At 36.9% G+C, this 72089-nt stretch overlaps 1 pseudogene; it reads right to left on the bottom strand.

The window, feature by feature from the left end:
• Window positions 1-24346: 24346 nt before the first annotated feature.
• LOC149244750 (putative boron transporter 2) lies at window positions 24347-56642 on the bottom strand (annotated as a pseudogene).
• Window positions 56643-72089: the final 15447 nt, after the last annotated feature.

The raw sequence follows: 72089 nt of genomic DNA, 5'->3' as shown, positions 1-72089 counted from the left end.
TGGTTTTCTAGCCTTCTTTCTTGCTTTGGGTTGTGTGATCCTTTCCTTGATCTATAAATGATGGACTTGTGACCTTCCATCTAGCTAACATAAATCTCCATGGAATCACAATAGTTCTCTACAAATTTAAATAATCAATCTAAGATCATGCTTCTCAAAATGAATTCTTAGAGGCAACAAAAAGGGCTATATTCTAGATTGGTTCATTTCTTCTTCAACATGAGTTAGATGCCACATATTGAAATCTTAATTTTCTTGTTTGGTCAACTATTTGGCTAACTTGCTTAAGTGGAAATTAAATAAGGAAAACTTTGTTTATCCCAATTTAACCCAAAAATCCAAATATTTTAACAATTTGCATATATATATATATGTGTGTGTGTGTGTGTGCATGTGTGTGGTTGCTTGGAGTGTTAGTGTTTAGGCTCAATTTTAGTTGTTGTAATTAATATATGTAATGCTTGGTTCGAAGGAAGAATGACTTGGGTGTATGCATTTTGGTGTAATTGGAATGAGAAAATTAAAAGAATGACTTGAACCAACCCAACAATGACTTGCAAGTGTAAATACCTTAGAGGTATTAAGTGGTCATAGGTAAATACTAAGGTTTACACAACAAGATATTAGAAACTCATAAGAAACAATTAAATCAGTGATGGAAACTAATTATTTACACATATACAAACTAATAACATAGTTAAAATAAATTTTAGTGATTTAAATGTTGTGGGTTGCACTAAATGACTCAATTAAAGAGGAAATTGGGTTGTGGTTACAACTTCATCACTCCAAGAAATGGATTTTAGTGAATCAACATGTATAAGAGCACTATCTAGGTATATGATTCTCATCGAACTATTTGCTAAGGAAAACGATTTGATTAGAAGCATTGGATAGTGATAGTAATATCGTCTCTCTAATTTTACATAAGCACAACCTAACTTTAGTGCAAGTAAACATTTGTTGTTTCCATGGATTTGTAGCTTATATTTGCAACATGAAGTATCCAACAATTAACGATTTCTATGTAGTGATTTTTTTTCGAAGAGACTCCATTATATGGTGTGACTTCACTCTACAGATACTTAACAAATTCCAAAAATATATGAAAAAAAAAAAGCCCAAAAATTTCTTGCAAAACTTTCCTCTGTTTCCAAAGTACTAATTCCCATGGGCTTGTCCAATACCTATGACATTTAGTTCTTATAACCTACTTAACCCTCTTAACATGCATGCAAAACAAAGTTGAAATAGACAAGTTGATGGATCGACGGAATTCCTTATCTTAGAAGGTGGATGAATTAATGCTCCTAGTGACCAGAGCCCTTAAGATCTATCTCTTTGCTCCTTGCACTTGTAACCCACAAAACAAACAACCAAATTCTACCAAACTATATAACTTGTAGCAAAGTTAGTGTTAGCAAAATCAAAACCAAACATGTACATACTCAAGACGAAGTCGTCGAGATCCATCTCTTTCCTCCTTACACCTATAACTTCCGAAATAAACAACCAAATTATACCAAACTATATAACTTGTAGCAATGTTAGTGTTAGCACAATCAAAACCAAACATGTGCATACTCAAATCATTATGAATAGCACATAAATTGGGGGGCGGGGGAAGTGGAATAACGTTTTTTATTATACCAAGATGAGTATAGAAGTGCAATTCTTTGAGGTTGTTGCAGTCACCTTCTCTTCTCATCAAAACTCACAATTAGGTTGACTACTAGACTTAGCTTATGTCAATGAGGAATTAGGTTCTCAATTCGACAATATTTACGTATGTCAACTTTTGACCTTTTGCTTCATCGAGAAATTTTATTTTATGTATGAGTTAAATAAGTCATCAAATGAATCTAGAAATCTTTTTTTACTGAGTTTGAATTGAGTTTGATCCAGGTGGATCTGAAGAGGCTAAAAAATTGAAGTCTTTGGATTTCATCGAAAAACATGACTAGATCGAAAAGCTCACCATCCTAATCCCAATGGTACATGTGACACTAAAATCTGACTTCATATGCGAAAGTTATTAGTAGTCAAAGTTCAAGTAAAAAGGAGCAGCACTTTTGTTGTGAGAAAAATTTGGAAGCTCACTAAATTTGGCAGTCTAGCTAAATTTGGTGGCAGCTAGCTAAGCAACAATTTGGCACTGCAGGGCCATCAGAACTGGTCAAATTATCGTCTATTTAATTTTTTTGATGACCCTAAAAACACAACGGACGATTTTTTGGCCTTGTTTTTAAAAATAAAAATAAATATTGAAAAAGGGGTGGCGGGCCACCACCCATGCCACCTCCACCAACCAAATATAATGAATATATTTCAAATATGGTGTGGGTCGCCATTGGTGGACTCTCAAACCCAATGAACCACCAATTAATATTGAAGGTCGACAGGGATCAAACCTGCCTAGCCCACCCAATGGGTAGCCCCAATTCTCAAACCATCATAACAAACAAAAACAAACGATGCCCAATTAAAAAAAAACTCGTTATTCAATTTAGGTGCGGGCGGGATTTCACCCCGGTTCTCCACCGAGCAAACAACGAGCCTCCGCCCTTAGGCCGATGGTCTATGTTGATATTCATTCCCACAAAAATATTCAAACTGGACTTTTCATTTGACTAGTGAACATAGAGAAATGGAACATTAAAGTCGATAGATCATTGAGGGACAAACATAACCGTGACACAGTAGAAACATGTGGGGACACAAAATCAAGATAGAATATTTTCAAAGAATATTTCCTAGAATATTCTACAAAATATTCCCTATGCATAATCTTTGAGGAATCTTTAAGATTTCTTGGGGCCAAATTTTGACAGTGTCAGAAATATGTCAAGTTTATACTCATTTGATCGAAAATTTCACTAGGAATATGATGTTGCATATGGTTTTATGATATGAGCAGTGGATTGTCTAGAGGTAGAACATTGAGCAACATAACCATGAAGGTGTAACCTTGAGGCAGGAATCTGCAAAGAATCTTTTAGATTCCTTGGAGGCCCAGTTTTGACAGTTTTAGAACACGGTCAAATCTATACTCAAATTTCATGATTTTTTGCAAGACTCGTGATGGAACAACCTATTTTTGCGTTTGAATAGCCGGATTTAGAGGTATATTAATGCATTGAACACTCTTCTTGTTTTTCCAGAAAGGAGTCATGTTTACAGTCATTAGCCTCAAATTTTCTAAATGAATGTAATGATGATGAGTATGCCTTGAATCTAATAAACGTATCAAGAGGTCCATTTTATGCCACTTGTGTGTGAGTCCATTTATACCACTTTGTGAGAGATCATGCCTTTTCCATGTTGAAGGAGAATGTCTTGTGAGTGAGAGTTCTTTGCAGAAGCATGTCTCTTGGGAGAGACATGCCACTCTAGATAAGGGATTCATCCATGTATTAACAAAGGCTACATTATGTACTCATCTTCTTGTAGATACTAATGAAGCGACCTCCCCACTATTGACCTAGGGCTTGGAATCTTACAGTGGTATTAGGTTTATTTAATTATTAATTATTATTATAGTTTTTTTTTTATATATAATTTGACTTAGTCAAAATAAATTACATTAAAACATCTCTTTCATATTGTGCTCGAGCGTTCAAGATTATCGAGCAAGGTCTGTCGTGGCAGATTGGAAACGGGGCAAATCTTCGAATAGGAAAGGACCCCTGGGTGGGCTGCAATGAAAATTTTGCTCTATCCCCAGGTTTTATCAGGCACCTAGAATCTAAAGGAATTATTTTCCTTAGCGAGGTAGAGAAACATGGTCATTCAACAATCTGGGGACAAGATTGGAAATCGGGAGAGGAGTTGGATCTCCAGCCCCATTGGTGGAATGATTGGAAGGTCTACACCCAAGAACTCTCTAGATCAAATGTGAGGCTGAAAGACAGATCATATCTACTGGTGTGGGCCCATGGAGATTCTGGATCCTATTCTCCAAAATTCGGGTATAAGTTCCTTATGTCAAAGAAAGGTTGGGGGGATCCGGAATGGTGGGCCAAGCTCTTATGGAAGTTAAAATGCTCTGCAAAAGCCAGACTTTTCTTCTAGTGCATTCTCATGAGAAAAGTCCCCACATGGGACATCCTTCAATCCAGATATAAGTCAAGGCCGAGGAGATGTTCTCTATGCAAAAATGAATCTGAAACAATAAGGAATCTATTTATAGATTGTCTTGTTGTTAAAAAGTTGTGGGTGGAGGTTGGGAAGCTCATCTAAAAGCAGGTAGTTTGGGAAGGGGAAAACTTCTCTGATGTTTGGTATAAATGGTGGCGCCTATATCCAGAAGGAAATCTGCGGAATTTACCTCCCATTATTTCATGGGGCATCTAGATTCCCAGGAATAGGAGCATCTTCTTGGATAAGGAAACCCCTGTCGAGACCATTGCCATACAATGTACCCATATTTACACAAAAATTCCCGAATCAGAAGAGGAGAGGACTCCTAGACAAGTTAGAGAGGAATAAATCAAGGAAGGTGTTCCTTGGGCTTATTTTGACGGGGCTTCCCAGAACAATAAAGCAGGAGCAGGGTTGGTCATACACTTAAATGAAAACTAGTTTCTAAAAGCATCCGTGGGTTTAGGCACTGGCTCAAATAACTTCGCGGAATTGTTTGCTCTAAAGTTGCTCTTATGCTGTCTTATCCACAGGAACATCTTCATAGTTCAGATTTTTGGGGATTCTTTGAATGTTATAAAATGGTATAATGGACAAAGTAGATGTCAAAATTATATTTTGAGACCTTTATTAGAAGAGATTCAAAATTTAAAGCTTTCATTTAATGTTTTCTCTCTATGCCACATCTACAGGGAACACAATGATTCAGCAGACAGGCTTTCTAAAGAGGGTCTGCAACAAGATTTGGGCACTTGGAGAATAGTGGAGGAGAACCATGGAGAGATCCGTGTCTTGGATCAGCCTCCTTACTCTTAGTTTGTTATCTTTTTGGAGATTTCACAGGCTTTGCAAAGTCATTTTTCTTACAGCTGTTATGGTGCTTTTATAAAACTGTTGACTTTGGTATCTATTTTTGTTTGGGTTGTTTTCCTCAGTGGGGAGACCCCGAAAATAGATGCATTGTTTTGATATTTTTATGGAGATGTTCAATATATGGAAACTGTATATTTTTTACTGTTCTGGAGACGGGAGCTGTTTTTCGGGGGGAGGCTGCCCGATGCCATTCATTGGGCGCCACGTAGCATTGGGGCCCAAAAGAAAACTGCCCATATCGGGCAGGTAAAGGTCAGGCTTCGGAGGCCGCTTGATATGATTGTCCACCATTGGATTAACAGGGGGCGATCATACAGTGATCGAGTGGGATTATGGCATGAATTTAATGGAGGGGCCCAGCGAAGGTTTAAGGGCGGCGGGTGAAATTAAAAGATGGACTATGGCGGGTTAAGGGTGTTGGGGGTAATTTCATTGGTAGAGGTCGATTATTAATTAACCGCAGATTGGTTAATTAATTCATTTATTGGGTTAGGGTCTATTATAAAGTTTATATTTCAAACTTCTTTGGGGCGGGGTATTAATATAAGGGTTTTGTTTTGTAACTATACGGGAAGGGTTTATTGCTTTTTTCGGGATCTAATACATATAAGTTAGAAATTAATTATGTAAAGGAAAGTGCTAAGTGTAATGTTGTTCATTTATTTATTGTTGTCATAACACATTATACTTAGGCTTGAAGTGTTTTTGGGTTGTTTTGAAGAAAGGGGTCTTTTTCATGGGGGGATGATCACTTTTTCTAGGATAACATGGTTTTATCCTTAAAGAAAGGGGTTTATTAGGGGAAAATGATTTTTCCTTAGGAAAAGGGATTTGTTTGGAACTATGAGTGAATTGAAGGGGGTGAATTTTCATGAGGGGAATTTTAGTACTTAGGACCTATAAGTCATTGGCCGAGGGTCCGGTCCCTCCAGAAGCCATAGAAATGCTTTGAACCTCTTTGACTTAAGATTTTGGGTACTTAAGACTTTTTATTGGAAATTAGTTAAGTGAAAGGTGTAATGAGAGAGGGAAGTTAATCAATTTGACTTTGTGAACTTGATACATGCTCAATTTTCATCCATACTTAGAACTTTGATGATGAAGGTGATTAATATGCTTTTATCTAACAATCATCACAATTCTGCAACCTTTCTTCTACTTACCCATGTACTCATCCTACCATTTTTACTTCTCTCTATTAGGGTGCACTTAAGCTGGAAAAACCTTATCAAAACATTTTCCTTTCTTTTACAATAGTAATCTAACTAAGTCTAACCTTACATCCAAGGGCTCAGATTAAACAGTTGAGCACCTTCTATTCACTCCACCTAATCTAATTATCTGCCAAGATTACATTGTTTGGTCAGATTTTATTCTCTATCTATAAGCATAAAATTGAAAGCATGAAATAGTCAAGTTTAAACATTTTGACTATCGGGGATTGTGGCAAAGGTAACAAGCTGCACACAATCATTTATTCTGCATCAAAAGTAACTGGGAGTGGCATTTTGATTTACAAACTTTCATGGTCTTTTCTTTTCTTGGGGTTCATTTTTTCATCTTTTTGACCTTTTTTATTCTTTTTGTCCTTTGATTTTTCGTTTAGGACATACCCTCTTTACATTTTTTAATTTTTTGAATATGGAAAACATTTGCAAAAAACAAAGGTATGTACATATTATAGGTTTAATCTTAGTCATTCAAAAATTATGACTCCTATTGGTATAGGAACCTAACAGGATCTAGAAAAAGTTATCGATCATCTCATTCATTTGTAATGTGAGGTCTTCCTCGAGTAACAGGTTAATAAGATCTCATAATACTTGGTCTTTATTTTCTTCCATATTGGGAGGCCATTTGGTTCAGCAAGGATGCTCTTGCAGAGGCTCAAGCAATTAAAGTCCCAACTCATTATATCCTAACCTTGTGGGTGACATGCACAAAAAATAAAATAAAGAGAAAACGGCTCTGATACCACTAATTTGAATTTAGGAAGGGAATAAAATGAAATACAACTTTGTAATAAAAACACAAGGATACAATAAAAATTGACTTCTATTAATAAATAGAATGTGCTAAAATTGTAAAAATGCAGAATGAAACAAACTCACTTGAATAGTGGTAACTTGTCTCTGAGAAGAGATGTGAAAGCTATGCACATTCTCTTGAGCACATTACAATGAGGTCGAAAGGTCATTTTTAACACAAATATACAATTATAAAACCATAAACATATGAAAAGATAACCCTAGCACATAAAATGCCAAAAGGTGTGTGTCCCTGATGGGGTTAGTTAGTACGTTAACTTCTTCGGGTCATAAATTTTGCATACGATCTCTAATTGGTGTGCTCAGTATCCCATTGGAAAGGTCGAATTGAGAAGTACACATTTCAACGAAGCCTAGGAAGAAGCCTATAGCCATAGCCTACCCCCCTGCCACATAAAAAAAAACCATTGTTTAGGACCTCAAAACAACCCGAAAAGTTCATGACTTGAAAAATTGTAAAAATACCTACCAATAAGGAGAATTATGCTTTGAGCTAGTGGAATAGGTCGGTGGCCACAAATATCCACATAGATCAAACAAACAATTAAAATGACAATAAATAAGATCCTAAGTTATACATCCATGCACAATGACAATTAATTATCCATCCACATGGTCATTATTATGAACTATGATTCCACCCTCTAACCCCTAAGAGATTTCAACACTAGGGACAATAAATGAGATGTAAAAGTATAAGTACAACAACCTACAATTTCTTGAAAATTTAAAAATCACCCTTAAAATTTATGAGTATCCTATCTAAACCCAAAACACTAAATTCGGGTACATTTTTGCAAGTTAATATATGTACAATACACTATTATTGCAAATTTTGGAGGATTAATCACAAATTTTCTTGTGGGTTTTGAAAATTTCCCACATAGGGAAATCTTGAAAGTTCTTAAAGATTTTCCACATGTGACTCCACATGACTCTTACAATTTTTGTAAAACTTCTTACAAGTATTTTTCTGCTTTTGTACTATTTACCACCAAACGACAAACAAAAAACATAATGAAAAAACACATGAACCTAATACAAAAAACACATAAATTTGTAACCTCTTACAAATAACTCATATTCTTAACCATTAAAATTATATATTAAAAATTATTATTTTCCATATTAATCAAAATTAATTACACCAATAATCTTAATAATAACAAAAACATTATAAGACATTTATTCTTATATTAATAATTAAAATTAATTAAACCAACATCATATTAATTACATAAAATATTTATGACCCTTCAATTTTACGTTAATGGATGATGATAACATTATTATATTTTCATGTTTAGACTTTTATAAATTTCTTATAATTTCCAACTATTTTTCATCACAATTTATGATAATTAAATAAAAGATAATATATCACATGTATATAAATTACTTATTTTTTAATATTTATAATTTTATGGTTTTTATTAAATATTATACATTTAAATATAACTAAGGTTTATAACTTCTCTTTTACTAAATAGAGAAACCATCATTTTTATAACTTTTTTTATTTTATTTTTTATATTTAAAGCTAAATAGTATATACCTAATTACGACATGTGTAATATATAATACGTGGATTCCAGGATTCGATATGAAATATGCCTAATTACAACATATGTAATAGATAATAGGACCACGATTCTTTTGGTTATCTTTATTGATTATTTTATGTTAAATGTTTTGGGTTATCTTTATTGTTACTTTATGTTAAATGCTAAGTTATCTGATACGGTGACACCCGGATTTAAGTCCTAGATACACACGTTGACTTTTTAGAACCAGACATGTATATATATATATATATATATATATATATATATATATTAAAAATTAGATATTTCTTACACAAGTTCTCATTCATGATATAAATTTATTGATTTAAACATAGATCTTCAGCTAGATGTAAGTTTTACAAAATAACATTATGCATACAAATATAATAGTGACATAAATGATAAATCATAATACATATTTAATTTATCAATAATCTAATGGGAGAAAGACAAGACACTGTAGTTTTCTCATTAAGTCATCAAAATCAAAATGTGTTACATAAGTAGTATAATGCTAATGACAAATAGAAATAGGAAATACAAAACAACTACAAGTCTACAAGCCTCAAGCAGTGGGTAGCTCATGAGTTAACAATCCTCATCATCAAAATCAACATCACTGCACTCATAATCATGGTCACCACTGCTCTCCTTTGTTGCATCCTCCTCCTCTATATCCAAAGTCATCTCTGCGTCTGTTGTTATGGAGGATGACCCCTTTAAAGTATCACCATCATCAAATGTGACAGGCTCTAGCACTAGCTCATTTAGATCCAAGTTGTCCAATGCCAACTCAACATTGTTTTCCAGACCCATATCATCATGAAATACATCCCACATCTTTGTCTTTCTCTTCAACCACTCATCCCTTTGCATGTAAATAAGACGAAGGTTGGTGTGCACATACACTATTGTATCCGTCCTGAACTGCTTAAGCTTGCTCTTCTTGACACTATACAAATTCCCATATATGTTCAAATTCCTCTCGAAACAAGACGATGAAGTCATCTGAGAGAGGAGCCTCATGGCTAATTGTTGTAGAGGAGGGCTTGTTGCTCCATGAGTTGCCCACCAAGAATAGGGCTTCTTAGCCCCCCTATCTCTAATCACATCATATCCTGTAAATCGACCAGTGCCAATGGAAAACTCTTAAAAGGTATCCTCCACCTCATCAAGGGATGTTATATATTGAAAAAGCACCTGAATGCATATTTCCTTCCCTGTGAGATTTCACCATCCATGTGAGGAGGGAATATGCAGGAAGGTCCAACATTCAACCACACATGGTTGTCGTATTTTGGGTTCAATGAGTGAGCCAAACAATGTAAAGGTGTGCAATTCTTGTCCCTTCTGTTGACAGTAATATGTTGTATGGTGGTGAAGAAGGCCTTTGATGATGTCTCATACTCGGGGCACTCACTCTGTAAAATAATGCTCCTCGCAGACTCAATATGGAATCCCATCCCTCATAAACCTCTCTTAGGTTGGGTTTGTCTATATCTGCAAATCGAAGCAAAAAAATGATATGGTCCATGATATGAATAAGTAGATATACTTTCTCCCACCAAGCATCATTTAACATTGTGTCCTTCACTCTTTTAGAGATTGTTTGATCTACCTTTTTCCAAAAAGACCAAAACTCTGAAATAACCATGGCCTCAAGAGCGCTCTTGACCCCCCTCAACCTCTTCAACATGATGAATGAAAAGACAAACCATGCATCCAAAATCTTCAACAATGATAGATTGGTGTACTCCTTGTATATAGTGAGGGCATTTGTATGATTTTTGTACAAAGTTGCAGATATGGCGTGCATCCTCAATAATGCTTTCAATCCAAAGCACATCAAAAACAATATATTTAAGTGCTAAGTTTAGTGAATGGATATTTATCTTCCACAATCATGCCAGCAGCCTTGTAAACATGTGCATTATCTGCAATGGTTTGCACACAAGAATCAACACCTACATCTTCAATAATTTTAATAAACAACTCACCCATATATTGTGCATCCTTGTATTGTCCAAGTGCATCCACTGATTTCAAGAAAACTGGACCATTCAAGGAAGACACCATGAAGTTGATGAGTGGGTGTCATGTCAGATCTGTCCATCCATCAGAAACAATGATAACCCCAATTGTTGGCTGTGTTGATTTAATAGGCTTAAACATTTTGTCCACCTCTTTTTTTGCCTTTGTCAATAATATGGTTCTAAGCTTATCTTACCTAAAAGACACATACCCTGATGGAGCCCCTTGAGTTAGAGCTCGTCACATCTCAATAAATAGAGGTGAGCATGCAACATTAAAGGATATGAAGTTTCGATAAATAAAAAAAGGCAATGGTGAGATCAAGCTTTTCCCGTTTCTCTTTCTAAAAAACCTTATCCATTGGACCAAGTGCAATTGCCTTTCTTTTTGTTGCTTGTCCCCCACCATAACTCTCAAATGGGAATTTGTTGTTGCTTTTCCTCAAGAATGGAAGGGGGTCATCATTCTTTTTTTTTTTTTAGATTTTGCAGCCACATTTTCCATACCAACATTGGCCTCTCTTTCCATTTCTTTCGCCTTCGGTAAAGGCACCTTTGTACAAGTTGCAATTCCACGGCTTGATAAAGCCAACAAATGAGCTTTCATATGGTAATATGTGCTCGTGAAATTAGTGTTTCACTAACTGCATTTCCAACTCACATTTCCTCCTCCCTTCATCTTGCCGCCTGACCCTTGCTCTCTTGTGACATATTTCCATAAGGAATATTTGTAATCTTGAGGATGTTGTCTTCCCTCAACATTTGAAGTTGTTATTGCAACCCCACTTCAATAGAGGGAACACTTGCAATAGACCCTGATGAAATCGGAACTGGAGGGCCATCTCCAATGGAGACATTCTTCCCCTTCCTTTGCCCCTTCCCTACTGCCCTTGATTAAGCCATGAATGCTGTAAAAAAAAAACAAAAAATGCACAAATTTGTAAAAGAAATGCACATGCCAATTGCTGTAATAAAAAAGCAAAAAAATTAGAGAGAAAATGCAATTACCTATTGCTTGAACCTCCTTGAAAATGCTCCCACACCCTTTTCTCTTTGCTCTCACACACCCACAACAAACCCACAACCAAGAAGAAAGGCGAATGTGAAATTAGAATGGCCAAATTGACCTTTTAACGCCGCAGGGAAGTCTAATTTTCGGGACGATTGAATTGTGTCCAACTCACTCGATTCAGGACATGAGAGGCGAAGATGAAAAAAATATGCTTTTTAATTATAATTTATGGTGTAATTTAATAATACTTTTTAATTGTTTATTTAAAATTTAATAAAATAAAATTTTATGATATTATTTATTTTTATTTTATTATTATAAATATATTTTTAAAATAAAATAAATTAAAAAAATTTAAAAAACAATTTTAAAGGGTCAAACTTAACAACCAATTTTCTAATTAAAAAAAAAACCTTCATTAAATCATTGCCTTTTTTATCTCTCTGGCCTCTTGGTTTTCTATGTAGCCATCGAGGGTTAAATTTGGTGGGTCCCCTACTCATCATGGAATTTTTTTATGACGATTTTTTTAATTGCCCTTTATATGATTTGTAATATATACTTTCACCAGTTTTATCTAACTTCTACAAATTATTCATAATTATTCTCACATGAAAATAGTGAACATAGATATTGTTGTATCTAAATTAGACAATAAAATTTAACTTAACAAAAATTGAAACACATATCATGTTTTTATTTAAATTATTTCAATGTTAATCTCATTAAAGAACAATAATTGTTTCAAACAAAAAACATAATATGTATGAACTATGTAATAGTTCAAAAAGTAAATTCAATATCATCATATAAACGAATTAAATTTTGGATAGTTTCACAAAAAGAGGTAATTGTCAAAACACAACACCATAACAAGCATAAAAAAACAGGCAAAAGCTTCAAATATTTTCAACCTTTTTAAGTTGGAGTCTCTTACTAAAAACAAACATAAACATAAAAACAAAATCTTTAAATATTTTGAGCTTTTAGTTTCACCTCCAGTCTCTTACTAAAGATAGTTTCAAAGTTCTCCAATCAATTAAATTTGATATATGATCATTTTCTATTCGATAAACTAGTTTAGAATATGATAAAATATCCAAACACAATTATCTATTACAAAGATATATATATATATATATATATATATATTAGTTTTTGAAATTATTACAAAAATAATATATATATAAATATATATAATAAAATAAAATAAATAAATTGTAATTTTTAAATTTATGTGAACAAATGGTCATTGAAAACTAAAATCATCAAAAATAATTAATTAGAATTCATAAATCATTTTTTATTTTTATTTTTATTATTAAAATTTAAGAAAATTTAAGTTTATATTCTTTATTCTTTTAAATTTTAACTTACTACCTAAGTACTTATATTCTATTTTTTTATTATTCAAATATATATATTCTATTCTGTTAAATTTGAAGATATCTTTAATCAAAAAATATTTTAACTTGTTATTATCCAAGCATATTTTTAACTATTCATCTTACTCAATTTTATTTTTATATATCATTATAATATATAATATATAATATATTTATTTAAATTAATAAAAAAGTAATAGCATTATTTATATTTTTACATACATTGTGTATATTTTTATTTGTATTTTTCTCTATCTAACCTATTATATCTAACATACAGTGAATGCTGATATAAATAAATTTTAATTGGTATCTAAAAAGAATTAATATTTTATCAATTTCTCTCACACTGCTATAAAAATAAAATAAAATTTGTCAATATTTTATATACCCATCAATGTGACTTTTTTTAAAAATTATTGATAGACTTTTTAAAAATTATTGGTAAATTAAGAATAACGTGTATATTTTAAAATAAACAGTATTTGCCATCTAAAAAAGCTGAAAAGGTGTATACAACTGACATCATTTCTATGTACGGCCACTCTCAGAGGATTTGAAGTTTATTAGTGGTCAACGGTACTGAGTCATACACTTGAAGCTCATGTTCCAATGAACGTTTTGGTTTTTAATAACGTTGAATTTCTGAAATGTAAAAAGTAATATGAAAGGAAGAAGAATTATTTTAATATTTAAGAGATTAAAGATAGTTTATGAAACAGATTGTTTTTTCATTTGCTTGATGTATTTGGTTTTTTTCTGTGAAGCTTCAAAATAAATGTTCCTGGTTTTTCGACAAATTTTTAGTTAAATAGATTATCCCAAGAGCTGGCTGCCAGCATATCTGCGTAATTTTCCATATTGTCTTTGAAAACCTCACATTCTAAAATGAAATGTTTTTCTGTTTTCATTTTCCTAGAGACACAAAAAAAATACACTCTTTCTTCCCACACTTCTTTTGGTCTTTTAATTTTAAATAATTTAAATTATCTGTGATATTTTTAAATAACTAATTTACAGATTAAAAATAACTATGGTTCAGATTTGTTTACATAAAAATAGTGTTTAATTGTAATTTTATGTACTATTAAATAAATATTTTTACAGTGGATTAATGGTCATTATCCCAATCTAAGGATGAGTATTCTCATGTTTTGTTCTATAATTGTGAATGATTCTCTTAGCTCTTTTCACTTATTATTTATTCCAATTTTATTAATAAATTCATTTTTCTACCATTTTTATTATTTTATTTTGAATATATAAAAATTTGCATAGTTTTAAACCAAACAAATCATAATGTTAATTTTTATTTAATAATGACTATATTTACCGTGGATTAATGGTCATTATCCCAAATCTACGGATCAGGATCTAATTAGTAGTTTTCACTACAATGATAAAAACAAGTTATTCTGTCCCAATTTTATTAATAAATTCATTTTTCTGAGTTTTTTTCATAATTTTATTTTAAATATATAAAAATTTTGAGAAATTTAAACCAAACAAATCATAATGTTAATTTTCATTTAATAATTACTATATATTTTTTCGATCCAGTGCAATTTAAAGATGTAATCCTTTTTCCCTCAGAATGCAACAAAATAAGAAGAAGCATTCATCACAGTTTACTCAACTTTGACAACCTGAAAAGTGCCCTTTTCAGTACCCTATATACTATTAATATCGCACATAATTGCGCTTCCCTTGTGAATCGAGGGGTGGGAATCTACGGAGATAGCACATAATTGCACTTTCCTTGTGAATCTAGGGATGGGAAACTGAATTTGTAAATACTTTTTATTTTCACAGACATTAATTTGATGTAGATGAAGATTTTTTTGGTAATTTGTGTGTTGTTATTTATCTATGGATTTTTCAAGTGAACATTGTACTCATTTACAGGGAGGGAGAGAAAGAATTAAGCAGACAAAGAAATAATTAAGTAGATAGTATAAGAAAAACATTTTAAAATCTAATAATGTAAAAAGTAAATCAATCAGAATCATACAGGAATTTATGTTGTTTTTGAGCACATGTGTGGCATATTTGGCTCCGCCTTTTTGGGACTGGATTTTGGAAACGACGAAACACTGGACGGGTTTGCTGACCAACGTTACTGATTAATTAGTACAGCACAATAATCGGAATATTCACCAACTCTATTAACGAGATCGGCTGCCTCATTGACAAGCAACTGTGCCATGTATGTGCGGTTCAAAGATTGACAAGCAATTGATATCAATCATCGTGGTCCTGTATCAAACAGGATTCCGGCATTTTTTTTTTTATACCTACTCTGTGGTAGTGCTGGACGTTACCTGTATCTGCTCAACACGGGAATGAGCTTTTATCTTCACTGGAACAGCTACATTGGTTATGTTCTTTCTTCTTTGTAATGAGAATTTTCTATTGTTGTGTTTTCTTTTGTGCCCTATCACTTCCACTTTTTTACTAAACTCAGTTGCTTCAAAGAGGTTGTCTTCCACATAGTTCTTAGAGCAAAGTGGGCTTCTCTCATCAAATAGCATCATGCCAATAAGATGTTTTTGTTGCATACAACCATTCATCATTAGCCAACTTATCTTTATCAAACTTAACATCAATAAATTGAGTTGTTGGATTCACCATAGCAATGGTTGCTTCAATGACAACTTCATTGTCATCAGCAAGCTCTGTTGCCGGATTCGCCAAATCTTCATCCACTTGTGGTTGTGCACAATGGCATTCATGAGCATTTGTGTGCTCTTTTGCAAATTCTTCACAATCATGATCCACTTGTGGCGCTGAACACAGTGGGATTCACGAGCATTTATGTTCTCTTTTTCTTTTTCATAACAGAACATCATCATTGTCATCCACTTTTCAGTGGAATTCACCAAACTCTTCATTTTCAACTTGATTACTGATGCAAGCTACTCAGAATATTATTGTACATTTGGTTGAATTAAGGGAGTGATGTTTTTAGTTATTTTTAGGAATTTGTATAGATTGAGTGAAAAATCTATGTATAAGGCTTTTAGTTGTGAAATATTCTCAACTATGTGAGAATATGAAGGATAATTAATGTGTGTAGATCTCATAGAAATCTTAGGGATTATGAAATCCTTAAATAAGAATTAGTTGAGTGATTTATGGAGAAGATTATGGATTTAGAATAATCCATAACTATGTACTTATTTTTATAAATGTAAGCCTATGAGGAGAGTGAGAGATAGTTTTTTTTCAGAGTGTTAAAGTGTTCGAAAAAGCTAAGTAGAGGAGAGAACAGAACAAAGCACGAGATGTTTTGTACATATATGTAAATACCATTTGAATAAAAGGAGTTTTGTGTGTAAAAACATGTTTCTGCGTGATTTTATTATGTGATTTGATTCTTTAATAGTAGGCTGAATCCTCTGTTAAATATTAGTTTTTGTTGATCGTCGATTGAACGCAGACAAAGATTGAATGAAGAAATGAATCATCATTGATCACAAGATGGATCAATGATGATCTAATACAAGAATATCGACGGTATTCACTGTGAATGCGCACGCAGCTTAACACAGGAAACAGACCCAAAACATTATAAGATCGAGTTAGTTGATAAATTCGCGAGAAAACTTGAAGAAGCTCAACACTGTTCGATCGATAGATCCGTTAGCTCTACGGTCATTGCGTGCAAATAAATGCCAAGGTTTAATCCAGAACAGACGCGATATTTTATTAAACTGAGTTAACAATCCAATCAATCGTGACCGTCTGATTAAAGGAGATAGATCCGATGGTAATCGTGTTGAAAAATGAACGAATTTTAATATAAATTTCGGACGCGATATTGTATGAATTGTGGTTTAATCCGTTGAAGTCTGGATCAATCGAATTCGTTCATTGTGAAGGGCGCGATCCGACGGTGATCGCGTGGTAAAGGTACGCATGGGTTAATTCAAAGTTCGAACCCAAGAAGTTTATAGAACGACAGTGTTATTTCCTTTCGGTTCCGCGTGATAATTGAAGTTTTTGCATATTTAGGGTAAATAAAAGAATTCTGCTATTATAGCAAAATAATGATATTAAAGGTTTAAACGGGAATTTAAATTATTTTGAGTTCCGATAACAAGGAGGGGGTGATAATTTAATTAAACAGAATGTTTAATTAATTTAATTTTCCGAAAGAGTGTAATGTTGTAGTTTCACCCCACCAATTACTCCCTCTTACAACAAAATTCCTTACAAGGGATTCCCAGGACTCTTTGGTTGTCTTTGTATCTGCGTTTCAATGTGAAGGCATTCTTTTTCCTTTTCACTAATAAATTTTTCAAAAAAACTTGCTTCAATTTTCCTAGCCTCTTGGCTTTTCCGTTTCTACGCTTTCTTCACATATAAACAATCACTTTTCACTTTTCATTCAAATATTCTATACAAATTTATTTTCTTTTAAACAAAAATAACTCATGCATGCTCCTTTTTAAAACTTATGCTATTTCATGAGGAAATACCTCTTAAACATTTTCATAAATCCACGAGTGATGGTTTAAATAGAAACAAGTTTCCTTTGTTTTTTTATAAGCAGATACCATAATAACTTTGAGTTTTCATTATTTTGGAACACACCGACGTGGTTGTTCTCGGTCCCACATACACAAATTTGAACTAGCTTGTATGTCCCTCCATTTTGACCATGCATTGAATGTTGATGAAACAACGTTCCAAACGTTCTTGGTCCTCTATCCTGGAATCCACTTTATTCTCTGTGTCTAGAAGCCTTTTCTTAATACCGTGTTGCCATCCCATTTTCTACATAGAACGTTTGTGCTGTATCACTTTTTTTGATGGAGGGCTTGTGTGATGAGTTTCTGAACCACAATTTTGACACAAGGCATGTGTGACGAATCACCAAGTGTCATGGCCCCACGTTGTGTTAGATGATCCAAAAATACAATCTTATCATAGGTTATAAAATTAGAATAATATAATTACTAATTTAAGATATTAAATTAATAATTATTATTCTAGAATGTTTAATTCTTTAGAATTAGTATTTTGTTGTAACTAGATATGACTCTCCAAATGTGTCATATCTTAGGCTCTATTTTAGGAGATTTGTTAGCTAGTTGGTTTGAATAGCATTTATTGTAAATGGACACTTGTTATTTAATAAGTGATCCATAATTAGAGGTAGTTAGGACATGGAGCTTATAAATAGCTCATTGCAAGAGTGTTTGGATGTTCGGGTGTAAACTCTTACAAAATCAATTATGTAATTATTTTTTCTGATTAATAAAATTACGTGTCTAAGGACACTTCTGCCATTATTGTGGTATCAGAGCTCCAGTAATGCTGCAGTGAATGTGAAGAGGAGATTCCAGCGCTACAAGTTTTTGGAAAACTCCATTGAATTGATCAGCGAATGATTGGTATGAAAATTGTTCAGTTTTTTTGTTCAAAACAACGAAATTTTATTGGTTTTAGATTTTTAAATCTGAAAATCATTTTTTGTATTATTATCAAAAATTGCCATGTCTTGAATCTCGTTACACCGATATTGAGGGGCTGCTGTTGCGCCTGACTATTCTAGACACCAAAGCCTTCATATTCTTCACCTGCCCCATGATATTCTTCTAGACTTCCGCTTCCTCTCCGTAGGTAAAACCAGCCCCTGCAGACAAAATATTCAGACCAGGGATTGATTTGCTTTATATGACCACGAGACATCCATTTTCCCAGGCATCTCCTTTGGTTCGATTTCAGACATCACAACCCATTTTCAACATTATGTGAAACCCAAGTGATTTCTTGTCATTGTTTACATCGATCTACTAGATTTACATGCACTTTCTAATAAAACCGAAATGCCAATAACTGTTCAGTTAGATTGATGTCTACAGCACCACAACATTATGCAGTATTGTATCAGATCAACGAAATCTGATTTCGACTAACAGGATAAGGATATTAAGGCAACTCATTGATTTTTTTTATTGTTTTAACCTCCATGAGTTGGGTATCAAAGAGCACACTAGTTGGTCTGACTGCCATTAGAGTGTGGGTACCGAGAAAGACAAGCACGCATTTGTGACATTCAAACCAGGAGATTCGTTATACCACCTGGAAAGGGCTTCAGATCCATTTTGGGGATCTTTGAAAACGCCCCGAGTTGTGCTGGAGCATATGCAGTCCCATCGAATTATTGGCCCCGTTTACGTGTTCTCACACCTCTCATCAATCGTGCCAATGCATCAAACAATGAAACGTGAACTTTGCAAGGATACGAAAACCATGATGAGCTAGTATCCCTCCCTTGCAGATGAATGATGTGGATAAAATGATGACGTATCACCCATGTTGCAGTGACACATGGAAGTTGTAATAATTATTATTGAATGTTGATTTGATCGAAACTGTTTGATATTGGTTGTGATCTGTGGTGCTATGTGGAAGAGGGAGTTCCACGTGGAGTTGACATAATTTATGTGTATTTGCTTGATGTTTACGCATTTGAAGAAGACTTGCAAACACTGATGCATCAATGATTTTTTATTTTCTCTAATTCTTTTTATTCTTTTATAATAGTTTCTTTCTCTGATAAATTTAAATCCCGCGCTCCTCTCATCAGTCATTGACGACTCCGCACATACGTCAAGGGGAATTTAGTGTGCCAGTTGCTTATTGCTGTGCAATATTTGGTGCCTAGCAAATTGCTTATTTTGTGCAAAAGAGCCCTTCATTCTCATCGGCAATGCCATGATGCCCACGCTGTAATTTGCTCTGTTTCTCTTCCTCTGAACTTGATGATCAACCAGCCAGCGTGAGAGCCAGCCAGCCAGCGCCAGCCTCCCAGCAAGAAGCCAGTAGAAGCCAACCTAAGCCAGCGAAAAGCTAGCCTGAGCTAACTAGCATCCAACGTGGCAGACAGCCTGAAACAAAAATTCATCCTCTTAAAGCGTTTTTTATTTGAAAGTTTATCGCTGAATTGAAGTCTGAAGAAATGAGAAATATTTTTAATTTTGTAATGTTAATGGAATGATAAGGATTTTTTCCGTTGTTTGTAATTTTGTGGAGAAATAAGGAATATTGTATTTTGGAGTAATAAGGGGATTTCAATTGTAATTTTTGAAGGGATAAGTGTAACTCAAAGTAATTTTACTTTGCGGGGGGTAACCTTTTTTTACCAAGTTTTGCAAGAGCATCATTGTAAAAGTCAAATTTTGAAAGTTACTTTGTAATTTTTTGAGAAATTGACTAGAGGCAAGTGCAAAGCTCAGTCATTTTTCTCCTACTTCAACGACTATACGAGGGTCAAGGCCAAGCCCTGATAGATCGTTTTTTTTTGCGTGGTGTGTTGTGTTGTCCATCTTGACATTTTTGTTCTGATTCTTGGTGCGAAGCTTCAACGCTACAATGTCTAAGTTGATTAATTTGTTTTCTGATTCCGAAAAACTTGAAAGCACAAAATCTTATAAAACATGGCACCATCTCATCGAAAGCACTATCATTTACAACAAATTATGGCAGGGTATATGTGATGGAGATATTAAGCCAGATAAACCCACAGATGCAGCTGCATTAGCAAAATGGGAAGTTAAGAATGCCAAAGCCTTAGCTCTTATTAAATCCTCTGTGAATGATGAAATGTATGTCCATATAGAAAATGCTACAGATGCATGGTCTGCTTTGAAAACTTTTAAAGACCTCTTTGATACTCAGCCTGAATCAAAGAAAGTTGATCTACAATTAAAATTATTATAACAAAAATTGACTGAAGGAGGTGATGTTCTTGAATATATCTCAAGACTTAAGAATATTAGGCAGGAAATCATTAATGCTGGCTTTCCAGCAATAGATGATAGTTTTATGGTAATAATTGTAATCGCTGGACTTCCTTCTTCCTACACGCATTTTTTGGAGACTCTACAATTAACTGGGAAATTAGAGAAACTAAAGTTTGATGAGATTTGTGAAATGTTGACACAACATGATAAAACCTTTGGGAAGAAGAAGAAAGTTGGTGAAGATGTTTTTCTCACAGAGGCCAGCACTTGTAAATCTTCAGCAAACAGTTCTCGAGGCAGAGGTAGAGGCAATCAGAATCAAACAGCACAAAGTCAAGGTCGAAGCCAAAGCAGAGGAAACAACCAAGGAAGAGGCAATTTTCAAGGACAAGGAAACAATAATCAAGTTAGAGGACAATCTCAACATAGAAGTCAAAGCAGAGGCAGAGGATAATCTTCAGAAAGAGGAAGAGACTTAAAGTCAAATTGTGTGTTAAAGATGTAACAAAGTTGGCCATTATGCTGAAGATTGTTGAACTTCACTTAATAAAATTCCCAAGTTTCAGCAACATTCAACGCAATTTTCAAATGATCAAGATGATGATAACTCAGAATATGTTTTTACTTCCTCGCCAGCATCACAACTTTCATCCCATCTTAGAAGTGACTATGAAGATGCCTAGATCTTGGATTCAGGGGCAACTAAACACATGACTTGTCGACGTGATTTTTTTTGGAATTTTCAAGATTGCCAACTTAATTCCATTTTTCTTGCTGATGATACAAAACATACTCCTTATGGAAAAGGAGCAGTTAAAGTTTTTCTCCCCGGCATTGGAGAAAAAATGATTTCCAATGTATGGTATGTACCAAGTTTTAAGAAAAATTTGCTCTCTTTAGTCACGATTCGACAAGCAAGACATCAGGTGATTATGGAAGATGGATTAGTCAAGATTAATTCAGTCAAACAAAACTTGAAAACAGTCATGACAGGTTATGAAGATGGAAAACTATTACGGATGAAAGGGACAATTATTCCAAGGCATTCTGATTTTGCAGGGGCAGTGAGTACAAGTATTTCACCTGTAAGACTATGGCATGTAAGATATGGACATTTGAATTTTGAGAGTCTTCTCAATTGCAAAAACAAGGAATGGTTAAAGGACTTCCCACTTTCAAAAGGGAAAATTCAAAATGTGAAGCTTGCATTTATGGCAAAGAAAGTCGAGAAAGTTTTCCAACAAGTTCTGTTGGAAATAATACTGAGAGGGGGGGTGAATCAGTATTATCAAGCCAAATATTCTCTTTTTCAAATTCAGATGATATACGCTACTTCAGTTAATTAAACCTGCGTATATACGCAACTATGTCGAAATAAAACCGCGTATACAATGCAAACTTATAATTTACTTTATCTGTCAAGTGTTGATTGTTAATCTGTGTATCAGAATCAATTAACCAGTAACCAGGAACAGTAAAAACAGAGCAGAAGACAATCACACACAAGATATAAGGTGGAAACCCAATGTGGGTGAAAACCACCTGTTGCAATTCGTCTCTTTCTTCTTTTAATTAGAAACTTCCTTTTACAATGTACTGGTGCAGTCCTTTACCAGTACGCAGGCTGCAACCTGTAGAGAGCTACAACCCTCTCTCGTTCTCCAGCTTCTCCTGGAAGGGAGCTACAACCCCCTTAGCCAGGGAAAATTTTAAGAACCCCCCGAAATTTATAAATATAATAATTGGGCGAATCTCCATGGTATATAGGAAAAATGGAAGGCGATTTTATCAATAATATAATATGTATATATAATTTTCTGGAGAATCTCTCACCAGGCATGGAAAATATTTTACTCAATTATAAAATCTTGTAAGAACTTGGCAAGTCTTTCACTAAATAATAAAACTTTGTAAAGTCCTAGTGAATTTTAGCATTGTGAACTCTTAAAGAATTTTTTGAAGAAGTATAAAACCATATATGATAAGAGCCACATGGTGGCAATATCACTATTTTTTTTCACATTTCCACGACATGGAACTTGTCTATAAAATTATAAAAAAACCAACCAAGTCCCTTATAGTATGTAGGTAAGCTTATAACAGAGTCTGATACCTCTATTATGCTTGTCTTCATTCAAGTGTCATAACTGCTATACTTAACACTGTGAATCACAACTCTCTCAGAACTCAACTCTATAGCGTACTTAAAACCTTTGGAAATTGAATCTGACAACTCTATAAAAAGGATTAGTGAAATAGAAGCTTTTGTGAATGAGCCCACTAACTATCACTGCTAAACAATCAATCTAGACTATGAAGTCTTCCATCTTGATCACAATCGTGCTCACGATCAAGGGAGTGCGATCACCTGGCCTGACATAATGGACATCATAGCTTCCCTGCCAATACACAAGTATGTTCCTGTTTGCAGTTAGAAAAATTACCCAAATTACAATCTATTTACTCCAGCCTATGTTGGAAAGTTATAGAAGGATGACTAGTGCAATCAATCCATTCCTTTTAGCCCTGGATTTGTTTCAGTTTAAAACATAAGTATACAAATATACTTGTCCAATGTCTACTGCTACTGAGCATTAGTTAATTCATAAGAAAGTATGTAAACACACAAACATAAATTCACACTCATGAATATCCCAAATTTCTATCAAGTGCTATGACTAGTGATGGAAATCACAATTATTTTCAAAAGCCTGGAATCATGCCTAAGCATCCTCTATGAATGACCCAATGCCTTCCTGGTTAGCTGTCTACATTAAAGTTGCAACAAACAATATGACATTAGGCATGGCTTGAAAGTAACAAACCGCTGCAGAACTCAGGCATAGATGGAAAGTGCGCGTTTTCAAGATATCGGTTAGAAAATCCATAGCATATAATAGCACAAATTGAGAAACTCATAATGTCCTGTCTGTTGAATATTGTAGCCAATTTTCTCACAGATTATACTGCAGAGCATAAAACTGCCGATAAATTAACATAACACGCAGGCTTCATATTCCTTGTATATGGCTTCATATTCTTTGTTTTTCTTCAAGTTTGTTGCTTTACAAGACTTAAATTATTCCTTCTGAATTTGTTTTACAAGACTTAAATTATTAAAGATAATAACAAATCTTCCCAACCATTCAAGATAAATCTGATTTAACTTGAATGCACATATTCATTATTTCCATTATCTAAATGTTTTACTGTTATGAAAAATAGATATTTCCATCTCAACATATCCTTGATCATTTGACATTTCCCTTGGTTAGTTTTTAAAGGTAATGGCTAAACATTTACAGAAGTTATAATATTGTAAGCCTTACCATTTCCTTTTCATTTGTCAAGTTTAATTTCCACATTTTTTTATTTCAATGAAACATTAAAGGCTGCAAACTTTGTGGTTATGATCCAACTGGTAGAATAAGGATGACTTTCTATGAAGCTCAAACCACTCACAGGACCCTTTAATACCAGCATGCTTATTTGGCATGCCCGGGGTCTACAAAACCATAAGACTGACATAATAGATTTCATGCTTCAAGAAAACAGAAATACTTCAAGCTTGACTTCCATTACATTTTTTTACACGCACTATATGGTCTACCCTGTCCTCTGAGATGGACAGAGGTTCTTTGTGAAGACACACCAAATACAACCGAGTGATTTATGGCACAATGATTAAATAATGATAAGCCAACAAAATATGTACTATTAAACATAAGATATGCTCACTCAAGGGAAAGATTACTAGCCGAGGATTTAGACTCCAAACACCTAATTGGAAGTTGGTTTATGTGGCCTCAAACCAAATGCACTTGGACTCATATTTTTTCCTTGACTAACCAGGGGAATGCCTGAATGCTTTTCCCCTCTGTGAGGGCTATGTGTCTGTCTGATCTCACTTATACGGGGGCTATATATTTGTTTAGCTTCTGCAACTTGGGGACTTAATTCAGACTCGGATCCATGAATTGTTGGAAATCACTCGAGCTAGCTATCCGTGGACTATATGTGTGTTTGACCTCACCGCGACTTCATGTAATCATCTCATCCAAAACTTCGCCATCATTTGCACCTGTTCCCATGCTTCCTAGTCCGAACCCCTGAATTCCAGCTTCCTGCAATCAATATATGTTACAGTTCAATTTATTATTGTTCATGTTGCAGGGCTTATGAAATAGAATTGAGTAATATTTTTAAAATTTGTTTGATATGTGTCTTGCACTCACTGTTATATTGCATGGCATTCCAGGGGCTTCTTCATACTCTGCTGCATCCAATTCTTGAAGATGTGCTCCTTTGAAAAACTTGGGAAGGATATACTGCCTCGCTGGGACTAACAAGTTACAACATGATTAGTAGTGGGAAGAGAACACCATCTATAGGCACCCATGTGATACCAAAACATGCCAGAAAATAACATGTCTGGAAAATGGTGAAAGTGGAAAGTGTCTTGAAAGGCACCGTTTCAAGAAATGTAGCATGATACTCCTAAAGTTCTCTGTAACCATCAGTTCAACATTGATCAGCTTTGAAAACTATATTACAAGCATTAAATTCAATCACATTATAGTTTGAATAAAGTTCATACTTGTATCTACGGCTTGGAGCAGTGAAAAGAAACAATAGCCTTTCCCAAAATTGATTTCCTGGCAAACTCTCTATGGCCATGAAGGCAAAGTAACCCCAAAGCACAGAAGTTGGGATCTTTCTAATGATGGGCATTACTGCAAGGCAGCCAACCACCATCAGAGATTGCAAAAAATTACTCAATTGCTGTTCTTTCACCTCAACAGGAAGCAGGTCATCCACGTCCTTGTCAACATTAAAAATTGATTCATCAGCTGGGGCATCCATATTCCCAGTACTTGCGACCAACTGAATTGTGGTCTCTTTCAATTCCTTAAGTGCCTGCATAAATGGTTGGTGTTGGCTAGTTGAATTGTTTATTGATTAACAATCAAGTACCACATTAAATTGTCAACCTGGGAAAGTCTTTTATTTCAAAGGCTACCGCGTACTGTATGTACTTAACTCTAAAAGCATTAAAAAGCTGTAGTATATATCATTCTCACGTTATGTTATAACAGTGTACTGCAAAGATAAAATGAAAGCAGTTAATTTAAGATTACAAATCTGGGAAGAAAAGTGATGGATGCTCTGTTAGCAGAGGATCAGGACCCTATCCTCCAAGCAATGATGTTCAGCACCTGCCCCTGTAACCAGATTGCTAATACACACTGCAATTCTAATTCACCGGTGAAGTACAGTTTCAAACGATTAACAAAACAGAATGCCAGCAAAAAGGAAATTATCAGAGGTAATGCTACAGAATCCAAAACAGAGTATCAGCAGAAAGAAATTACCAAACACACTTACACACTTGACAGAAAAGTAAATGGGTGAATCTTGTGAGGAAGGTGGGCCCGGTCCCTCTCACAAGATTCCCCAGAACACAAATGCTAAATTAGGTGCTCAGAACAATCTTCTATTCATCTGCCAAAAGATCCAGTTACAATAAAAGTTCAGACTTTGTTGTTGTCTTTCAAAATTTCCCTTACAAAACTATTTTTCTCCCCCCCTTTCTAATGTAGATGTCTCCTCTTTATAGAGGAGACATCTATTACAATAGACTGTCATAGTTCATTCAGTTAAACCTTTCTGTCAAAATTAAGAAATCCACCCTTGTTACAAGGTGCTGTTACAACAGTGTGACAATGTATTCTTTCTTGGGTCTCTTACTGTTACACAGCTGGTAACCGAACTTCGACCGTCTTCTTGGAATCCTCGCGCTATCCTTTGCCGCTTCCCCATGGTTGCTGATTTAGTAAACCCGTGTTGTTCCTGATATTTTAGCAACTGTAACTGTGTTTTACCCTTTTTGAACAGTTGTTGATCATGCTGCGTTAGCGTGGACTTCTGGCAATCTTCAGATAGTTGCTGTTTGTTATTTCCAGTTGTTGCAAAATAGCATTCCCCTGCTTTAGATAATTGTAGTTGCTGGCTGTAGCAACTGCGTAGTTGCTGCTTCTGGTGTTACAACAACTATGAATTATAATTCCTGCAGACTTTAGACAGTTCAACAATTACTTGGCAGCTTAGTTAGCTTTTCCAAAGATAAATATAAAGATAATCATGAATATGTAATGAACAATTAAACATATAGATATGCGGAGAGTTACTTCATACCTTGGGGTGATTAAGTCATTATGTAATCAAAGCTTTCAACTTATGAACTGAAAAAAGATAATATTATGGCAAAAATATAAGGTCAAAATTGGTCAATTCTGAGTCCTAACATCCCCCCCAACTGAAGAGATTGCATGTCCTCATGCAATGCTTACTCTGAGTCTGAGTCGGAGTACTGGGATGAACAGTGTAAATTACTGAGACAATAGTTATAGGAAGTGGCATCAAACTTATCTCTGAACCCACAGACAGTCTGTATTTGCCTCCATGCTGCTGCTTCTTCCTTTTTGTATAATCCAAACTGGCCCTTGTATTGTTCACCAGATAACCATAGAAGTGGAAATTTAAATCTGTAGCCAATCCAATTTTCAGCATAGTGTTGCATGCATCTAACATAGTAAGGTACCCTTGAGAGTGCTGCCTGTAAATTTGGTGGGTTATAAGGGTGATATTCCTGCCTCTCCTTGGGGCAGTTTTCCCAGAATAAGTTATTAGCCTTAATAGATAAGGGTGCTTTGGTTTTCACATAATGTTGGCAATCTCGCAGGACCACTACTTGTAGTTGCCTGACGTGATCCTTCATTTCAGGGTCACTTATCATTCTTTGATGCTGTGCAATGAAGGTGGTTGCGTTCTGAGGTTCAGCCCTAATCCACAGAAGGCAATTCTGTTCATTATGTTGAGCTGAGGTAAAAGCATTTTGCCATGTAAGTTGGTTGGCTAAAAAGGAGATGAAAGCTCTCAACTGTATGTCGCCAACAACAGGTAGCATATTCATGTTTCTTTCTTTGGACATGGCTTCATTATGGAGATAAAGCTCGCATAACAAATTTTGATCATTTTTAGGTGCCTCTGCAAAGGTTTGCATAAATTGTTCTGATGTAACCACCTGATGAGGTCTACCTTCTCTAACTGCCTTTATCTGTAAGAATGTCAGTCTTTCCCTCAAAAGTGTTGCATAATTGAAAGAGGGTTTCCTTGTGGCAAGTGTTCTTTGGAATAACTCAAACATCTGGGACAATCTGGATTTTAGTTCCTTAATTTCTTTGTACTGAGCTCTACACTGCTCAAGTGCTTCCCAGTTCTTATATGCATAATTGAACCAGGTCCCCTTTTGCTGTTGGAATGCTTTGCCTTGTGACAACTCATATTCTCTCCACCATTTTCCTTTTAATTCTTGAAAACTATCTGTTTCTGTGCATGCATCACTAACAGAGGGAAGTTCTGTTTGTGTAAAGGCATCAACAAGGATAATCTGCTCTGTGATAATTGGAGTAGGCCGGAATGATCCAATGTCTTCCTTTCCATTTCCAGCTACTGTTTCTTCTTCTTGTTCTATATTCTGTATTGATTCCTGTGTATCTGCTTCCTCTTCTTGTTCCATGGCGATTTGGGTAGGCCTGGGTGAGTCTATGTTTTCTTCATTTCCTCCTGTAACTATTTCTTCCTCTCGTTCCATGGCAATTTGAGTAGGCCTGGGTGAGTTTATGTTTTCTTCTTCATTTCCTGATTCTTGTGTAACTGCTTCCTCCTCTTGCTCCATAGCAATTTGGGTAGGCCGGGGTGACTTTATATCTTCCTCTTCTTTATTCCCTGTTACTTCCTGCATAGTTTCTGGAGAACTTGCTGGTTCTTGTGTTTCAACAAGTTCTTCTGTTTGCTCCCGTGTAGTTTCTGGAGAACTTACTAGTTCTTGTGTATCAGCAAGTTCTTCTGTTTGCTCTTGTGTAGTTTCTGGAGAACTTACTGGTTCTTGTGTGTCAGCAAGTTCTTCTATTTTCTCCTGTGCAGTTTCTGGAGAACTTACTGGTTCTTGTGTGTCAGCAAGTTCTTCTGTTTGCTCCTGTGCAGTTTCTGGAGAACTTACTGGTTCTTGTGTGTCAGCAAGTTCTTCTGTCTGCTCCTGCACCGTTTCTGGAGAGCCTGTTGGTTCTTGTGTGACAACAGGTTCTTCTGTCTGCTCCTGCACCTTTTCTGGAGAGCCTGTTGGTTCTTGTGTGACAACAGGTTCTTCTGTCTGCTCCTGCACCTTTTCTGGAGAGCCTACTGGTTCTTGTGTGTCAGCAGGTTCTTCTATCTGAGCAGAGGGTTGTGGTGTTTCCGTCTGTGTAACAACAGGTTCTTTTGTTTCAACCACAACAGCAGGGACTTCATTCATTGGTTCTGCCACTACCTTGTATCCTGCTTGAGTATATATCTCACCACAATTGGCACACACATATTCATTGTCCTTACTCTTCTCTGCTGCAGATGCTACTCGTGCTAAAATATGCAGGCTAAATTCATTTTGATAGGCTTCCTTGACCCTTATTATTTCCTCCTGGTAGTCCTGAATTTGAGCTTTTAGAAATTCAATTTCTTCCTGCAGAGCAGATATGGTAGGCTGAGCTTGTGGAGCAGCAGGTTCCAGTGGAGGCAGAGGTTGTGCTTCAACATTGATTTGATCCCTTATACCCTCGACAGGTCGTTCTTGTGTGTCACCTGGGGTAGTGGTTGTTTCTTGTGTTGCAGCTTCTTGGCCAATATTAACTTGGGTGTCGACAGCTGGTTCTTGTGTGTCAGCTGCCTTAAAATATGATGTCACGAAACTGTGAACACTCTGCATCTCAGCCTCCGAGGGTGAGGGAGAGGAGTTTCCAGGGCTGGTGGGAATGCGGGTTTTTAACGTGATGGGTGGTGAGCTAGGGAGGGTGTGGCTAGGAATTTCAGCTATTACAGACGACCGAGTCCTTTGCTTTGGTAGAGAAGCAGGGAATTCAGACATTTTTCTTTTCCGGCTGGCTTTCTTTAAGATAGGGATGGTGGCAGAAATAGCAGCTGCTTTAGCCGAAGCCCTAGTTCTTCTTCTTTTTGGTGGGGTTCCCTTTTTCTGCTGTATTTTTCGTTTGAGGAGAGTAATAGGGATGTTATCATCAGAGTCATCGGTAGAAATACCAAGTATGGGAATGGAAGGATTGGTTCTATTGGGGGATGGGGTTGTTTCCGCGGGTATTTCTACTGCTGATTGTTCATTTTCAGCAACTTGTGGGGGTGTTTGCTGGAGGACTTCTTTGGGCATTTGTTCTGGAATGTCGTCTGCTTGCTGAGGGATTTCTACGGGTATTTTCTCAGGAATGTCCTCTGTTTGCTGAGGGATTTCTTCATCTTGCTGAGGTATGTCTTCAGCTTGGTGAAGAATTTCCTCTTCTTGATGAGGAATTTCATGTTCCGGCTGTGGAATTTCTGCCTCTTGATGGGGATTAATGGGGGGTGGAGGGTTATTTAAGGCGAGGCCTCTATTTATCAGCAATTGAGCTAAACGGTGGTGTTTCAAGGAAAGAAGCGGACGCTTTGCGTTGACAGTGTAACGTGACATATTTTTAAGACATCCCAATAAATAATATGGCATATTTATCAACTGACCATTCCTCAAATGATTCAACAAGACGAAATCGTGCTGGTAAATTACCTGGTACCGGCCTTCGCACGTCAGGTATTGCTTCACAAATTCAGCAACTTTCGGCCACAGTTGAGGCAATGACTGAAGTGCTACGCCTCTGCCCTTGGGTTCTACCTGCTCGCCTGGTTGAAGAAAATCCTGCTGCGCATTAAGGATCAAGTGCTTCCTACTGAACCACCGTATGCCATTAGCTGGTAGCCTGGTAACTTGGGCTATGACTTCCTCCATGACTGGGATTTGAACTCCTTGAACGACAGAATTAAATTGCATGCAAACTCAAGGACTTGCTGCGCGTCGAAGTCTGGAAGTCTCCTGAAATAATCTAGCCATCCCGCTTGCAGAAAGATTTGATAAACCTCGGGATAGAGCTCAAGAAGTGCTGTTGTGCCAGGTTCATATGTGATGAGATTTCCTCCCATAGCTGTTGTTTCAGTGAATTTCACAGTTCAGAGCCGAGCTTCCGAATTCAGTACAGAGTAAACCGTTGCAAATGGTAACATGCCGTGATAAGGTGACTTTTACATATTACCGGGAGAGTTAAGGGCGGCGACAGTTGGCGTAGTATGCAATTATGAGAGCGCTTTGGTAATCCCCCCCCTATGCGTAAGTGATATGATTGGAAGTACAATTATTCGGTAGTCCTATCAACATCTCTGCATTAACTATTATTTAATGTCCATACATAATCATGCGTACCTTTATGTTTTACCTTTTTGGTTGTTGCGTCAAAAAGTCTTGTCTTATCTTTTGCTGGATCATAATGATTATAGCGGGTCTAAGAGCATGGGAATACCGACGATTTTTAATAATAATGACGGGAAGTGATAGTGGGGTATTGTAATCATCACAAGAAGTGGTGTATTTTATAAAAATTAGTTTCTTGGGGGTTGAAGTGGAGAGACTGGTGCTTTTATAAATGAGAGAATTGCTGAAAAAGGTATTACGGGATCGGGAAGTGGTGTTGCAGCAACGTGGTTGGTGTTGCAGCCACTGGAAGTGATGTTACATCAACGGGAAAAGATGTTGTAGTAATGGGAAAAGGTGTTGCAGCAACAGGAATGGTGTTGCAGCAACAGGAAATGGTGTTGCAGCAACAGAGCTTCCAAGTCCGCAAAGTGATTCCTTTGAAGCTTTTGTTCTCAGCTTTTTTTTTCACAGCTCCAATCTGCAAAATACTGAAATGTAATATAGCAACCCTTGGCAGGGATTATTAGTTAAAGAAAAAAAGAATATCTAATCTAAAAAAAATGCATAAATAAACAGAAATTTAAGTGCTTTGAGGGACAGCAAGTTCCCCTGGAAAAGAATACTGTTTAATTGCCATGCAAGTGGCTTTAAAATCTTCTTTAGAAACAGGCCTCTGATATAAACGGAGTCGATAGCCATTCACTAGTAGTGGTGTTCTGCTTCCATCAATTGTTAAAAGTCTAACTGTCCCATTTGGAAAAACAACATCCACTTCATAAGGCCCTAACCACCTTGTTCTTAACTTACCTTGGAAATTCTCGAAATGGGAATCATAAAGTAGAGCCCAGTTACCTTTCTGGAACTGCTTTTGCTTGATTGTTCTGTCATGCCACCTGCTTCTTTGTTACTGTATCATGGTTGTCTGATGGATGGCATCTAGTCTTTTCTCGTCCAATTCTTGAAGTTGCTGTAACCTGGCTGTCTGTGCATCAGTCAAATCAAGGTTAACAGCTAAAGCAGTTCTTAAAGTTTTGATCTCAAACTCTACAGGGAAAATAGCATTCTTTTCAAAAACTAATTCACAGGGTGAAAAGCCCATAGTATTCCTCCAAGTAGTTCTATAGGCCCATAATGCCTCGGGCAACCTTTGAAACCAGTCCCTTCTATTCTCCTTTATTGTTTTTGTTAGGATGGCTTCTATGACTTTATTGGTGCTTTCTACCTGCCCATTTGCTTGGGGGTTATAAGGTGTAGTCATTTTGTGTTTAATATGATATTTCTGGAGCGTATTTTTGAAGCCATGAGAGTTGAAAGGAGGTCCTCCATCTGTGACTAATTCTCTGGGCAATCCAAATCTAACAAAGATTTCTTCAAATAAAAATGTTAGTACTGCTTCTTCATTAGCTTTTAGGAGTGCCTTAGCTTCTACCCATTTAGTCATGTAATCTGTGCATACTAATATGTACACTCTTTGATTGGATGGAGGATTAATGGGACCTATAAAATCTAATGCCCATTTCTCAAAAGGTTCAAGAATTACCTGGGGATTGAGTGGCATTTCATCCCTGTGATTAGGCTGGCCCATTCTTTGACAGCTATCACAGGCCTTGACATATTTTCTGGCATCTTTGAAAAGTGATGGCCAATAATAACCCATTCTGAGTACCTTGTGTGCTGTTCTCTTATCTGCAAAATGCCCTCCACAAGGGCCATCATGACAAGCTTTTAGTACATCATAAATTTCATCTTCACCAATGCACCTTCGGATTTCCTGATCGATTCCTGTATGGAAAAGACACCCGCTTATCCAGCTGTACCTAGCACTTTGCTGAATGATCTTTCTTCTTTCCCTATGTGATAGGTGTGATGGTAATTTTCCTGCAACTAGATAATTGGCAATGTCTGCATACCAAGGTGAGTGAGCAGATACTGCAAATAAATATTCATCAGGAAAAGAATCATCTACTGGAGCATTTTCATCCGTTTTTAATCGAGAAAGGAAATCAACAACTACATTTTCTTTTCCTGGCCTATCTACAATTGTGATGTCAAATTCTTGCAATAATAACAACCATCTGGTGACTCAGGCATTTGTAACTGATTTATTCATCAAATATTTAATGGCCGAGTGATCAGTATGCACAAAAGTAGTGTAGCCAGTAATATAATGTCGAAATTTATTGATAGCATAAATAACTGCTAGGAATTCCTTCTCAGTGACTGTATAATTCAATTCAGCTGGTGTCATATTCTTACTGATAAAATAAATGGCATAGGGAAGACTATTTTCTTCCTGAACCAAGACAGCTCCAATTGCAGTGTCTGAGGCATCAGAGGATATATGAAAGGGTAGTGTCCAATCAGGTCCTCTCAAAATGGGAGCTGCAGACAACTGATGTTTAAGTTCATTAAATGCTTTTTCACAATCATCAGTCCATTTAAATTCAACATTCTTTGTTAATAACACAAATAGAGGAGAAGCTATTTTGGAAAAATTCTTAATAAATCTTCTATAGTATCCAGCATGTCCTAAAAAGCTTCTTACATCCGTTTGTGTTTTGGGGATAGGGAGGGTCTGAATTACCTGTATTTTAGCTGGATCGAATTGAATTCCTAGGAATGAGACGAAGTGACCTAATACAATACCTTGATTCATCATCATATGACACTTTTCAGTGCTTAAGGCAAGGTGTGCTTCTATACACCGCTTAAGTACTTTTTCAAGATTCTGCAGTGCATCCTCAAAAGTCACTCCATAAGGAGTAAAGTCATCCATAAATATTTCTAATGAATCATTTAGCATATCAGAAAAAATCCCTATCACTGCTCTTTGAAATGTTGCTGGAGCATTACATAGCCCAAATGGAAGTACCCTGTAAGCAAAGGTCCCCCATGGGCTAGTAAATGTGGTCTTGTCCTGGTCTTGGGGTGCAATCTTAATCTGATTATATCCACTGAACCCGTCCAAGAATGAAAAGAATTTCTTACCTGCCAAATTATCCAATACCTGATCAATGAATGGTAAAGGGAAATGGTCTTTCTGGGTGGCTTTATTCAGTGCTCTATAATCCACACATACTCTCCATTTTCCATTTTTCTTGGGTACAATTATAAGTGGGGAAACCCACTCACTATCAGATATAGGGTATATAAATCCTGCATTCAAGAGTTTTTGAAGTTCCTCCTTCACAATTTCCCTTAGGTTGGGATTCATTCGCCGCTGGGGTTGACAGACTGGCCGGGATCCCTCTTTAATATAAATCCGGTGAGTGCATAGCTCAGGGGAGATCCCTTTCATGTCTGTATAGTCCCATGCAAATGCTTCTTTATTTTCCTAGAGTAACTTTATTAATTGTTGTTTTTCATTATCAGTTAAATTAGGATTTATATTTAACGTTTTTCCAGGCTCAATTTCTATTGTTGTACTTTTGGAGGGGCTGCCTACTGTTGTCTGAAATAAATTTTTATCTTCCAAGTTCTGCTGAGATTCAGCTTCCAAGATTGCAGTGAAGTGATTGTACATTTTTGGGTTGACCGAAGAAGGTTCAGAAATGAAGCTGCTGATTAATTCATCTTCGGTAGAGTCTTTGAAAGTTAAGGCTTGTCCGATAGTCAATATAGGTTGGGTTTCTTCATCCTCATAATCTACCCATACAGAATTGTCATTATTAATCATGGGTGTAGCATGAGGATAGAGGGTAAGCTGTTTGGTTTCCTGCCCATTAGAGATGGTCATTGATCCTGATCTACAACTGATGAAAGCATCTGCTGTAGCCAGCCAAGGTCTTCCTAGAATCAGCGGATGACCCCCCAACTTTGTTTTAGTTTGTAACACCACAAAGTCAGCTGGGTAATTCCAGGATTCTACAGAAATTATTAAATCTTCAATGACCCCTTCCGGTTTAATTGTAGAGCGATCAGCCAATTTTAGGATGGTTGGAGTTTCCCTAATAAAGTTGTTTAACTGAAGCAATTGTGCTGTTTCAAGTGTCATAATATTTATTGCAGCTCCTAAATCTACTAGAACTTTAGAGACAAAGGTTTTTCCAACCTGAACTGTTACTGTAGGGTGACCAGGGTCACCATATTTCATAGGAGGATCTTTTTCTGTCATTAAAGCAGTCAGTTCTCCCATCACATGAACTGTGAGGGGGTCCTTAGCTTTTCTTCCAGGTTTTTTTATGCAAATATCTCTAACAGTCCTAGCATAAATGGGAACATCTCTTAGCGCTTGCAACAATGGGATTTTAACATATAAATTCTGTAGTTCACCTAAAAGGTTAAAAGCAGGTTGCTCCAGTGTTTTAGTGAGAGCCAGGCGTTCAGGGAATGGCGGATCTGCTGTTTGATCATTGTTGTTAGATGCTGATTCAACTATTTCAGCATTATTGTTAGCTGGTTTTTCTTTTCTAACTTCCTCTTTATCAGAGTCAGTGATGTCATCAATGATGGGTTCAACAATTCTCCCTGAACGAAGATGGATATCGTTACATTGCATGGGGGAGACAGACTGATTTTGAATATCAATTGCTTGCAAGGCTTTATTATTATTTGGGTTAGGATTGGGTTGCACAGGAAGCTGCGGTCTAATTGCCTGGTTATTTGGAGGAGTGTTGGATGGTAAGGAAAGAGACTGTTGATGTTGAGGAAATGGCATCTGTTGGGCTGCCCAGCCTGGGTTCCATTGATTAAAATACGGTTGCTGGGGAGCCCAAGGATTCCATATGGTAGGATCAGGAAAAGGAAGATTTGGTTGCTGCATAGGTGGAAAATTCATTGTGTTAAAGGGTGGGTACTGCATTTGGTTCATGGGTGGGTAATTTGTTTGAAAAGGAGAGTGATTATTCCAATGACTAAATGTTGTGTTAGAATTCATACCTTGTCTTTGTGGCCACTGCCTCCTCTGTGTCATCAGGTACACTGCTTCAGCCTCTTCTTCAGTTGACTGCAATGCTGCTTTAATTCCAGGCAGAGAGGGGCATTGCTGGGTCTCATGGTCCTTTTCGCAGATTGTGTAGATTGGTACCTTATCTAGTGGGCATTCCCTGAGTGGGTGTTTTTCTCTGCATTTGGAACAAAAAATAGCTAGGGCAACTTCTGCTTCTGCCTGTTTCTTTTTTACCTGCAGAGCATCAATTTGTGAAGCAAAAGAGCTTAACATCTCAGTTTTAAATTCTTCTAATAAATTACCTATTTCAGCCCTTGTTGCTCCTCCACTTGCTGACTTTTGAACTCTTGAATATACATTGTCCCTGCTTTTTGACCTGCTCACTGCTCCTCTTGAACATCTCATGCAGAGATTGATAATTTCATCAAATGGTTCCTTGGAAATGTCCCATTTTCCTAGCATGTTTAACATGTCCAAGCAGTCATCTCGTACCCCTTTCAGCAATATAGTTTTCAGAATATCTTTACTCATGTTAGGGTGGTCAGACCGCTGCAGATTATACTGCAATCTTTCCACAAAATCTTCCAGATTCTCGTCCTCCTTCTGAACCATTTTAAACAATTCTTCCTTCCTTTCTCTTGTCGGAATCTTGATACTTGGCCAGAAAGCTTTCTTTCATCTGATCCCAGGTAGTGATTGTCTGAGCTCCTAAGCTCATAAACCACCTTAATGCATTCCCTTTCAGTGTTGCTGGAAACAGTTTTAGTTTCTGATTAGGGCTCACATAATCATAACTCCTACATAGTATATCGAATTCAAAGAGGAATTCATCCGGGTCTTCAGAGGATAACCCATGAAAGTTGGGTAATGCTGAGAGTGGAATGTTTTTCATGGGGGTTGCTCCTCTCGGGAGCTCCCCAATAGGGAACTCCAGGGTAGAGAGCGAATTTTCCCCTCTTCCTTCTGTTCTGTTATCCTCCATTGGTCTTTTTCCTGAATCACTTGCTTTATCTTCTGTATCTTCTGTTTCTTCAGGTTCTTCTACCGGTTCCTCAGTGTATTCTGGTACTTCCAGCTTCCTTTCAGGTCCCAGTACTTCCTCCGTCTGTCGATCTGTTTGTGAGGAATACTGGATCTGAGGTCTCCGGGAACTTGTCCTCTGTGATGTTTCGGCCTTTGAGATGATTTCGTCAATAAAGGTTTTTCTTCCTCCTCCGCCTTTGTCGCCTGTGAAATTAGGTTTCCTGCATCCTCTCATGCACCTGTTATTCTCAAAAAGAAATCATTAATGCTTTTAGAAATCTCTAGTCGCCTTCCCCGGCAACGGCGCCAAAATGTTGGCTAGTTGAATTGTTTATTGATTAACAATCAAGTACCACATTAAATTGTCAACCTGGGAAAGTCTTTTATTTCAAAGGCTACCGCGTACTGTATGTAGTTAACTCTAAAAGCATTAAAAAGCTGTAGTATACATCATTCTCACGTTATGTTATAACAGTGTACTGCAAAGATAAAATGAAAGCAATTAATTTAAGATTACAAATCTGGGAAGAAAAGTGATGGATGCTCTGTTAGCAGAGGATCAGGACCCTATCCTCCAAGCAAGGATGTTCAACACCTGCCCCTGTAACCAGATTGCTAATACACACTGCAATTCTAATTCACCGGTGAAGTACAATTTCAAACGATTAACAAAACAGAGTGCCAACAAAAAGGAAATTATCAGAGGTAATGCTACAGAATCCAAAACAAAGTATCAGCAGAAAGAAATAACCAAACACACTTACACACTTGACAGAAAAGTAAATGGGTGAATCTTGTGAGGAAGGTGGGCCCGGTCCCTCTCACAAGATTCCCCAGAACACAAATGCTAAATTAGGTGCTCAGAACAATCTTCTATTTATCTGCCAAAAGATCCAGTTACAATAAAAGTTCAGACTTTGCTGTTGTCTTTCAAAATTCCCCTTACAAAACTATTTTTCTCCCCCCCTTTCTAATGTAGATGTCTCCTCTTTATAAAGGAGACATCTATTACAATAGACTGTCATAGTTCATTCAGTTAAACCTTTCTGTCAAAAATAAGAAATCCCCCCTTGTTACAAGGTGCTGTTACAACAATGTGACAATGTATTCTTTCTTGGGTCTCTTACTGTTACACAGCTGGTAACCGAACTTCGACCGTCTTCTTGGAATCCTCGCGCTATCCTTTGCCGCTTCCCCATGGTTGCTGATTTAGTAAACCCGTGTTGTTCCTGATATTTTAGCAACTGTAACTGTGTTTTACCCTTTTTGAACAGTTGCTGATCATGCTGCGTCAGCGTGGACTTCTGGCGATCTTCAGATAGTTGCCGTTTGTTATTTCCAGTTGTTGCAAAATAGCATTCCCCTGCTTTAGATAATTGCCATTGCTGGCTGTAGCAACTGCGTAGTTGCTGCTTCTGGTGTTACAACGACTATGAATTATAATTCCTGCAGACTTTAGGCAGTTCAAAAATTACTTGGCAGCTTAGTTAGCTTTTCCAAAGATAAATATAAAGATAATCATGAATATGTAATGAACAATTAAACATATAGATATGCGGAGAGTTACTTCATACCTTGGGGTGATTAAGTCATTATGTAATCAAAGCTTTCAACTTATGAACTGAAAAAGGATAATATTATGGCAAAAATATAAGGTCAAAATTGGTCAATTCTGAGTCCTAACAGTTGGGACATGACAAGACAAATAAATAAAGGGAGAGGAAAATTAGATAAAATGAAACACCCAAACTCAAAAATAAGACCATTACCAAGGCAGGTGGAGGGTGATAAACCATTGGGGTCTGCATTTGCTCATAGGCTTCTTGCATGTTTCTGTATAATTGCCCTAAGGTTGAATTTTTCTGCATACTTTTCTGGATTGTTGTCACTAACTTGCTAAGCACCAACTGTAACAAAACTACTTGTAAGTTACTCGTCTATAAAATGTCTGAATTGTGTCTTTTCCCTGAGAAGCTGCAATTGATAATTCCAATATATTGGTACCTGATGTTTGAGGGTAGCTAAGCATTTCATGTGCATTGGAGATTCAGGAATAACACCATTTGAAGGAGGTATGCCAACAATACCACATAAAATAGTCTGTCACAATAAAAGGAAAATTTATGAATCCACTAGAGATTTTTTATGGAGGTGAAAACAAAGAATGAAGAGTTAGATCAAGATGTCTTCAGGAGAGCAAAATCTCTTCCAGAATAGGGTAGCCAGTGACAGTTGAACCTAAACATGAACCCTGACAAAAATTACAACATAGTTCTAAATAATATATATTTACTGAGGTAATTTGCATACCAAAAATCCTAAGAGAAGTCATAATGGTATGAAGAAGGTTTTCTTAAGTTGAACTCATTTTGTTGGGCAAGTTGGGATGCAACGCTGTGATCAAAATAATAAAGCACTGCAATCATTGTTGCCCGAATGAAAGCTCCAGAAATGCATAACAATGGCACATCAAGCATTTCCTGTGTGGAAAAATAAGTACTGTTATTGCATGGAAACGAAAACAAAAAAAGGAAAAAAAAATGGATTCTATGTTTTGAGGTGGTGGATGAAAGGAAAGATCAGTGCCTTATCATGTTTGGGCTATGGGAGCACACATTTTATGTCAAAGGGAGAATGTAAAGAAGGATTATGGGTTATAAGAAGCCAAGGATCATCCCCCTGCCTTGTGTTGTTGCCACCCCCAACCTTCCAAAGTTCAAACCAACTGTCTTCCAATCAGCGGAAAGGCCAACACCACCACCTTCCAAATCACTGAAGATTTATTGTAGGATTTATTTGGAGATCTTATACAATCCTTAGCAGACAGAGGCTGTATGTACTTCCAACTCACCACCTTTCTCAATAAGCCTTCCCTTCTATAATTCTCTAGACATATTTAGCAGCTAGGGCTCTTTCCAAGCAATGGAGATTTTAAATGTCCCATGCTCACAGCTCTTTAGGAACAACAGTTGTTTTCCATGAGACCCGAGGAATATTCTTTTTTCTGTTTGTCCCCAGCCCATAGGAATCTGAAACTAAGTCTTCTTACCTGTTCCAGGTTCTGTTTGGGAATAAAGGAAAAAAACACTCAGCACAGAGGGATGGCTTCAAGTAGGGATTTCACCAGCACTAACTTATCCCCCTTGATGATAACCATCTATTACACCATATTGACATCTCCTTTTCAACCTTAGAAACCATCCACACCCATTATATTTTTTTGCAGTCACTGAATTTAAATAAAGACATAGCGCTGCGATTACAATTGAGCTAAGGACAATTCCACTCAAATGTATCTTCTACTCTAGAAACATTAATCATATCTTTTGTTATATTTGAATCAACAATAACCTCACAATCATGTTCAAAAGGCCTCCCATTGTCATGCTTATTTGAACTAAGCACTAATCCAACATTGTAGGCTTCCTATCATTTCCTTGATTTTATTCTCTACTTCAAAGCAAGATCATTCTAAAGCTACATTTATAAAAAATGATCTATTATTATTTTTTTGAGTAAAGGTTCGCCTTTTCATTATGCCATCAATCATTCACAACTGATTTGACCTTGCATTATTGATTTTTCCGATGGGAAAACAGACCAATAACACATGTTTATGAAGGCAAAGTAACCCCAAAGCACAGAAGTTGGGATCTTTCTAATGATGGGCATTACTGCAAGGCAGCCAACCACCATCAGAGATTGCAACAAATTACTCAATTGTTGTTCTTTCACCTCAACAGGAAGCAAGTCATCCACGTCCTTGTCAACATTAAAAATTGATTCATCAACTGGGCATCCATATTCCCAGTACTTGCGGCCAACTGAATTGTGGTCTCTTTCAATTCCTTAAGTGCCTGCATAAATGGTTGGGACATGACAAGACAAATAAATAAAGGGAGAGGAAAATTAGATAAAATGAAACACCCAAACTCAAAAATAAGACCATTACCAAGGCAGGTGGAGGGTGATAAACCATTGGGGTCTGCATTTGCTCATAGGCTTCTTGCATGTTTCTGTATAATTGCCCTAAGGTTGAATTTTTCTGCATACTTTTCCGGATTGTTGTCACTAACTTGCTAAGCACCAACTGTAACAAAAGTACTTGTAAGTTACTCGTCTATAAAATGTCTGAATTGTGTCTTTTCCCTGAGAAGCTGCAATTGATAATTCCAATATATTGGTACCTGATGTTTGAGGGTAGCTAAGCCTTTCATGTGCATTGGAGATTCAGGAATAACACCATTTGAAGGAGGTATGCCAACAATACCACATGTAAAAGCATGTTAATGTGTATCACTTTTTCCCTTTTTGTGGCAAAGAAGTTTTATAAAAATAAATGGAGTTGGAATGTTTACTCTTAAATTCACAAAATCATCAAAAACTAGGTGGTGGTAAAAGAAGACAAAACATGTCAATTTAAATTCAATTTCATGTCATATTTTTTCTAAAATTTAATATGTAATTTTTATCTAATTTATTCATTTTCTTTAAAAGGTTCATTAATATTTTTTTGACAAAACCGCGACCCCCCATTTCTCTATTGATTTATGTTTTTTAATTCCAATTTCTTTAAGAGATGTGTTGTAAACATTCTAAAGATTGCTAAACAAATTTAAAAATAAAAAGTAAGCATATTTTTTAATTATTATTAAAATACTAGTAAAAATGATCTTATTTTCATATATATAAACCCGCGACCCAAGAAACTACCCTTTCAAGTTTATAAAATCATTTTTTTTTAATAGAAATTTGAAAATAGCATATAACAAAATGTTAAAATTATTTTTTGAAATTTTTAAAAATATATTTTATATTTTTTATAATAAAATTTTTAATTATGATTATAATAAGTATTTTATATTATTCAAAATATAATATATAAAATTATTTGTTTAGAAATTCTACTTCTATTTTTATATATATATTTAAAGAGTTTTAGCATTTCATTTAACTTTACATCAAGTTATTTATATTTTGTGAGTGATTAACCATAGCTTTTACCAATATTTACTATGAGTTGACTTATTTGCAAATTTAGTATTTACTTTTTATAACATTATTTATATTTTCTAGACCCATTAAATAGGTTCACTATAGCTTTTACCAAAATTTATTGTGAGTTAGCTTTGTTACAAATTTAGCATTTATTTTTTATAATTAACAAGTATGAAACTCAACTCATTTAATTGATATTTTTATATTATTTTTTTTTATTTTTTTTTATTTGAGTACTTTTTTGCTTTTGCCATATAATGAGACACATTAACATGCCTTTATAAAAGGAAAATTTATGAATCCACTAGAGATTTTTTATGGAGGTGAAAACAAAGAATGAAGAGTTAGATCAAGATGTCTTCAGGAGAGCAAAAGCTCTTCCAGAATAGGGTAGCCAGTGACAGTTGAACCTAAACATGAACCCTGACAAAAATTACAACATAGTTCTAAATAATATATATTTACTGAGGTAATTTGCATACCAAAAATCCTAAGAGAAGTCATAATGGTATGAAGAAGGTTTTCTTAAGTTGAACTCATTTTGTTGGGCAAGTTGGGATGCAACGCTGTGATCAAAATAATAAAGCACTATAATCATTGTTGCCCGAATGAAAGCTCCAGAAATGCATAACAATGGCACATCAAGCATTTCCTGTGTGGAAAAATAAGTACTGTTATTGCATGGAAACGAAAACAAAAAAGGAAAAAAAAATGGATTCTATGTTTTGAGGTGGTGGATGAAAGGCAAGATTAGTGCCTTATCATGTTTGGGCTATGGGAGCACGCATTTTATGTCAAAGGGAGAATGTAAAGAAGGATTATGGGTTATAAGTAGCCAAGGATCATCCCCCTGCCTTGTGTTGTTGCCACCCCCAACCTTCCAAAGTTCAAACCAAATGTCTTCCAATCAGCGGAAAGGCCAACACCACCACCTTCCAAATCACTGAAGATTTATTGTAGGATTTATTTGGAGATCTTATACAATCCTCAGCAGACATAGGCTGTATGTACTTCCAACTCACCACCTTTCTCAATAAGCCCTTCCCTTCTATAATTCTCTAGACATATTTAGTAGCCAGGGCTCTTTCCAAGCAATGGAGATTTTAAATGTCCCATGCTCACAGCTCTTTAGGAACAACAGTTTTTTTCCATGAGACCCGAGGAATATTCTTTTTTCTGTTTGTCCCCAGCCCATAGGAATCTGAAACTAAGTCTTCTTACCTGTTCCAGGACCTGTTTGGGAATAAAGGAAAAAACACTCAGTACACAGGGATGGCTTCAAGTAGGGATTTCACTAGCACTAGCTTACCCCCCTTGATGATAACCATCTATTACACCATATTGACATCTCCTTTTCAACCTTAGAAACCATCCACACCCATTCTATTTTTTTGCAGTCACTGAATTTAAATAAAGACATAGCGCTGCGATTACAATTGAGCTAAGGACAATTCCACTCAAATGTATCTTCTACTCTAGAAACATTAATCATATATTTTGTTATATTTGAATCAACAATAACCTCACAATCATCTTCAAAAGGCCTCTCATTGTCATGCTTATTTGAACTAAGCACTAATCCAGCATTGTAGGCTTCCTGAGCTATAGGGTTCCATCACCATTGAGATGTTATCATCAAAACGAACATAAAAACCACTTGAATATCATATCCTCTACACATCAACATAACAAGTAAATACTTGCGCTATAAAGCATAGAAAGCCATATTGCACAATATTATAAAATACCCTGTCAGTAACAACAGATGGCAAAGAATTTCAAATGATCAGTCATATTTGACAATCATAAACAACCTAATTTCCAAATAAAGTTTTGTTCAATAGTCTTGAAGAACTAGAACCACCACAATCCAGCTACATCAATGGTGCAAATCCTTAGCAAATGTGGTAAAATAATTTTTTTTTAAACATGGTATACTTGATCATGTTACTTATACAGGTTTCCATCTGTTTTACCAGTATCCAAAGAGAAACTCACTGGTGAGATGATGCATGCTACACTACAACAGGCCAATAATATTTTTATCCCCACAGCTAATATACAAGTCAGGGTACAAAACCTAGATCTTTGAAATACTCGTGCTCCTGAGCACTACAAGCAGTGATGCGTCCAAAAACACCAAAAAACTCATTTCCAAAATTCCTACACCTTTGTCTTACTGCAAACACATCTAATGTCAATTGGGTCTAGCTCCACTGGTTAGGTGGAATGATTGTTATCCTCCCTACAATGGTTCTATTCCCACCAATGACATGTTGATATGGCCTTTGGCCCTAAGGAATTTGCTTAAGCCTAGGTGCTATCCTCAGAATGAGGTAAAGTTCCCTGGGTTTTCTCAGGATATATTTTGCAAAAAGCATTTTAGTCAATTGGGTCTAGCCCAAGCAATTGAGGGGGAATGTTATCCCTCCACAACCAGGACCAATTCTCACAAGTGACATGTTGACCTCTTAATGAATGTATTGTTGATGGCCTTGTACCCCAAATAATTTGGGTTTACCCTAGATACCATCCTCGGAATGAGAGGAAGTGCCAGAACAGCATGAGGACAACATGAGGTAAGTGTGTAAAACTAGCAAGAAACCTGTTCTAGATAGAGTGTTCCACCCTAGCCTAGGAATGACATTTTTAAGGGTTCACATGTGTGCATAAAAAGCACCTCACCCCACCTCAAGCCTCGCGCTCCACTATCTGAGCAGATCTTTCATGAGGTCAAGTAGTAGGGTGAATTAGCACTAGGGGAAATTATAATTCCCCCCTACAGAACTCGGCTGAAGTTGTAGAGGTATAAAGTCACAGGTAAGCACTATCCATAACAACATATCACAAGGTTCCATAGGGATTTTGAGTCGTCGTTTTTGAGTGAGATGTGTGTCCAATCTTTTCTTTGTAATTCATCAATGTAGCTTTTATATGACTTGAACCATTGAATCTGGCTTCATCGAATATCCCTAACCCTAATGAGCCTAATGGATATCACCATCACGTGTGGATAACACTGCTTCAAATACAAGACCCAGTAGGGTAGACTAAACGCATGAACTCATGCACCCAACACACTTAGAAAACTGCACCATTCACAAAATAGACATTCATGCATGCCCTCCCCTGGATGGGTAACTGTGCCTTCCTAATTGAAGACAATACATTCATACATGTGCTTCATCCAGTGATCCTACTAAACTATTGCGCCTCCATTAGAGGATCTCTTATGGGCCCTCTACTAAACATCAACTTTCCTCTGTACAAGCTGGAATGTATTTGTTGAAGGATGATGTTGTTGTCGAAGGAGAACAACTACTGAGAAATAGGTAAAATCTAAGACTACCTCCACTCTTGTATCAAATAAAAGTAAAATTGTTGTCAAATTAAGCAATATTGTTAAGCAATTTTCTCTTTGTATATTCAGCAAGCCAAAAATGAAAAATATTATATCATATGTGGGTACATGGAGCAGTTAGAAATCAGTCTACTGCCATAGACTGAAATGGAGTACAACCCTTTTACAAGGCCTATGGTACCAAGTGCAACATCTAATCTTCTTCTAGAAAAAAACTAAAAGCGCTTTATTGCGCTTTGAATTTCAAATGCTTGTTAAAGGATCAAGTGGTAGTTGCAAAGAACAACTCAAACTGGGTGATATCAAAACAAAATAATTTAGTATTTCCAAGACAAAATAACATTACTGATGTATCTCTGGATTCCATGAAAACAAAGCAATTTGATGTATTGAAATGATATTAGGAGATTAGTAAAGAGGATCAAATTAAGTGATGTTATGGCCATACCATTGTATCCATTTACGCTTCGAGCGAAGAGACTCAGCAACACCAAGAACATCGAGTGCCCTCCAAGAAAATGTAGTCCTTGTGGTTTGTAGAGAGTCTTCACACTCTAACATCGGGCTCTTCAAACCATCTCTGCACAAGGTCATTACAAATGTAAAAAATCAGCAAGACACAAATTTGGTAGTAAATATGACCAAAAGAAGAACTAGTGCAAACAATTTTCACAATCCTATTTTTGAAACCAACATTATAATCTCCTTAGCATTATGATCAGATGTCAGTGTTCTTCCCAAGTCAGCAAACTCAGCTCCGCCTTGAAAAAGTGTAATTGCATAAAAGGAATGTCGGTCTCATGCCAATAGGTCTCCTACGATGAATGCGTAGGAACCTAGTACATAGACCATTTTTCTCTTCGCTTAGCTACCTAGGGCTTATTTCCCTTTCCAAATATCAATAATTCTTTTCCAAGAAAACATAAAATAAGAATAATATTTTACTATATTCTAAAAGGTGAAGATGTTGAAATCATGCCACAAAGTGAAAGGAAATCAAATATCTTTCCTCAAACCACCAAATATATAAAGAAAACAACAATAATTATAAAAATAAAACTAGATTTGTCGATCTATGCATGAAATGAGTCAAGCGACTAAAAAAATATGACCAAAACAAACCAAAAATTTCAAACTTGACAAAATCCTCTAAACAAGCAGCAAACAAACTGCTAAAATTTTCTAAGATATTAGAGCTAGACATCAACGCAATTTCATGTACTTGAATAAGCCCATTGTTGCTTAGCCTTAGACTTCTTAAATTAGTTATTTATCATTTAATACTAGGACATTGTCTATGTGAAAAGAAATAGGTCCCAGCTTCATCAAATCCGACTTCATTTCCAATCAAAGATCAAATCCAAAGGACACTAACTCATTACTCTTGGATGGTGCTAAAGTTAAATACACAAAATAACAAAAAATAAAGATATGATAAAAAAATAGACCTGCAAGATTGTATTGGTCGAGTGTGACAGGGACACCAATAACTGAGACTAGAGAGATTTATAGAAGGCAGTAGTTACTATTGTGTGATTAGTGGTATGGTGGAGAGACCTACCAAGAAGGGACGTTGGTCTCGGAAAAGTATAGTAGGGAGATCCATAGAGCATTTATGTAAAAGGAAGATGAGAAGTTTCGTCTTCAAGTTGGTTTATGTTATGGTAGAATTTTGTTGGTGATAAGTGGTAACAAAACACTTACATCAATAGGTAAAAAGTAAATTCGGGGCATCAGTTGGACTGACTCATGTTATCTCATCCCTTAATGGTCCTAAGGACATGTGGGGACTCGAACAACTTAGTACCTAAAAGACTTGAAAACATGGCTGACAAATGACTGACAAGAAATGGCTAGCAAATGACTTGAAAGTCTTGTTAAATTTGTTATTTATCATTTAATAATAGTCAGACACTATCTATGTGAAAAGAAATAGGTCCCAACCTCACCAAATCCAGCTTTATTTCCTGTCACAGATAAGAAACAAATAATTTAATGATTAAATATGAAACATCAATCTTAAAATAACACACATCAAAATAATGTTGCTGCAATGTTACAATGAAAAATACAAATATAGAACCTATTTTTACCTGAAGTTGACATATAGTAATTTTGCATGATCAATGGAACATGTATACCAAAATAAGAGTCCTAGGGTATTTCAATTTCCCAGTTCTCATCTTGGTCCTCATTTTCTAAATTGTGAACATGATCTTCTCTAAATGAACTGCCATTATGAGCCTCCAAAACATTATGTTCTATATCAAGTTCATTAGATAGATTTATTATATTTTTTTCTCCCCTTCTATCACAATCTGATCGCCAAAGAGTTAGCGCTCTTTCATATGGAAAACTTTCAATGTCATACTTTGTTACATATAATCTTAAACATGTATCCACATGTTTATCAAGCTTGTTCCTCAACTTTGACTTCAAGAATGATAATGCACTAAACATTCTCTCATCCTCCACTGATCCCAAAATCATGGTTTGACACAAATCTGCTAATTTGAAATATTCTGATATGTTTTCTTGCAGGTATTGGCTAGCACTTAAAGTAGTCCATAATCTTGTTATAGCACCATTTTCATTAGGATTCTCCAAAAAAGGATATTGCTTCCACATTGTTTCAGCAAAGCGTCCACCTTGTTGATACAATTTTGATGAATCTAAAATACCTTCAATTTGTTCTCCATGTATCGAGACTTTCTTGCAAAAACGGTCTGCTAAACATTTTAATCTTTTTTGAAAATCATCTTTTAAAGTTCTTCGACATTGACAATTGTTCCAATATTGAGGGTATACCACACACATGGCCTCCAACAATTCATCTCGAGGAAATCGTTCTCTTATCTCTAATGATAGTGATCTTGCAATTTCTATCAAATTTTGTCTCACTGAAATCACAATATTACCAAATTGGTCTCTTGACACGGGGCAATCTTTGGTGATTCATCCTGTCTTACTAATATAATGAAAGGGAACCATATACCCACACACTACGATACATAGTATCCCTTTTTCATCAAAGGTCAAAAAAATTTCAGTATTTTCTATATTGATGATCTCAGTCCAACTTTTAAACTCTGGACTAGTAAAAGAGTCTGGCATCATATACAAATTATCCAATGCAAGACATGCTGACTTTCTTGCATTTGTGTATTCCGCAATATACATTGTGAGATTCTGAGACATTTTCACGAGGACATTCATTTCATGTAGCATAGGAAGAATTCCAGCCAATGTCAATAATGTCTCTATATTAGTTAGTTGAGAAAGAAGATCTCGAGCTTTGTCTACATTATAGCGATTTTCATACATCAACCCTACCAAAGATTTGAACTCACTAAATAGTCTTTGAGCTGGTCCATTTAATGAGATCCATCTTGTATCAACATCTTTCAGTAGTTTTTTTTCCATCCGTAATACCATCTGCAAATTGTTGAAACTCTAAATATCGTTTGGGACTACGAGAAAAGTATGCATGAGTCTCACGTATAAGATCTTCAACTTTTGAAACTGATGGAAACTTGCTTACTATTTTAAATGCAAGATTCATCCTATGAGCCATACAATCAATATTAAGCATATATGGTGAAGCTGATAGTTGTAGCCTAACACAAAGGCCATTCCTTTGTCCTTGCATTACCGCTGCTCCATCTGCTCCAACACATACCAACTTTTTTGCAATCATTAATTCATCCATACCACTTTCCTTCAATCCATTAAGAACAAGTTCATAAATATTTTCAGCTGTAGAAGTCTTTCTCATCTTATTAATCCCAAGTAGATAGGAATGTCTAATATGGTCATTAACCATATAAATGCTCATGCAAATCCATGAAGTATTATCTATAGCTGTAACCTCATCTAAAGACAATGCCAAAAACCTAGCATTTGCAATCTTCTCTTTCAAATCATCCTTTTCTACTTGAGCTAGATATCCCGCCCATCCCCAACCACTAGTTACAGACCAATGAGAAGATGGAAAGTCTGGCACTTGAAGAAAAGATAGTAATTTCATGTGATTTGGATAATCTGTCATAGGACGACCTTTAGATAAGATGTGAAATACAGTGCTCAATTGTATCATCTTGGATAACAAATTTCTTTCCATCGTCTTTTCAAATAGAGATATGATGGTTCCTCCGTCTGCCTCAAGTTTCCTCTTACTTAATAAATATTTTTTATATTCTTCTGCATATTCAACATGTCGACATTCCTTGGAAGATTTCCATCTAACAATAGATTTCTCTTTACCATTTACAATTTTCTTTTCCTACACCTTTCCTGCATGCTTTTGTACCGTATCTAGCTTCATCTGAAATTTCACTTCCTTTTGAGTTTTCCAACTACACGCAATACATCTAACTTGTCGGAAAACCTCTTTCTCATTTGTAGGAGGTATTTCTTCAATAAATGGAAAATTTGAGACCCAATTTTCTTGGAATCGTCTCCCTATGGCCCACTGGCCTCTTTTCCTTTTCCACTAATGGATTGTGTCACTTTCCAAGGAAAAATCTTTAACATTTTCATCACCAATTTCTGTTGAAACTGCATTTATCCCACCCTGACCACTTGAGGAACCTATTTCTTCATCCATCGTATGGATATCAAATGCATTTCCACAAGAGTTAACCTCTCTCTCAGTAACAGATTGTTCAAAGGAGCTTGAATCATGAAGAGAATGTGTATTTTTGGATGGAGCCTTTTGAAAGTATGATAATACATCTGTTTGCCTTGATGGTTTCTTCCCATGATTATCTTTTGACATCTCACTAAATATTCCACAAGTAAAATTTCCAATCGATCTACAAACCTGCATCAACAGTTTTCAAGCGTTGAGATATGCTTCATATAAATTCACTTGTTCATAGAAAATAGAATTGTACTTTGCAAAATAATTGTTGAGTCAACATTGAAAGAACATATATCAGAAATTGAATTTTGAGGCAAAATGGAATTTCACAAAAATTATTTAACAATGATAATGGGAAACTATTAAATTTTAAGACATAAAATATAATAATTCATTTGTATAACATTGAAACAACATCACTTTCTTTGAATTATTCCTAATTTCCTACAGAAGTTGGTTGATAGGATTTAGGACCTGGTCCCCTCCTCCCAAGCCAGCTTACAATATGTCTACCATGCCCAAAACTCAAAAGCTGATGCTAAGCCAAATGAAAGGGTATTGCTACCTGAGGAAGAAATTTGAACAACCAGAAATCTAAGTATGGAAAGGGTAGAGCCTCCATCCCTTAGCATGTGAAAAATAAATGGTTAAAATATAATAAGATGGAAAGCTTAATTTGGAAGTCTTGACAGGGTCAAGGAAAGCCACTATTACTTCCACATCAAGAGGTTTGTTTAGAGAAAATCTCATCTACTGAAAGTCAGGGCTTCTTTCTGACCAATCACTAGCCTTAGGAAGATGAGACTTCAAGAGAAACAATCAAGTCCGAAGATATAGGAGTTGATGAATGCCATTGCTCAGTTGGCTTGGCATTATTGAATTGAGACTTCTGTGATCCATATCAAATTTTTGAAAAATTCTTCGGCGAAAATCACATGGAAAAATTTTTGTCGACGCGTTTCGAACCAACCAGTGTGGTTCATCGTCAGGACAAGTTGAATGAGCAGATCTGGCTATGCACTTTAAATAGAAAGGGCAGAATATCCATTGACTCAGATTACTCGATAAGACAACAGCTAGATTTGACCTCATAACTGCTAGAGAGGATGGCTGGAAGATCAGTAGTTGCTGGATCCCAGCCCTCTCCTCCTAGTCGTTTTCTTTCGTTTCCTCCCTTATTTCATCGATATATTATTATTATTATTATTATTTATATGGTAATTTATTTATTTATTTATCTATATTTATTTATTTTTATTTTTTGACTATTAATTTAAACTTAATTTATCTTCAAAAATTAATTTATATCTATTTTAATTAATTAATTTAAACTTAAACTATTAATTAATTTTAATATGGTGAAGTTATTATTATTATTATTAGTATTATTATTATTATTTTATTTATTTATTTTTAATCAATTTATACTTAATTTACATGAGGTAAATTTTAAAATTAATCTATTGTAATATACTATTTTTATTTTTACTTTTATTTTTTATATTTATTTCTATTTCTATTATTTTTATTTTTATTTTTTATTTTTAATTTTTTAATTTTTTAATTTATATTTATTTATTTATTTATTATTATTATTATTATTTTTTTGACCTTGAATTAGATTTTTTTTATATTTTCAACCCTTGAGTCCTCTAATTTTTTATTTTTATTACTTTTATTATTTTTATTTTTTTAAATTATTTTATTTATTTATGTATTTATTATTATTATTATTATTATTATTAATTTTACTTTATTAATATATTAATATATTTGAAATTAATTTATTTTAGGTTTTACTTATTATATTATATTAATTTATTCTATATTAATAACTGAAATTTCTTTTATATAAATAAAATAAATAAATAATATAAATTAATACCCCTTATCATGGTCAAACTAGCCGTTATGAGGTCAAATCTAGCTGTTGTCTTATCGAGTAATCTGAGTCAGTGGATATTCTGCCCTATCTATTTAAAGTGCATAGCCAGATCTGCTCATTCAACTTGTCCTGACAATGAACCACACTGGTTGGTTCGAAACGCGTCGAAATTTTTTTTTCCATATGATTTTGGCTTGGCATTCTCTGTTTTATAAATCAAACAGTGTAAGCGGAACTATTTTGAGGAGTGCAGAAGGTTTAAGCATGTCTAGTTCCCATTTTGGGAAAAATGGTGAACATTGAACCTTAGCAAATAACACAGATCCAGAATTATCAAAACCTGCATTTTGCTTTTTATGATCAAAGCAAACCTTTTTCATTGAAGGATCTCCTTTATGATATACTAGTCAAGGGTAAAGCTGGCCAAGTTTCTTCGTGATAACAACAAAATCTTATATGGTCTGGTTAAGAAAAATATTCAAATTCTGCTTGGCTTCTTGCTAAAGATATTTCCTCAAGAGGTTTTCCATTTTGCAGCATTCTCAGAAATTTTATAGTCTGGAGTGTCAAAGAAAGTTATCTCAGGAATGTTCTCAACTATGATCAAAAGTCTAAAGACCTACCTGTTTTTACTGACATCTAAGTGACAACAATTTTCTCATGTAATTCTTCTTAAAGTCAAATTTTTCAAGGGGTTGTGCTCCAAGTGGGCTATTAGAGCCTGCCAACCCACAAATTCAATGACCAAAATATTTTAGGCAATACAGTTAGTACAAAAGAAATATATTTTATAGATATAGTATCATCATTTAATACCTGCCAACAGAAAAATTTAAGCTTGATCAACTTGTAGGATGTTGAAAGTCAAGACTCAGATTTAAAGGTTGTCCTGCCTTTATTACAAAGTTCTATCTAATTTTGTAGCATAAGATATAAGGTTGAGAAACAATGTAGATAAGGCAAGATAATTTTATTTAAGTCTAAATAAAGCCTGAAAGATAGGTAAATGGGACTACAAAGTACAACCAGTGATGCTAATATGTAGGGGAACCCTTATATGGTCTGGTTAAGAAAAATATTCAAATTCTACCCGGACTGTGCCAGGTATCCTAGGTTTATATCCTTAGTTAAATTTCAATATCTTTTTTCTAAACACAACTTAGTTTTGACTTAGTCTTTGATTTTCCATATGCTTCTCTACTAGTATACTGGCTCCCCTTGTGTTTTCTCTGTGAGCACTGCTTTGTAACCAAGCTTTGCTGTGTAGCCAATTGAATCAAGGTTGTTAGACCAATTTAATTCATCCTCCTTATCTCTAATTTTGATTGTACTTAGTTGCAATATGTTAAGTTGTTAACATAGCCAACTCGATTGTCAAACGAATCTCCTTCCAAACCTGTTGACCTTGCTGATATCTAGTGTTGTTTCTGCATGGTGGTCAAATTTGGATCCACAATATCAGCTTGAGTGTGTGCCATTGTTATGCAGGGTCTCAATAGTTTCTTCATTAATCTCCTGGCGCCTTTTAAACCTCACCTAGGGATCTTCACCTATTCTCACTTTCTCTCCATTTCCTATTCTCCACATTGTACTTAATTGTAATATGTTAACATAGCCATCTCGATTGTCCTTTGAACCTCCTTCCAAGCCTGTTGACCTTGCAAATTTCCAGTGTTGTTTCTATATGGTGATCAATTTTGGACATAACATCAGCTTGAGTGAGTATGCCATTGCCAGGGTCTTGATAGTTTCTTCATTAATCTTGTGGAGCTAGGTGTCTTCACCTATTTTCACATTCAATCCATTTCCTATTCTCCACATTGCCAATTTCCCAGCAGAGGAAAAGATTGAACAAGAGCCTTTTAACCATTGAGACATTTGTAATAATTTTATTTGGAAGTATAATACATTCCTCCAAATATCATAGGTCCACATATTTTTGCCCTATGACTTGATGCCACAAACTTGCCCCTGTATTACTTTCCATATGCTCTTGGAAACTACAGCCTTGCCATAATAGTGTGTATTTTTTTAAACTCTCAACCTTCTTTTGGTTTGGCTATTTCTTTCCATTTTATGAGGGAGCATCCTTGATTTTAATTATGTAACTTACACACACGTAAGCTATAAATGATAAACTTGAATTTTATTAGGACAATAAGTAATATAACTTTAGATCGTTGAAAGTTGCAGTTTGAGTAATGAAGGCATTTCATCCATTGATGAATGAAGGAATTCCTCCATTGGTTGTTGGAGTATATGTGATTTGGTTCATAGTTCTTTTGATGTTTTAAGCCCACAAACTAAGGTTCATCATTAGGACTTTAGTGTCAACATATTTCATCTTTCCTCGGTATATATATTTACATGCTTCCTTAATTTGTTAATGAACTAATTGTATAACCGACTGAACATGAATTATAATAGACTTTTGTTATCATTATTAAGCCACAGTAAAAGGGGTAAGTTGATTATGCTTGTCATGGTATAAAAGATTCTAAGATGCAAGTGTGAGAACCCAACCTACAACCTAGACTACTGAGCACAGGGAAAAACTTTAGTTGTTGCTTTGCACTTCATTATTCCTAAGAGATGAAAGCCAACTACAAGTCTACAACTAATCTTTAATCCATCATCTTGCTAAAGACAACTTGTATTATTTTCTATTTTTATGGCCTCTTTGATCCTTCTTTCATAGTAGTTGTTCCATCAACTAGTGAATGTGTGAACATCTTTGAACCAAAAATGCATCAACAGAGGCTCTAGATGGCCTCTAGTGTAAAAAAAATAATGCTACAACAAATACCTACATATTATCAAAAACATTGCCTATATTGGGATCCTCATCATCAATATCACCCTCTAGGCATTAAAATAAGTTAGAAAAAGCTTAACATGTCAAATTGAGCTTTTGGAGTGACACGTACATTTTTACTAGGGTCATGATAGAGGAGTTCAACAATCAACTCCACTAACATCAATGTACATAGAGGGTTTGGTGCTCTTTTGATTAAATGCTAGTTCCATTATACATACCCTCGTACATGACAGAATCCAATGGAAATGTTGCAGTCCCCTCAATCTTGAAATTTTATAAACTGTCGAAGTCTAAAAAATGCCGGTTCGGTGCCATTGGCATGACTAGCTTAGGCATCAGCAAAATGGTGGCAAACTTATAGAGGTATGTGTAATGGCCAAGAATTCCAGAACAAGTTTCCAAATTTATATTCAGATGTGTTCTTTGTAGTACCAAGAAAACAAGCAATAGTAAATTTGGACTCTATATGCCCTTTTTCCTGGGGTCCAGTGCACAATGTTGAAGCTCTATAAGAGCGATCTGAAATCTGAATTCACTGAAATTTCATAAAGAGCCAAGCAACCTAATTATGTGTTGCAGTTTACCACATTGGGTTCTCCAGGATAAATCTGTGTATGCTTTGGTATTTGATTGCTATTGACTTGTGTTGAGTTCGTTGCAATTAAATTCACAGGGACATTATTTTGTAGTAGCTAAAGAAGCACAGAACTGAGAACAGTGATTAATTAGAACTTGAAGTTGAAAATTCCATGTTGGCTATGTGGTGAGAGCGTTTACAGGTCAAGTTTAGACTCAATAATTCATTTTTATACAATGTATTGAGATTGCATTCTAAGCTGTGAACCCTATGTTTGGAACCTTTGTTATGGGTTGTTGAAATTTGCCTGCTTAGGAATCTAGGTTAGGGAGCCATCTTATGTCGTCATGCAATTATTCAGACTATCCAGAGTTTCAATTTGTCTTTTTTTTGGTTCAATTAAGCTTGTCTATTCTTCTTGCTTTGAAGTTCTTAGCCCTGGTACATTAAAAAATTTCCCCTTTGTAATGGCTGTACTTCTCTCCAAGTTTGGAAGGTCAAGAACGATCTGAGGGCTCTTTGGTGTGGTATTTTATTTCCTTCATGGAAACTGCATTTCTTAAGTTATATTTAATTTATTTACCATCCAAACTATGCAATTTGTACTAAATGTGGTATTATTATATAATGTTTAGTTTTAATGTTTAAATATGTTGAATATAAATCTAATGTTTACCTTTCTGGGCCTGTCATGTAATGCTGATAATCTCTTATTTCGAAGTACAATATCTCTTGGTCAATTTGTCTCTATAGGCCTTTCTTTGGTCCTTGGTTTTTTCCAGAGTAGAACTTTTTGATTTCAATTTTCAAGTCATTACTATTCATTTTCTATTCTGAATCTTATGCTAATGTATTATTTGGATGTACAGAACTGTAGAAATATGGGGGTGGAATGCTCCAGGCAGAGAGTGGAGCCAGTGTTCATGGGGTAATGAAGCCCAGCAATAATTTCTCTGTATCATATGTAGATCCAGTAAACAATGGCTTCACGCATGGTTCTGAAGGACATAATCCAGGGCCTGGATTCACAGCTACTGAAGCTAGCCTGTCCACTGTGTCATACCTGAATGACAATACCTACAAAGGTACAAACACATTACCCTATCAGAATCCTCAAGAGGTGGCTTCAAACTATGGTTACAACTCAGATCCAAATGATTGGGAAAGATCAGGCCAAGCAGTTAGATCGGATTTTAATCAAAGTCAGATATACAGCCAAGCAACCCATCAAGAACCTTGGGCATCCCATTATTACACAACTGGTCAAAACTCTGAAAGGGAGGAGGAACCTGGTAGTTCAAGTTACATGCAGAATCTACCATATCCATAAGGCACCGCAATTTTTAACTTTTTCCAGAACGCATGATTACCACGCAGATGGAAGATAAGGGTTTAGACAGAATGGTGTTTCAATTTCAATAATCAAAGAATGGAGATGATGATTTAGATGGGATTGAGGGTAAGAATTATTATTATGCTCAGGGGTCTGGTTATGCTGGGTAATACAATAAGCCTGATAAATAAGGGAGGGAAATGTGAAGGCTATTATTGCGTTGCCTGCATGGTAGCATTCTTATCTTTTCACTCATTATACATTTTACTGGATTTTTTTTTCTTGGTTTGATCCGGTGTTTTCTTCTTCTCATTGGCTTAGTGGAGTGTAAGATATCTGGTCAATATTAGAGTTGTTCATGTCCTCTATTCAAGAAAAATCCTACATATTAAGTGGGTGTCTTTTTTCCCAAACTCAAAACATAGTTCTTCATAGTGTAGGCACTCCCATAGGTTACCAGGTTCTTAATTCTTTATTGGTGCAATCTTGCATCTTATGTAACTGGAAATAGCTACATGAAACTCTTATCTTTGGGTCCTAGTATTTTTGGTTAACCAAACCTGAAAGTGGACCATTTTAGAGTGCACTATACAAAAATGCATGGGCAGGCATGCTTGGATCATTCCTCGAATGGTTCAACAATGTAGGCCACTTTGCTTGTTAAAAACGTGTTGTCAGTGGTTTATCAAAGTCCAAATGACCAGGGAAAATGGAAAGATAATGTTAAATATGAAAAATCCATTGCATGCTCTGAAAAACATAGCAGAATAAGTGGAAGCAGAGATTCAGCCATGGGTAAAATTAAGCGAAAAGCAAATTTTTGCAATGCTCGACATGGTCTAGTCAAATATTATGCATACTACGAGCAGCTCCAGTGTTGTATATAAAAACAGTCACCGTGGATAAACTTGGCAGAAAAATAAAGAAACATTCAATACAGTTGAGCATACTTTATATGAACCCTTAAAAATGTCATTCATGCCATTGCTCAGTTGGCTTGGCATTCTCTGTTTTATAAATCAAACAGTGTAAGCGGAACTATTTTGAGGAGTGTGTGTAGAGCTATAAAAAGGGTCTCTTTCACCTCTAATTACCTCACATTAATATGTCAATCTAGGAGCGTTAGGTTATTTCAAAGAGTGACTCAATCTGAGGCTATTTGTCAGAGTAATGCTAGTAGTACAGCGTTCTGCAAAAATACAAGAGTAAACGGATGCTTGTCTATGACTAAGTTACTTCAAATGACTAAATCACACACTCTTAAAGCTATGCAACTTTATCAGTCAAGGGTCCGACAGCAATAGCCCATCCCTTTGGAAACTGATGGAAAGGAAATTAGAGCATGGACCACGGGTCTGGGAGCGAGGCAGTAAATGCCGAGGCTCACTACAACCACAGATCGTCTCTTACACCAAAATAACAAATGCAAGTAAATGAAACAGCAGGTAAAAATGGAACGGCAAATAGGAAATTGAACAGCAAATCTAGAATGGAACAACAATGCTTAAAATGGAACAACAATTCTGAAATGGAACAACAATCGAATAACTAAACCTCGCGGGCAGTAATCAAGTTTTATCCTATCAACTCAAATGCACTCATTGTAATAAAAAATCCAATATTTCATTTTCCAAGCAAATCAAGCAACATGCGCTAATTGAACAACACTAATTACTAATAAGTTATGGAACAACATTTGGAAATCATACACACACAACACACTTGAAAAGTAATCTGATTTAGCACCAATCGTCATCAACATGAATTACAACTGCGTTTCAAAATGGAACAACATTAATCCTGAATCATAAAGAACACATCTTTCAGATAAATTCCACAACACGAATATACAGCATAAGAGCTCTGTAACAAAATAATAACAATGTTCAATCAAGTCTCATAATATTCAATCAACTCTGAAGGTATTGGTGATATAATGCAGAGTCAATATAATAGTTATAAAAACCTTAATGAACGAATCTTAACAGAGCAGATGATGTAACTTATAAAGCATATCAGATTACCCACTAATGATGATAAGCAAACCACGCAGAATTCAAATCGTAGTGATATAGAAGCAAGTGTCCTCCGGGGCCGGGCCCTTAGCCTCAAGGGTACACCGCTTTAAGTTAATCCAGACGCAAAGATAAGATAATCACCAAGTTTATATTAATGCATGAAACAGAAAGTACAATGAGCCAAGTTCAACGAGACTCGATGATCAAAGTTCAATCTTTAACAAAAAGTTACATAAAAGCATAATCCCCTAAAGCTAACAATGCTGTCCCTTTATATAAGGGTGACGGCGGAGATGTATAAGCAATAAGATAAATAAAGCAGCGATCCCTCAGGATCGAAGATCCCGAGGGATTCGCCAAACTGTTAATCCTTAATCACTTCTTTTCTCCTCTGCCGAGCTGGTGCCTTCTCCTCCTTTTTCGGACCGGTTTGCTTTGACCTGCTTAGCCTCATTTGCACTCGGTCCCTTGTCAAAGGGACAGCAGTTACCCTATTCTTGTCTTTTTCTTTGGAACAGGAGCTCCTCGTTTTTACCCTTTCCTGCACAGGCTAATGACAACTATCAACGGTTAAGTTTTGCATACTAATTCCACATATTTTGTCATAATTCTTTATTGTTTTCCACATTCATGATGTAAAAGATTCACAAGTCCCACTGGAAAACCATTGAAATGATCATTAAAAACATACCTTTTTAGTACTCCACACACCCCCTGCTTACCCTGTTTCATGCCCTCATGAAAACATTGTAGTTGACATGCAAAGCAGTGAGAGAATAGGCTGGAGAAGGAATCTCATGCGGAGGCCTACAACCATGGTGAGTGACTAGGTAGTCAAAGAACTGGCCTGTTTGACCCTCAGGCATCTCATATAGGGCTTGATATCCAGGTGCAGGGTGCCAGATAATTGGACTGCGGAATATATATCCTAACTAGGATGGCCCTGCCCTTAAAATTCTTTCGCCATAGAGGTTCAAACGGTTGACAGCTAATTGAAAATTCTCATACTTAAATGGCTCCCTGAGCTGGATGTTTGGATTAGAGATTCCATACCGGAATTTGGCTGCATCAATGGCGAGGTCTTTGATAGAAAGAAAATATTCTAAACTTTGTCGAATGAGTGCCTCGTGCATGGGTCCTAACGTTTCGATAACACCCGAAGTTCTCATGAGGTTTCTATGTTCTTTCCATAACCGTACTGGGTCCCTAGGCTCAGCCCTTACCCACAAGTCTAGGCCATTTTCCTGCCTCTGGAAAGTGTTATAGGCTTTGAGCCATTTAATCTGATTAACCCCAAATGAGATGAATGCTTGCAATTGAATGTCCCCAACAAAAGGGCCAGGGTTCAGCTCAGTCTCCTGATCTAGCACGAGGTTATGCAAATAAAATTCACATAGCAATCTCTGGACCTTCACCCCGTAATGTTTACAACAATCTATAAAGTCATTGACAGTGTTAATTTGTATCAGGGCGCCTGCTTTAACAGCTTTTATTTTTAGTTGTAAGTACCATTCCAATAAAAACAGAGCATAGTTTTTGGCAGGGGCCCTACATGCTAAAACGTCATTGTATAAAGAACACAAGGTATCCATCTGTTTGATAATAGTATCTAGCCTACAAGTTACCTTTACAACTTTCTCTTTTTCCTTTCGCCACCCTTCAAAGGCCTGGCTTTCAGATTGATTGACGTTCCTTAGTTGCTGTTGTAGTTCTTCATACTTCTCGCGAGGGACTGTTTGCTCTCTAAGCCTCTCCACTTCTTGCTGAGCCTATTTCAATCCCTTGTGCAAGGTCCTTGTCTTTGGATCTCTTTTCCATGCAGCAGTGGAGGCCGGGAGTTTTACCTGAACTTTCTTATTGCGTTGTTTCGAGTTCAGAACCCTTATCACCCCTGAGGGTGGTGCCTCCGTTTGAATTTTTTTGTTGTCCATTTATTTTTTAACACGAATACTAGCTTGCTGCTGTTCCTTTTCAAATGGAACAGTGGTCTGTCCCTCAGCGTCATTTGGAACAGTAGCTGGACCTTCAGCCTCATTTGGAACAGCAGCTGGATCTTCAGCAGGGTTTTGATCAGCAGGGTGATTTTTGGTCCTCCGCCTTTTTATCCTGCGGATTTTTACTGCCGTGGTCCTCTTTATCTCCCCTGCGGTCTTCCTTACCCTCTGTCTTGCTTTCAGGATCCTGATCTGCTGGTGGAGCTGGGCTATTATGCTCAATAACCTCCGCTGTTCCTTTCGTAATTCCCTAATTTCCAATGTTTTATTAGAAGGAACAACAGGCTTTCTACTGCGTTCTGGGCCGTGACTAGTCCCTGGATCTTCCTCCTGGGGTGCTTCTTCACTGTTTTGTGCTGGTTGTTCTGGGGTAGGAACCCTAACTGGTTCCGTGACTTCTTTTTCTATCCCTACTTCCTCCGGAATTTTCTCTGGTGCCTTGGGAACAGATTGTTCCCGTTCAGTGTCTCTTGTCTCCTTTTCATCATGAACAGGCAGATTTCCTTCTTCTGCCTCCTCTGCATGTGGTTTTTCGGATGTATCTTCTTCCTGGAGTTTGTCGTGGAGGTATGATGGAGTGGAAGGTTGGCCATACTCACCCATATTGGCCAAGATTGCGGCCAATTCATCTTCTCCCACTGGGTCTTGTGGTGGGCTACCTTCCTGCTGTCCCATTTCCTCCTCCTGTCTGGATTGTCCAGCTTCTGCCTCAGAATGCTCAACTTCTGTTTCAGGAGGCTCAGCTTCTGTCTCAGGGGGCTCAGCTTCTGTTTCAGGAGGCTCAACTTCTGTTTCAGGAGGCTCAGCTGCTTCCTCGTTTTCCTCTTCGGATTGCTCGGCCTCCTCGGCCTCTCCTTCCTTTTCTCCTTTAACTTGTTCTTCTTCTACTTCTAGCCGTGAGGGTTGCTCGTCCTCAATTACCACTGGCTGGATGGTGCTTTCCTGGAGTTTTTCCAGCCTTCCTCTTATCCGGGCTAACCGGACTGATTTTCTGCGTTTCTCTGGCTGTTCCGGTGTATCAGTGTCATGCTTACACTTTGCTGATTCCTGGCGTGTTTCTGGTCGTTCAGATGTGCTCGCAACATGTTTTTGTTTTCCTAATTCTCTGCGTTTTTCCGGACGTTCTGGTGTGCTTGTAGTATGTTTACGTTTTGGGGAAGGTGTTGTCGCCCTCCCCTCAATTATTGCAATTAGTTCTTCCCAGCTGCTTTGCTGCTGGGTGAGGCTATGACTAACTATTAGTCGGATTAATCCATGGTGGCTGACAACTGACTCTACATGCTGTGCCTTTTTTAGGCTTCGTGCGATGTCATGAAGTAATGAATTCAAAAGTGCAGGAAGATTTACAGAGCATTTCTGCTTTAGAACAGCTAAGAGTTTAAGATGTCGTGGCCTTACCACGTCTTTTCTCCCCTCGCAGGTGATGTAGCTTTGTACTGTTCTTGCTAATTCTGCCCAGGGTTCTCCTAGCGTTGCCGGCAGAACTCCCTTCCCCTTAATCGTCAAGCTCTGGCCTTCGTCCTGGAAAATTTCCATGATCTTCTGTAGTCTTTCCTTCTTTAGTGTCCATATAGGTCCAGTGGCTGGTAGTCCCGAGACTTCTGTGATTATATTGTCGGTGATCGCTATCCGCTTCCCCCTCACTGTGGAGTGATCCTCCTGCAGATTCTGTAGAAATTCCATCGCCACTATTTCATTGGACTCCTGCAAGCGACTGAGATAAGTCAACCATCCTGCTCCTTCCAGGATCTCCCGAGCAGCAGTGGAGACTGTCAACTCCTGTGGTTCGCTTCAAATTGCCCTGCCTCCCATGGTTTCACTATGGATTCTCAATGGAACAACAACTGCTTGTGCTGTTTGAAACACAGAGAGGGTAATAATCGTAGGATTTAGAAAAAAACACAGAGTATGCAACAAAAATGACTTATGAATAGCAACTTGTGTAGAAAAAAATAGAAATATCATGCCGTTAAACCGTGCCATTTCCTGGTACACTATCTTTCCCGAATAGTGAGCTGACACATAACCCGAGGAATAATGAGGTTAACCTCCCCCCCCACAATGCGATAGGCTGTCCCAGCCGTCAAAGAAAGGAGCGACACCCGATCTGTAACCAAGTCATAAAGGAATAGCGTATGAAAATATGCCATGTTTAGAAAAACAACGGATTACCGAAATCGAGGCGTAAAGTTGGATCACGTATTACATAAGAGGCTGCTGTGATATGATGCGAGGCCGGGGGATAGGACGTCTGTCGTACTTGCCAAATCTCAAGTGGTCATTGTCACCTCCTTTGCCATGATTGGTGTAATAAATGTTCATGCGATATATAAGTCGGGAAATAATGTATGATTAGTGCCTAGGATATAAGAAACAAAAGAGTATTAGTATCCTACCTATTGGTGTAATCAATGTGACTTCGATACCATTAACAGTGCTCTACTGCCGACAGGTGTCCATAACCTTGGCAGAGTTGTTTATTTCACCCCTGGAACCATGATCCTTTATGTGCATATTAAGGAATGTAATGTCAAAGTGTAGGCCATTATGCTGGCTTGGTAACCAGTTAGCCATAATGCCATTCACAAGGAGGGGGCGAAGAGTGGGCAGGCCGGCTCGTGATGAGACCTCCTGTTCCAAGGTTTGTTTATTTGATATACCTTTTGGACCATATCCCTAGTGTGGTGGCCATAGTGGGAATGCCACTTCACTTCCATCCTCATGATCATGGTAGGCTGGCTCTTGATGAGACCCCCTATCCTGCATTTGACAATTTATAATTCATTTGTTTTTACTTTCTTTTTTCATAAAGCACTTTTCCTTATATATACAAAAAGGGTGGTTCAACACTCCTTAAGAGTAGGAATGGTGGAAGAAGTCTTATCATCTCAATAGGAGGATATAAACCCTTTGCTCTTATTCCTAAAAAAAAATCAAAGAGGATTAAAAAGAATGGCATGATAAAGATAACCAATCAGAGAAAAATTAGTAAGACAATGACAACAAAAGATAAGTATGTCTTTCCTTCTGTCCTCTTACCAATACAGAGCCATATAAAGATAGCGATTTATAATTTTCTGATTTCAGTATGTTGTGATTTTGTATTCATTGCATAAGTGCATAGCTGTCTCTAAAAGACTTTGAAAGAACATGAGCAAGAAGCATCCTCAAATTTGGATCAGCAAAAGGGATAAGCTATTTCGAAAGGAGAGAAAAAGTACGCTAGAAGTGTTCCTTTTTGAGAGAAGAACAACAAAGGAGCATAGGTCTTAAAAGTGCAAATGCCGTTCCTTTTGGAAAAGGAACAACAGAACACGCCAATGTCGTTCCTCTTGAAAAAGGAACAACAGAAAATAAAAAAATGCTATTTCTCTTGAAAAAAAGGACAACAACACACTCAAAATGATGTTCCTTTTGAAAAAGGAACAACAAAAATCAAAATGCTGTTCCTTTTAGAAAAGGAACAGCAAAACAAGCAAACACCGTTCCTTTGAAAAAGGAACAGCAAAAATCAAGAGTGTTGTTCCTTTTGAAAAAGAACAGCAGAAAAATCAAAAGTGCTGTTCCTTTTGAAAAGGAACAGCAGAAAAATCAAGAGTGCTATTCCTTTTGAAAAGGAACAGCAGAAAAATCAAGAGTGATGTTCTTTTTGAAAAGGAACAGCAAAAAAATCAAGAGTGCTGTTCCTTTTGAAAAGGAACAGTAGAAAAATCAAAAGTGTTGTTCCTTTTGAAAAGGAACAGCAGAAAAATCAAAAGTGTCGTTCCTTTTGAAAAGGAACAGCAGAAAAATCAAGAGTGTTGTTCCTTTTGAAAATGAACAACAGAAAAATCGAGAAATCAAAAACGCTGTTCCTTTTGAAAAGGAACAATAGAAACATGCGAATGCCATTCGTTTCAGGAACGGAAAAAATTGAAATCTTTGAGCAAAAGAACACATTTAGTTCAAACATATGTACACGAACGAGTTTGAAGAAAAGAAATTATGTACAAATTGTGAAAAGAAATGAATTCCTTAATGAATTACAGGTGAGGAAGACTTCTCTTCCTCTCCTAAAATCTCCATATCAGTGTCTCTGCATAGCTGTTGGCAGAAGGATTCCCGAGTGAGTGGTTTACGATAGAGACGAACTCGGTGGCCATTCACTTTGAAGGTATATCCAGAACCGTCAATGGTGATTAAAGTGATGGTTCCATTGTCATGTACCTTCTGGATTTCATATGGTCCCAACCAACGAGTCTGGAGTTTCCCAGGGAAGTCCTGAAATCGAGAGTCATATAACAGAGCACGGTCTCCCTCGTGGAAGACTTTGTTTTTTATGAGCGCGTCATGCCATTTAGCTCGCTGTTGTTGAATCAGTGCTGTATTTTGTAGTGCAGAGAGCCTAATTTCATCCAATGCATTGATCTGTCGTAGTCGATTAATCTGTGCCTTGGTTAGATCTAAGCCAACTTCCTGTGTTGTTCGTAATGTTTGGATTTCAAATTCTATAGGAAAAATGGGTTGTTTTCCAAACACTAATTGATAAGGTGAGTAACCAGTGGTGCTTCTCCATGTTGTTCTATAGGCCCAGAGTGCTTCAGGTAGTCGGGCAGCCCAATCACGCCTATGTGATGCAATGGTTTTCGTTAGGATTGATTCTATTACCTTATTGCTGCTTTCTACTTGTCCATTCGCCTGTGGGTGATATGGAGTAGTGATTTTGTGCTGGACATGATAATTATTAAGTGTTGCAACTAATCTATTGCCAGCAAATTGTGGTCCTCCGTCTGTAATTATTTCCCTTGGAAGGCCATAACGTACAAATAGATGGAACAGGAACTGTATGACAGAGTCCTCTGTGGCTCTTGGCAATGCTTCTGCTTCAACCCATTTGGTGACATATTCTGTTGCCACCAAGATATATGTTCTCTGATTTGATGAGGGGTTGATGGGTCCAACGAAATCAAGAGCCCATCGCTCAAATGGTTCGATGACTAACTGTGGTTTCAGAGGCATCTCGTCAGCTTGACCAGGACGTCCTGCTCGCTGGTAGCTGTCACAGGCTTGGACAAATTTCTTTGCATCTCTGAAAATCGTGGGCCAATAATATCCTGTCTGTAATACCTTGTGTCCAGTTCTACGCTCAGCGAAGTGTCCCCCACATGGTCCGTCATGACAGGCTTTTAGGATGTCAAAGATTTCATCTTCTCGAACACATCTCCTAATATGCATGTCTGCCCCTGTGTGAAACAAATAGCCCCCAATCCAGGAGAATCGAGTACTCTTCTAAACAATCTGGGCAACATCAGCATACCAGGGTGTTTGAACGGCAACAGCAAACAGATGTTCGTCCGGAAATCGATCTTAAACTGCTACTGCATCAATTGGCTGCGGCATTCTTGAGAGAAAATCGGCTACAGGATTCTCTTTGCCGGGCCGGTCCTTCATTGTGATATCGAATTCCTGCAATAAGATCAACCATCTAGTTATTCTGGAATTTGTGATAGGATTATTTGCTAAATATTTTATGGCGGAATGATCCGTATACAAAATAACAGGATAGCTTGTAATATGATGTCTAAATTTATTGACATCATGTATTACAGCTAGGAATTCGTTTTCAGTAACAATGTAATTTAATTCAGCAGGGGATAGATTTTTTCTGATGTAATAGATAACGTATGGTTTTTTATCCTCTTCCTGCCCAAGGATTGCGCCAATGGCTGTATCTGAGGCATCAGCTGATATCTGAAATGGCAAATCCTAGTTTGGTCCTCGAAGGACTGGGGCTGTGGATACGAGCTTCTTTAAATCCTTGAAAGCACGTTCACATTTTTCTGTCCAAATAAAATCAACGTTACTAGTTAGTGCATATAAAGGTGCAGCAATGTGTGAATAATGTTCTATAAATTGTCTATAATAACCAGAAAATCGAAGATAGCTGCGTACCTCTGTTTGAGTAGTAGGAGTGGGAATAAGCAAAAGTATTTGGATTTTGGCTGGGTCTACCTGAATGCCGGCTACTGAAACATAGTGTCGTATAATAAGTCCTTCGGTCATCATCATGTAACATTTTTCGTGGCTTAAGCAAAGCCTGGTAGCTATGCAGCGTTGTAGGACTTTTTCTAGGGTATTTAGTGCTGGATCAAAATCATCTCCATAGGGTGTAAAGTCATCCATATATACTTCAAGTCCATCATTTATTAAATCTGCAAAAATGCTAAGGATAGCCCATTGGAATGTGGCGGGAGCATTACATAGGCCAAAAGGTAGAACTCGGTAGGCAAATGTTCCCCAAGGACAAGTGAAAGTAGTTTTGTCCTGGTCTTCAGGGGCAATCTGAATCTGATTGTATCCATTGAAGCCATCCGGAAAGGAAAAGAATTTCTTTCCTGCCAAAGTATCTAGCACTTGGTCTATGAATGGGAGAGGAAAGTGGTATTTTTGTGTTGCTTTATTGAGTTCCCTGTAATCCACACAAATTCTCCATTTCCCATTCTTTTTTGGTAACACCACAAGCGGAGAGACCCATTTACTGTCAGAAATAGGATAAATAAAATTGACATCTAAAAGTTTCTGAAGTTCTGCTTTTACCACATCCTTTAGATGAGGATTAAGTCTTCTTTGCGGTTGACGGACATGTCTAACATCTTTTTCTATATAAATGTGGTGTGTACACAATTGTGGGTCGATTCCTTTCATATCAGGGTAATCCCATGCAAATGCTTGTTGATATTTTCTTAACAGATGGATGAGCTTAGTTTCTTGTTCAGATGTGAGGTTGGCATTGATATTTAAAGTTTTTCCCGGTTCAATTTCCACAATTTTACTATTTGCGACAGAAGTAACAGGTATTGTTTGATCATGTGTGTCTTTCAGAGGATCTTCTTCTAATTCATTATCAAATGCTGCTTCTATCATGTGACATTGTGTGCAGGGTCCGGATTCAGTTTGACTAATGAAGTTGTTAATGGTATCATCTTCTGTTTGATCTTTAAAATCAAGTGCCTCTTGTATAGTCAATGGAGATCTAATGTTATCAGTAAGGTATGATACATGATACTTGTTAGTTTTAATTATTGTGACACTTGGCTGCGTTGGAGGGTATAGAACTAAATTCTTGATATCAGGTCCTTTGGTTATGGTCATATTTCCTTGCCGGCAACCAATGTAAGCATCGGCGGTGGCAAGCCAAGGTCTACCTAGGATTAGCGGATGTCCCTCAAGTCGGGTTTTTGGATTAATTATCAAAAAATCAATTGGATATTCCCAGGAATCTACACAGACCATGACATCGTGAAGAGTACCTTCTGGTCTAACCACAGATCGGTCGGCCAATTCTAACAAAGTAGAGGTAGGTTCTACAGATGTAATGCCGAGCTTTTTATAGGTAGTGGTTGTTAAAATATTGATTACAGCTCCTAGATCAACTAAGGCATTAGACAAGGTATGACCGTAAATTTTGTTAGCCTCCTGCTGCAGCAGGTTAATCATCTTTCATGATCGACAGTTTTACATGCCAAATATGTTGTGCTATGCATGCTGCAATGCTCCATATTTGCTACAGATGGCCAGATAGTATCCATGAGAGCAGGCTAGTCTAAAGAGCCACTGCTGTGTTCCCATTTTGATAAAGCAATCCATTTTTGCTTTGAGGCAGTTTTTTTAGTTGGAGGTACTCAGGCTGGAGTTCACTAACATCTCTCTTATTATATAGCTCCCTATTTGTTTTTCCCTTCCACTATTAAAATCATATATATAAATCCCCTATGTAAATACCCCTCCCTGGAAATATAGCCATATTTTCTACTAAGTCCGGGAAATCTCAGTCCATCTGAGACTGTTTTTAGCCCATTCGAGTCATTGAGGAACTGGTTTGACATCTGGTCGGCCAGCAACCAACCCCTTAGCCCCACAAACCCCCAAAAAACCACATTCCGCCCCTAACCCAAAGTCCCTGTACATAAACATTAGCCTGCGCCTTTATTTAACCCCATAAACCCATTTTTCTAAAGTTTATAACCCATCCGCCGCCCGCATTAATTTCGGAATATTCCCGCAAATATTCCCGCCCGTTAACACCCTGTCCCATCGCATTCGCCGCCAGCCGTCCGATCCACAGCCCCGCAGATCTACGGTTGGCGGGCATCCTCTTCCCCGACGCGTCCGGCCTTTAACGTCCGGGAGTTCGGCGGTTTTGCCGCCGTACTCCCGCCACGCGTCATGCGCCGGGCTGTGGCGGAGCCCCTCCCACCGAAACCACCATCCCCCATAAGCGGTGCGCCATTTACCGCTTACCGCCCTGCCAGGTGACGTCACCCCCCTGCACAGTCATGCCCACGTCACCCCCCTGCACAGTCATGCCCACGTCACCCCCCCTGTACAGTCACCTGCCTGCGTGGCCTCCTGCCACGTCACTGCCACTTGTCCCGCCAATGTACCTGCCACATCATCGACCGTACGTGATGACGTCATGCTGACGTCATCCTGCCACGTCGCCCTGTTGACGTCATGCTGATGTCACCCGCCGTACAATGCTGACGTCATCAACCCTTTTTGACGCAGAGGCGCGAAAATCGCACTTTGGAGCCCCGGAATCGAATTCTGAGGCAGTTTTTGATGAGCGATTTGCACTCGCTCATCGCAGGATTTTTTGGGCCAGAATGGAGAATCTTCAGGGAATCTTTAAGGAATCTTCACCTCATGCAGCCCCAGGAAGCCCGAAAAGGCGCAGAAATGATCCGTTTTCTTCACAGAGCATACCAAAATGATCAGAAGACAATTCCAGATGATACAGAGGCCGAACAACGGCCATTTACTGGTGATTAGACACGCAGCACAGCAGATTAGCAGCCCAGATTTTGTCAGAGAGTATCAGTGGAAGAAAGGACGCTAGAAAGAATCAGTCATAATTTTGTAGGGGCTCGAGGCACCTGAGCATTGATGAAGCCCCCAGAAAATCAAATCGATAAACATCAGCCCATCCTTGCCTTCAAATCACTGTTAAAACATTTAAAGCACCAGGACAGCAAGGAAGCAGAGACCCATACCCATTTATTGCAGAAAGCACTGCAGCAAGCCACCGAGGACAGCACCATTCATACAGTTTTGACACATCGGCCCTGAGCACGGCCCGAGACATTCTTTGCATTTATTTTTAGATAGAATTAGGTCAAGTAGTCATTCTTATGACCTAATTAGGTCAAAATGTAATAAAGGAAACTCTGCAGAGAGTTTTGCCCTATATATACCACACTCTGTATAGTTTTAAGTGTGGGTTAATTGGTATTTTTCACGAGAGACTCGCTGTGTATACCTGAATCTTTCTGTAATCAAAGATTGCTTAAAGCTTGGAGAACGACTGTCTGTTGTTGATGAATGTGTTGAAGAGTTGGAGATGGAATTCCTGCGCTGCGGCTCGAAGCAATAAGTGCCTCTTATCTCTGTTTATGTGTTTTCCATTATCTAAATAGCAGGAAAAAAAAATAGCCTAGAATTAGTTAACTACTCTCTATGCTCAATTCCTGCTGTTTCTTGATGTTTTCTTCTAAATGAATTGGTTATGAACATTGAATTCCTTTTGGCTCATGTTTACCCCAGTTCATCTGTGTTGGCCAATTATCTAGGAATTCTTAACTGCTCCTAGGTAGCGCCTTGTTACCCCCTTTGCTAATCTGTTGGAGAGATTCTTAACTGCCTCTCTTTCTTTAGCATTCTTGCCATCCCTTGAATCTGAAAGTTGCTTCTGCCTCAGTTACCTTGCTCCATTTCCCCTCCCTGTTATTAAGGAAAAACAACAGCAGTTCCCCTCGACTCCACGGCCAATGGTTTGAAACATTCAGACTATACTCAGCCTCTCTACTTGAAAGTGTCAGTTTTCCCGCCAAACCTCAATCAAAACCCTGTGCATCATATCTAGCCTAAAATCACCCCTTTCAACAAAGCTAAATCATAAAGAGAGAGCCCTCTCTGACCGCAGGCAGGCTAGGGCCTGCGGTCCAAAGTTGGTTTGTGGTTACCTCGGCCGTATCCCTTTGGGGAGTCAAAAGGGACAACCTGAGTGATAACAAATTTGAACAGTTACAATTGGATTTCCTGGGTCTTCATATTTAATGGGTGTTTCTTTCCCAGATAATAGATCAGATAAAGTACCGACTACTTGGACTCTTGGATTAGTTGTTATATTCCTCCTTGGTTTCTTTATGCACAATTCTTTAATAGTTTTTGCGTATATAGGAATATCTTGAATGGCTTGGAGGAATGGGATTTTTATATACAAATTTTGTAATTCTCCCAGAATGTCAAAGTCAGGATACTATAAAGGTCGAGGTATGACTAATCGTTCTGGGAACGGAGGAGAGGATGTAGTTGCTTGATTATGAGTCTACTGCTTATTTACATCCTCTTGTTGCAACTGATGTTCTCTTGATAACTGATCTTCAATATGAACTGTTTTATCTCCCTCATTTTCAATGATACGTCCAGATCGTAATTGAAGATCGTTACACTCCCGCAGGTCGGGTCCTATTTCTGGTGATTCTATGATTTGAAGAGATTGGACCGGTCTGTTATTTGGATTGGGGTTGGGTTGGGCTGGGAGTTGCGGTCTCAGATTAGACTGGGGATTTTGTTGTAGAGCTGGCAGAGTAGGTTGAGGGAGCGGAATAGTTCCTATTGGTTGTTGCATCAGTCTTTGCCAGTTTGTCTGCCAGGGTGAACTTTGTGAAGTAGGGGGAGTCCATTGCGGAGGATATGGGCTATTTTGCCAATATGGTGGAGTATAAGGGAAATTCGGCCAACCAGATTGGCTTGGCTGATTCAACCACGGGTTTGAAGAAGGAAACGATGGTGGTGACCAGTTTGAAAATGGGGGTTGGGACTGATTTTGCCACATATTATATTGTTGAGCATTATATTGTGGAGGCTGAAAAGAAGAGGTTGGGTTTGAAAACATACCAGATTGTCTTGGCTGCCACTGGCGGCGCTGGTTGATCAAGTACACCGATTCTGGTTCTTCCTCTGCTTCCTTGTATACTGCTTTTAATCCAGGAAGTGAGGGGCAGCTTTCTGTCAGATGATATTTTGTACAGATGGCACATGTTTGGACTGTATCCAGTGGACACTCCTTGTGACTATGCTTTTTCCTGCATCGGGGGCAGAAGATTTCCAAATTCTGTTATGCCTCCATCTACTTCTGTTTGGCCTGCATAATATCAAGTTGTGTAGTTAGTGTCCCTAGAATATCAGTTTTAAAGTTTTCTAATAAATTTCCAATCTCCACACGCGTTACTCCTTCTGTTGATATTTTATTGTCTCTTGCAAACCGATCATATTCTGCCGGTTTTATTCTTGTGCTGCCTCTCGAACTCCTGATACATAAATCAATAATGTCAGCAAAATTCTCTTGATAAATATCCCCTTTTCCCATGATGTTTAATGTTT

The sequence above is a fragment of the Pinus tabuliformis genome, chromosome 8 (genome assembly GCF_031772625.1).
Source record: "Pinus tabuliformis cultivar Carrire ecotype Pingquan chromosome 8, CPIR1, whole genome shotgun sequence".
NCBI classification, from domain to species: Eukaryota; Viridiplantae; Streptophyta; class Pinopsida; order Pinales; family Pinaceae; genus Pinus; species Pinus tabuliformis.
Note: the sequence above shows the minus strand (reverse complement) of the source record. Positions and strands in the feature narration are given on the sequence as shown.